At 41.6% G+C, this 64934-nt stretch overlaps 1 protein-coding gene across 1 annotated transcript; it reads left to right on the top strand.

Annotated features, from left to right (window-relative positions):
* The first annotated feature begins 33047 nt into the window (after positions 1 to 33047).
* Positions 33048 to 54913, top strand: SPTSSA (serine palmitoyltransferase small subunit A). Its single transcript, XM_047075586.1, has 2 exons — positions 33048 to 33207; positions 53768 to 54913. The coding sequence occupies exons 1-2, from the start codon at positions 33105 to 33107 to the stop codon at positions 53869 to 53871; spliced, it is 207 nt and encodes a 68-aa protein (XP_046931542.1). The 5' UTR covers positions 33048 to 33104; the 3' UTR covers positions 53872 to 54913.
* Positions 54914 to 64934: the final 10021 nt, after the last annotated feature.

Here is a 64934-nt window from a genome sequence, read left to right as displayed (position 1 = left end):
TTCTGAGCTTGAAGTTCAACAGTTTTTCTTTCTTCCAATCTCCCTTTCTTTGGTTGGCTTGTCAATTCAACATTGAGCTCCTCTTATGTGCCAGGGATTCTGCCTGGTGCTAGGAATTTGCAGAGCAGTGACAAGGGCCTGCTGTCAATCAATTGAGATGAGTGGGGGGAAGCAGGTCACCCAACAATGACGGTATTGTGTGGTGGGTGCCATGGCACTAGTGTAACACCAGGTGCCACCAGAGTACAAAAAAGGAAGGACTAGGGACAACTGTGCAGAGAGTGTATTTGAGCTGAATCTTCTGGGATTAGTATGAGTTGGCCAGGAATTCAGCCCTCTGAGGTCGTCAACTCTTTGACCAAACTCTTTAGGAAATTTTTATCTCTGCGTGCAAATTTTCCACATATCTTACTTTTTAAATACTTTTTTAAAGTTCTTAAAATATTGTTTTCAGGTTTCAATCATTGTAATTCAAGTACAGGATTACATTTCAACCTACCACATGACTGTGTTTATTGAGAAATTAAACCTCAGGTATAAATTTGCTAATTATCCCCCTGCCATAGCTGTATAGTCATACCCCAAAAACTATGCTGTCTAGAGTGTTATGATGGCATTTTGGAGATCAACAAGGTTCTCATAGATTTGGTGCTGTCCTAGCCCACCTACAGACCTATAATCTGACAAAGTCAGGTTTATTAACTCATTGCACTGGGGGAGGTTACACACCAAAGGACCAAACAAAAGATAAGAGTTAATAGAAGATTTGGGGGAAGGGAGGAAATTTAAATAAAGCAGTATTTTGACAGGCTTGGTGCAAAACAGGCTCATGTGAAGAGATCCATGTTAGGTCTAAACTGTTAAGTGGAGTTTTGTTTCCTTGGAAACTATAGAGTTTAGATGTGGAATGCTGTGCCTACAACAACCTCTTTTCTGAAGCTTTGCACCTAGATTGTAAACCGACCGCTTTTGTGTGTCTAAGAATGGAATGTTTCCTTCTTACTGATATAATTTTAAATAGCAAAATTTCTGATAATCTATGACTCTGATAATCTAACCTCTGAAGAGAACAAAAGCTTTCAGTGAGGTAGAAAGGAGAAGTCAGGCAAAGAAGGGGGTTTTGATACTTTACTGCTATCATGTGTCATTGGGAGAGATCCTTTTCTCTTTATTATGTGGCCGTCTTCATCTGTAACTGTTATCCTAGCTTGGGCAATGGCAAGGCAGATTTTTCATTTTCACAGTCCTGCTGAATTTTGGCCTTTTCAATGCACTCATCACAATAAAGCAGGATCTGTGGACAGGAGATGGGTGGGGGGTGTCTAATGAAGGCAGGTGTTAGTGAGGCCTGTGGCTGATGGAGCTGCTTCCCTCCGAGGTAGTAAGGAATTGCGTCTAATCACTTGTTAAGCATCTGGGCTGTGAGCTTCCTGAGCCCTGAGCCTTTCAAAGATTCCCTTGGTGCTGCTAGTTCCTGGTGCTCAATGGCTGGCAAGTGAACTCACAGAGTCATCAGGATCGCTCACCTCCAGTTTTTACCAATCTGTTATTCTTTAACATCTCCAACGTGGAGGTAGCAGGTGCTACCTCTCTCCTGAGCAGTGTGTCCCCAGAATCCCAAGTGCTTTTAACTCCCCGTGTTGCTTAATCAGTGAAGGAGGGGGTTGGGGTGTCATCTGCATATGTGTCAAAATCGGGTAATTCAGAGTCTTCGTGCAGAGCCTTAAGTCATGTTCTGAGCTTCTTGCGGAATCTCTGGCCCAGCCTTTAAAAACATTGGTGGAGGTGAGACACCAACCCTCCCTCCTAGCATAAGCTGCCCTGGGAAAGTGCAATGATGCTTTCCTGGAACATCGTTACATAAAATGCAAATGGGTAAGCAATAGTCATGGAGTTTTCAACTCAGAGAGTTTAAAAGAAGCGGTATCATATTTAGATGAATTCTTAGCTTCTTGAGCTACCTTTACTGGGTGTGTAATCTGTCTGTGTTATAGAAGTAGTCAACACGAATCACTTTTTTTCTTAAAAAATTTTTTTTTTTTTTGAGAGATAGAGAGAACGCATGTACAGGAGGGACAGAGGGAGAGGGAGAGAGAACCTTAAGCAGGCTTCTTGCCCAGTGTGGAGCCTGATGCTGGGCTCCATCTCACCACCATGAGATCATGACCTGAGCTGAAATCAAGAATGTGCTGCTTAACCGCCTAACTGATTGACATCCAGGTGCCCCAATCACTTTCTTTTAAGTTTATTTTTTTTCAGTAATCCCTACACCCAACATGGGCCTGAAACTTATGTGCTTTTTTTTTTTTTAATTTTTTAATGTTTAGTTTGGAGAGACAGAATGTGAGTGGGGGAAGGATGGAGAGAAAGGGAGACACAGAATCCAAAGCAGGCTCTAGGCTCTGAGCTGTCAGCACAGAGCCCCACCGTGGGGCTCAAACTCATGAATGGTGAGATCATGACCTGGGCTGAAGTCAGATGCGTAACCAGTTGAGCCACCCAGGCACCCCCACATGCTCTTCTGATTGAGCCAGCCAGGCACCCCTAACATGAGTCACTTAAAAGGCCCTCAACAGAGTCACTTCTTCTTGGGTTTTTCTTTAAAAAAAAAATTTTTTTTAATGTTTGTTTATTTTTGAGAGAGACAGAGAGAGACAGAGAGAGGCAGACAGGTTTCGAAGCAGGCTCTGCACTGACAGCAGAAAGCCAGATATAGGGCTTGAACTCTAGGACCATGAGATCCTGACCTGAGTGGAGTGGAGGTCGGTTGCTTAACTGACTGAGCCAACCAGGTGCCCCTCTTTTTTTTTTTTTTCCTATGAAATTTTTTTATTTTGAGAGAGAGTGAGTGAGACCACATGAGTGGGGGAGGGACAGAGAGAGAGGGAGAGAGAGAATTCCAAGCAGGCTTTGTGCTGTCAGCATAGAGCCTGATGTGGGGCTTGATCCCAGGAACCATCAGAACACGACCTGAGATGAAACCAAGAGTCAGACATTTAACCCACTGAGGCACCCAGGAGCCCTCTTCTTGGATTTTTAAATTGCCAGATAGGGTGTGCTTAACACAGGGTTCTTATGCACATGCAGAAATGCCAGCTTTTGCAGGACTCTAGGTACTAGGACCAGAGTGATCTTCTTTCTCTTTTTAATGTAGTAAGCAGCTTTATAAAGGAACTTCAGGTTTTAAGTGTTAAGCTTTTGGTTCAGAAATATTTTATCAAATCAAATGTAGTGGTCTCTGCTTATTAACCATGTGCATCCACAATATAACCATAATACACCCATTGCCAAAGCAGTTTTCTGTTACATAACGACATGACAAATGATTCATAGGGAGGATTAGAGTCTGTCAAAATATACCTTGTGCCTTTATTAGCTTTTGCCTGGAGATCTCAAGAGAGATTTATACAGATGATCTAGACTTGCACAAAAAGTGTCCTTTGCCAATGTGTCTTGAGTAAAAGAATGATCTTTGTCCTTAGATAATATATAAAAATTTGCCCTTTATCATTGCAAATCTTAGAATTTAAAAAATTTTTTGGAATTTTTAGAATTTAAGTTTTTATCAAGTTAATATATAAACTGGTTTAAGAATAGTATTAACATACACACAAACCAGTGTTTCCCACCTCTAGCTACAATGCTGCTACCCAGAGGCATATCCTTCCAATTTAGTTGTTTTTTTCTGGTATTTACTTCTCCTATCTAAATAATATGCTTATACCATGGATTCTTGATTCATCAACTTTAGATGATAGTGTTTACTTTCTATTTGGTCAACAAAGACCTAGAGCTCTCTCATACCCTGAGTCTCCTCTCAGTATGAATATAGCACAGGGTTGTTTTTTTTTTTAAATTTTTTTAATGTTTATTTATTTTTGAGAGACAGAGACAGAGTGTGAGTGGGGGGAGGGTCAGAGAGAGAGGGAGAGACAGAATCCAAAGCAGGCTCCAGGCTCTGAGCTGTCAGCACAGAGCCTGACACGGGCCTTGAACCCACAAACTGTGAGATCATGATCTGAGCCGAAGTCGGACGCTCAACCGACTGAGCCACCCAAGCGCCCCTGCACAGGCTTTCTTTTTAAAATCAGTATTAAGTGATTGCATTATTATGGCTGAACTAAGCTGTGTAAGATGGTTACACTTCCTTTTTTCTACATTTTGTTTTTTCCTGGAGTTAAAAATTGCCTTTACTTTCTTTATTTGCTTAATTTTCTTGAACATCTAAGCACGTCTTCCCACGTCTGTAACTGCTTTTCCATGAATCATTCCATGTGGTCAAACCTGTCAGTTAATCTGTCCCTTCCATGTTTTCCTAGAAACCACCCTCCTGAAATCCTTGATCTTACTCAACCCTCAGTAGCTCTGCCTTACACTTAGCATTCTGGGACTTCCCTTTTGCCATAATATGGGGAATTCTCTTTATTTCTCACCTTTGTTGAATCTTGCTTCTGGGATTCTATGTCTTACTCATTTTTGGCTTAATCCTTCATTTTTTGCCAGAGCATATCCTTCAATACCTGAGAGAGGGTATATGGGACCTAATATGTAAAAACGTACTGTATTCTTTTGTCAAATTTAATTGAAAGTTTGGCCAGTTAAGAACCTTGATGAGAAGTAATTGCACTAAGAATTTTAAAGACATTGTTGTCTGTATTCTAACATCCGGGGTTGCTATCAGAATTCAGATATCATTTTGATTTCTTTTCTTTGCACATGACAGAAGCAAGTACTGTTTCTGCCCATTTGTAACCCCTTCCCAATCCTCTTTTCCTGTGTGCTACATGCTTCTTACTGTACATGCCCAGGAAGCTTTGCCCGGGGGCTTTCTCTAGCCCCAAGAAGCCTGCAAAGGCCATGCCCTCTGCACGATAAAGTGCTGGGCAGTTTTAGTGCCCTCAACCAATGATTAAAGGAGCTGGGGGGTACTGCCCTTTGGGTGGGACAGCTCTGAACTGTGTTCTACCCTGTGTCCAAAAGATGTTTTGTGGGACTGAGCCTTAGTTGTCCACATTAAAGCTTCTTTTCTCTCTCTGTCTCACTACTTCTCTACTAAGGTTTCTTTGCGATCATCCTCCAAATAAACTGTTTGTACTCAGATTAGAGATGTGCTTCTGGGGATACTTAACCCAGGATAGGGCCTATATCTCATTCCACCTCTCTTCTCTTTTTTCCATGATGTTCTGAAATGTCAGTGATGTGTCCTTAGCTGAGTTTTGTTTGTTTGTTTGTTTGCCTCATAGTATGTGTCACTCAGATGATCCATTCAATCTGGATCTTCAGTTGTAGAAGTGTTTTCTTTATTTCTTTGTAATTTCCTTCAGACTAGGCTCTGTTCTCTTTTAAGATCTCTTGTCAGATGTAGGACCTTCTGGACTTATTCTTATTTTCTTAGGTTTTCTTAAGAAAATGAACGGATAAGGGCACCTGGTGGCTCACTTGGTTAAACGTCTGACTCTTCATATCAGCTCAGGTTATGATCTCATGGTTTGTGAGTTCGAACCCCTCATCAGGCTCTGCGCTGACAGCATGGAACCTGTTGGGAATTCTGTCTCCTTCTCTCTCTGCCCCTACCCCACTGTGTTTTCTCTCTCTCTCTCAAAATAAATAAAATAAGTAAACTTAAAAAAAAAAACTAATGAATATAAACTTGTTCATCTGTTTGTCTTTATTCCAGCTAGGACAGGTATCGTCTATCTCTTTGTCATTTTGTTTTTTCTGGGAGATTTTCTCAACTTAATCTTCTAGTATACTCATCTTGTTTTTTATTTTGGGCTTTATTTATTCATTTATTACATAGATCCCTTTTTTTTCCTGATCGTTATTTTTATAACATCCTTTTCTTGATTTATGAATGTTATTTCTTTTAGGACTCTGGAGATATCGGTACGAAGTTTTCTTATCCTTTGAGTTTTTTCTTTTTGTTGATTTGTTTGGGTGTCTGTCTTTTGTGTAGGAAGCTTCCCACATAAGGTCCAGTGATCCATGACTCTTCCATGACACTGAAGGATGAGGCGCTAAGCTAATTGGATGATCTGTGCAGACTGGTGAATTTTACTATACTAAAGAGACTTAAAAGTCTACTATTTAGGGGGCGCCTGGGTGGCTCAGTGAGTCAAGTGCCCAGCTTCAGCTCAGGCCATGATCTCGCGGTTCCTGAGTTCAAGCCTCACATCAGGCTCTGTGCTGACAGCTCAGAGCCTGGAGCCTGCTTTGGATTCTGTGTCTCCCTCTCTCTCTGACCCTCCCCAGTTCATGCTCTGTCTCTGTCTCTTTCTCTCTCTAAAAAATAAATAAGCATTAAAAAAATTAAAAAGAAAAAGTCTACTATTTAAGATCAGAAGTAGAATACCTCTGTTTTCAGTTGGTACCCGTACTATGTGCTGCACCTAGTATTACAAGCCTAGAGCCTCTCTGCTTCAATGTCTCCAGAGAGTAAATTTACTGTGTGCTGCAGGGTTTCAGGAAAAGGAAGGTCGTTTGGCTTTCCAGGGTGGTGATGAGGCCTGATGTCAAATAGCTCCTTATACAGCCTTTCAACCAATGCTCTTGTCCCCAGCCTCTCATCTCATTCTCACCTCTCTCACAGAGCCCAGTATTTCCAATTCCTGATGTGACCCCAAATTCTCAGTTTTGGCTTTTCCTACGTACAGGATATACAGAAAAGTGACTGAACTAAGGAAATCATCATGTTGGAGATATTTCAAGATTTAAATAGCAAATATAGGACTGATCACTATATCTTATATTGCAATATCCTAGTTCACAATCTCACCGTCTACTACCTGAATTGCATTGTCCAGATTATACCCCATGTAACCTTAGTGTTTCGCCCAGTATTAATAGATGTTCTATCACAACCACCATCATAACAACAGAGATGCTTTGGTCTACTAAGTTTGGGACCCATTGGGTTGAACAAAGAGCACCTAATATGCTGACATGCACGATAACTCTCCAAGAAGGACCCCCACTCTTTCTTTTGAGAACACCACTATTTCTTGGAACACGAGATTTCATATAACTTCCTAATGGGGCTTTTCCTGTTTCCATCTCTCTTGTCCTAATTGCATGATTTATATTGTTGCCACACTTTTATTTCTAACTCGAGCCAATCTTGGCATGTCAGTTCTCAGAAAGCTTCCCCATTTTTGTGAAACTTGCAGTCCATATTCAAGATTTTCAAGACCTTCCATGCTTTGACTAACAGATTTTCCTAACCACTCTTCCACCGTTTACTTCACGCATCTGCATGTTTCAGCCAAATTAGTTACTAGTTTTACTTCATGCTCACAGAGTCCTGCTCCTGCTCTTCCTTTACTCCAGTGCTTTTCTCTTACCTCCCATTATCTTCCATGAAGTCTTCTCTGATCTACTTTCCTGTTTGCCACTCATGTTGGCATGACTTACTTCCTCCTCTGTGATTCTATTTTGCTCGTGGTTCTGTTAGACCTATTGCCATCAGCCTTTTAGCTTGTTGTCTCACTGGCGGAGTCTAAGACCCCTCGGGGTAAGACACTGTCTACTCACCTAATAATTCTAGCATGTCTTATATTGGGTAAATACTCAATGAATTCAATTCTAAAAGAATTAGAGCCGGAACCACTTTTTTGGGATTTCATGTTATACAGTAAGAGATTGCTATAGTTAACGTTATTGAGGAGTTGATTTCTCAATTTCTAGGTTATCTGCACACCTTATTATTTTTTCCCCATCTAAATGGCTTTTCAGCAGCTTCATCCCTTCCTGATCAGGGTGAACAGAAACAGAATGATATTACTATAAGGTTTGTGGCTATTTAGCAATTTTTTTTTAATGTTTATTTATTTTTGAGACAGAGACAGAGCATGAACAGGGGAGGGGCAGAGAGAGAGGGAGACACAGAATCTGAAACAGGCTCCAGGCTCTGAGCAGTCAGCACAGAGCCCGTCGCGGGGCTCGAACTCACGGACCATGAGATCATGACCTGAGCCGAAGTCGGACGCTTAACCGACCAAGCCACCCAGGCGCCCCTATTTAGCAATTTTTAAAATGTGAAGTATTTAATTGGAAAAAAAAGATTGAACTTGGGGTTTTAGATTCCATTCATTTTATTTGCGCATTCCTACCCCTCACTGGCAAAAATAATCAAGATCTAACTGCATGTTACCACATGCATCTTTTATTTATTAAGCCACTGAGATGCTAGCCTCAGACTCTTTCTCATTTATACCCTAAACTGGGAGAACATTGTGACAGTAAGAGCTAAAAGGAATCTAAAATTAGGTAGACTTTGGGGCGCCTGGGTGGCTCAGTCGGTTGAGCGGCCGACTTCAGCTCAGGTCACGATCTCGCCATCCGTGAGTTCGAGCCCCGCGTCGGGCTCTGTGTTGACAGCTCGGAGCCTGGAGCCTGTTTCGGATTCCGTGTCTCCCTCTCTCTGACCCTCCACCGTTCATGCTCTGTCTCTCTCTGTCTCAAAAATAAATAAACGTTTAAAAAAAAATTAGGTAGATTTTATTTATTTATTTATTTATTCATTCATTCATTTATTTAGTGTTTATTTTTGTGACAGAGAGAGACAGAGCATGAGCAGGGGAGGGCAAAGAGAGAGGGGGACAAAGAATCCTTAGCAGGCTCCAGGCTCTGAACTGTTAGCATAGAGCCCAATGCAGGGCTCAGACCCATGAACTGTGGGATTATGACTTGAGCCCAAGTCGGTTGCTCAACCAGCTGAGCCACCCAGTCACCCCTAGACTTTATCTTTTTAAAGGAGTGTTATAAATTTGAGTGTCATAAATGAAAACACCCACAAAATCTTACTCTGATTGATATTCAGATCAATGTGGTTAACTGTAAGGTAGAAAATTCATCAGAAAGAAAGATTTTATGATAATTCAAAATGTGAAAATAGTAGTTTGTTCATCCTGTAGGATGCCTGTATAATCAGTTTAGGCTCTTCACTTGCTAGCGCTGAGGAGACGTGGTGAGAGGATGGGCCTCCTGGTCAGTCTTGCAAGTTGGCTGTCTTCTTGAAAAGTTTTATTCTATGACACCCTTTCTTGGTTTTCTGCCTGTGTCTCTGGCCTTTCCTTGTCAGTTTCTTATTGGTTCTTCCATCCGTTTTTGACTTTCCTGGGTCTTTGGGCTCCAGTACATGCATGTAATGGCCTAGATGGCTTCTCTACCTTGGGGTCTCATAGACATCTCAAACCCATCATGGCCACTCAGCTCTCCTGGTGTCTCCCTCCTGCCTCAGCACACTTTAGCTGGGTACTTTCTATTTACCCTGCAGGCTTTCCCTTTATTTATGTAACAAATACTAACTGAATGCCTAATATATGCTTAAAAGACTCATCCTCAGAGATTCGTCCGATGCACCAGATCAGGTTAGGTGCCTCTGTTATCAGGGAAACCATGTTTTTCCTGTTAGAGCACTTATTACAGTGGAAGTTACATGATTTTAAAACATTTCAGGGGAGCCTGGGTGACTCAGTTGGTTAAGCCTCTGACTTCGGCTCAGGTCATGATCTCATGGTTTGTGAGTTCGAGCCTTGCATCAGGTTCTGTGCTAACAGCTCAGAGCCTGGAGCCTGCTTCCGATACTGTATCTCACTCTCTCTCTGCCCCTCCCCCGCTCATGCACTGTCTCTGTCTCTCTCTTTCTCTCAAAAATAAAACACTAAAGGGGCGCCTGGGTGGCGCAGTCGGTTAAGCGTCCGACTTCAGCCAGGTCACAATCTCGCGGTCCGTGAGTTCGAGCCCCGCGTCAGGCTCTGGGCTGATGGCTCAGAGCCTGGAGCCTGTTTCCGATTCTGTGTCTCCCTCTCTCTCTGCCCCTCCCCCGTTCATGCTCTGTCTCTCTCTGTCCCAAAAATAAATAAAAACGTTGAAAAAAAAAAACAACACTAAAAAAAAGTGTTGATCACACTAAACTTAAGATCCACAGGGGTAGAAATAATGTCTACTTATCACTGTATCCCCAGTGCCTAGGATCGTGCTTGGCACAGAGTAGGTGCTCAATAAATGTTGCAGAATGCATAAACGTAAAAGGATTTAATGGAACTTCCTATAATCTAGTTGACGAAAGACAAGTTTTTCACGTATAACATGTTTGTGAAACAAAGTTGAAGTGATTAGACTATCTAATCAAGATCCTATCTGATCTTGAGACTCTATGATTCTTTTTTTTTTTTTTTAACGTTTTATTTATTTTTGAGACAGAGACAGAGCATGAACTGGGGAGGGTCAGGGAGAGGGAGACACAGAATCTGAAACGGGCTCCAGGCTCTGAGCAGTCAGCACAGAGCCTGACGCGGGCTCGAACTCACGGACCATGATATCGTGACCTGAGCCGAAGTCGGCCGCTCAACCGACGGAGCCACCCAGGCGCCCCCAGACTCTATGATTCTTAACCTCTATCCAAGTTAATGTAGAACACTCTATACATTCTTTTTTTTTTCTTTTAAAATTTTTATTTAAATTCTAGTTAGTTAACATACAGTGCAATATTGGTTTCAGGAGTAGAATTTAGTGATTCATCACTTACATGTAACACTCAATGCTCATCACAAGTGCCCTCCTTAATACCCATCACCCATCTAGCCCATCCCCCACCCACCTCCCTCCATCAACCCTCAGTTTGTTTTCTGTTGTTTAGAGTCTCTTATGGTTTGTTTCCCTTTCTTTTTTATTTTTTTCTCCTTCTCATAAGTTCATTTGTTTTGTTTCTTAATTTCCATATATGAGTATGACCATATGGTATTTGTCTTTCTCTGACTTATTTTGCTTAGCATAATACACCTTAGCTCCACCCACGTCATTACAAATGGCAAGATTTCATTCTTTTTGGTGGCTGAGTAATATTCCATTGTACATAAATATACCACATCTTCTTTATCCATTCATAAATTGATGGAAATTTGGGCTCTTTCCATACTTTGGCTATTGTTGATAGTGCTGCTATAAATATTGGGTGCATGTGCCCCTTTAAGTCAGCACTCCTGTATCTTTTGGATAAATACCTAGTAGTGCAATTTCTGGGTTGTAGGGTAGTTCTAGTTTTAGTTTTTTTCTTTTAAGTTTATTTATTTATTTTTGAGAGAGGGAGAGAAAGAGAGAGAGAAAGAGAATCCTAAGCAGGCTCCACACTGCCAGCACAGAGACTGATGTGGGGCTTGAACCCCGAGACCATGACCTGAGCCAAAACTAAGAGTCAGCTGCTCAACTAACTGAGCCACCCAGGCACCACTGTCCATTTTTAATTGGTTATTTTTTTTTTTTTTGTATTGAATTGTATTAGTTCTTTATATATTTTGGATATCAGATATGTCATTTGCAAATATCTCCTCCCATTCAGTAAGTTGTCTTAGTTTCATTGATTATTTCCTTTGCTGTGCAGAAAGTTTTTATTTTGGTGTAGTCCCAATAGTTTATTTTTGCTTTTATTTCCCTTGCCAGAGGAGACATATCTAGAAAAATGTTGCTGTGACTGAGGTCAAAGAGGTTGCTGCCTGGGTTCTCTTCTAGGATTTTGATGGTTTCCTGTCTCCCATTTAGGTCTTTCACCCATTTTTAAAAAGTTTATTTATTCTGTGGGGGGGCGGGTAAAGGGAAAGAAAGAGAGAGAGAGAGATAGAGAGAGAGAGAGAGAAAACGAAGAGGCGGGGAAGGGGCAGAGAACGAAGGAGAGAGACAGAATCCCAAGAGACTCCACACTGTCAGCATAGAGCCCAATGTAGGGCTTTGAACTCACGAACCATGAGCTCATGACCTGAGCTGAAACCAAAAGTCAGAGGCTTAACCAACTGAACCACCCAGGAGCCCCTCTTTCATCCATTTTTAATTTATTTTCATGTATGGTGTAAGAAAGTGGTCCAGTTTCATTCTTCTGCATGTTGCCATCTAGTTATTCCAACACCATTTGTTGAAGAGACTGTCTTTTTTCTATTGGGTATTCTTTCCTGCTTTGCCAAAGATTAGTTGACCATTGGAATACTCTATACACTCAAGGTAATGCAGAGCAAAGGCGTAATCAGAGTTGGGTATAGTTAATTTGGGAATATTTCCTAATTGAAATAGAGTAATTTAAAGCAGGATTTCTCAATCTGGGTACTATTGGTATTTTGGGGCCAGATGATTCTTTGTGTGTGGGGCTGTCCTGTGCACTGTAGGATATTAGCATCCCTGGCCTCTACCCAGTGGCAACTAGATGCCAGTAGCAGCCCTTAGCCCTGACAACCCAAAATGTCTCCAGATATTGTCAAATCTTCCCTGGGGAGCAAAATCACCCCTAGTTGAGAACCACTAACTTATAGGAGGAGAATAAACTGGATTGCCTGAGGGAGAAGGTTTATAGAGAATGGCATTTAGAGAGGCACTAATTTGGAAATGAGTGAATCCTGCTTAGGAAATGGCGAGAGTCTCATGGTTAGAATGGGAAGTGCTAGGATGGGATGTTGGTCAAACTGGAGAAAAGAGAGCTGAATTCTCTTCATAAAGGGTTGTTTGGAAGCATCAATCTATGTTTGAAAAATGCAAGTTCTGTGGAAGTCATAAGTATGAGGGTCAAGGGCAACCTGCTGATGAAATAAAGGGACAAAAGGAGCTCCTTGGGGAATGGGTGGTACTCCTCGCTGGGTGGGTGCCTCCCATCTGGGCTCCGGTGGCTCCCAAGGAACCCTTAATCAGAGTAGTCACATCCAGGAAATGTCTCTCAGACTAGACTGAGTGCTCTTCAGGGTCTGGGCAAGTCTTACTGTTACGGTGCCTGCCCAGCACATTGACAAATTTCGTTAAATGAGCTCCTAGCTGGGCTTTGCCAACAGAGAAGGCAAAAATCTTCTAGTTTGTTGGTTTGTTGCATATCCTATTAAGTACTTAGAATGATATCAGTAAATCAGACCGTTGCTTTTTTTTTCTTCCAAACAACTCCTTGTTAGTCATCAGATATTTGTACTTTCTGATTTCTATCTTTATCCCAGGCTGGAACAGGAAGAAGAAGGTGCTAATTTGTGGCTTGATTAGTCATGACTATTAGATGTTTAAGTATGGCACATTTTTAATGTTTTTTAAGTCAGGAGATGATATCAGTGAAACCTTTATATTAAAAAATATGACTTTCCCCCTGTAAGATCTAGTGTAAGCATAAAATGCCACTATTGTTAAAAGTTAACTTTCTTCTTTATGAAAAATTTTAATGTTTATTTATTTTGAGAGAATGAGATAGAGTACAAGCAAGGCAGGGGCAGAGAGAGAGGGAGAGATAGAGAGAGAGAAACCCAAGCAGGCTCTGTGCTGCCACCACAGAGCTGATGTGGGGCTGGAACTCACAAACCCCAAGATCATGACCCGAGCAGAAATCAAGAGTCAGACACTTAGCCGACTGAGCCACCCAGGCACCCCAAAGTTAATTTTATTCTTAAAAAAAGTTTTTAAGGTTACTTATTTATTTTGGAGAGAGAGAGACACACAGAGAGTGAGTGGGGGAGGGGCAGGGAGAAGGGGAGAGAGAATCCTAAGCAGGCTCTGCACTGTCAGCATGGAGCCCAATGTGTGGCTCAAACTCACAAACTGTGAGATCATGACCTAAGCCGAAACCAGTAGCCGCTTAACTGACTGAGGCACCCAGGTGCCCCAATTTTATTCTTTTTTTTTTTATTAAAAATTTTTTTAATGTTTATTTATTTTTGAGACAGAGGGAAACAGAGTGCGAGTGGGGGAGGGGCAGTGAGAGAGGGAGACCCAGAATCTGAAACAGGCTCCAGGCTCTGAGCTGTCAGCACAGAGCCCGATGCGGGGCTCAAACCCATGAACTGTGAGATCATGACCTGAGCCGAAGTCGGACGCTTAACTGAATGAGCCACCCAGATGCCCCCCAATTTTATTCTTTTTTTTTAAAGAATTTTTTTTTTTTCCAACGTTTATTTATTTTTGGGACAGAGAGAGACAGAGCATGAACGGGGGAGGGGCAGAGAGAGAGGGAGACACAGAATCGGAAACAGGCTCCAGGCTCTGAGCCATCAGCCCAGAGCCCGACGCGGGGCTCGAACTCACGGACCGCGAGATCGTGACCTGGCTGAAGTCGGACGCTTAACCGACTGCGCCACCCAGGCGCCCCCCAATTTTATTCTTAATAGCAGTGACTTTGTGAAACTGTGTGCTTATTTTCCTGATGCTATTGTTGGTAAGATATTCTAAGAGTTTTTCATTCTTTTGTTTATTCCTTCGACAAACATCTGTTGAGAATCTATTTTGTCCCAGGCATTGCTGGGGATATAAAATGAAAAGGCCTAGGGCTTGTCCTTCAGGAGCTCATTGAATGGTGGAGCTGTAGTGGCAGTGCAATGACAATGATGATACAGGTAGTAGGTGCTTTGGGGGAGGGGTGAGCTGGTTGCTGTGTCCTTGTGCGAGGGGTGGGGAGGTTTGAAGGAGATCAAGTAGCAACCTGAGGGAGGAGACTGTGGAGCTGACTCTTTTTAAATTAAAAAAAAAAATTTTTTTTTTTTAACCTTTATTTTTGAGACAAAGAGAGACAGAGCATGAATGGGGGAGGGTCAGAGAGAGGGAGACACAGAATCCGAAACAGGCTCCAGGCTCTGAGCTGTCAGCACAGAGCCCGACGCGGGGCTCGAACTCATGGACCGCGAGATCACGACCTGAGCCGAAGTCGGATGCTTAACCGACTGAGCCACCCAGGCACCCCTGGAGCTGACTCTTGAAAGGTGAGCTGGAGTTCACCAGGATGCGCAGGAATGGGGACTCACGTGCTTTCTGGCAGAGAATGACAGTTCTTTCCTGTAGGCACAAGGGAGTGACCAAGTGTGTTCCACAGAGATTAGTAATCCTTCAGTGTGTGTGGGGGAGACAGGGCAGAGCAGAGCTTGCCCATCATGCTGAGACAATAATCAGGGAAAGGTTCTTGGAAAGTATGCGCTGACAGTATCAAGAAGGAAGGACTGGGTTTGGGGGCAAGACAGGAAGATGAGGTATGGAGGCTACTGCTGCTCTGCATAGAATTGGGGGGCACTGTGGGAGGTGCCCGAGGGAATGTGCACTGCCCCTAGATTCCTAGCGGGAGGTGAAATACTTTTCTGACTCTGAGAAACGTGTTAGAAGTATCTAGTATGTGAACTGTTTCTGTACATGGTAAAATGTAGCCCACAGTTCCATGTGTCCTGCAAGAACATGACAGTAAACCTTTTTCCTTTTAAAGATTTTGTTTTTGTTGAGAAGCAGGCAAAATTTATTAGAATATAAAATTAGGGAAAATGGTAGGAAAGCTCTCTTTACAGTGAGGGGACATCCGGAAGTGAATGCCTGAGAACTATAGGTGAAGGTCCTTGTTTTATAAGCTTCTGGTCAGTGCTTCCCTTCCCCTTCCCCCTTGTTCCTTCTCAGGTTCTACCCTTATTGGCTTGATAGCTCTAGGTGTTGGGTTGTCCATTCCTGATTGGCTCGTTTCCAATGTATGAGGGTTGGTCTAAGGCCCTACTCAGGTCTTTTGTCAAATTCCTGAGGGAAAACCTGAGGGGGAATAGATGGGGTCTGTTATATTCCTAAAAGGAACCTTATGCCTGAGGAAGTTTGCTTAGGGGGTCAGTGAGACACTCCAGCATTGTTCCAAAATAGGTGTTTTTCCCCACCCAGGGACCTCAGGCCCTAATCTTTCCCTCTCTGCCTACTGAATCTGATCTTCACCTATCATACTTCCACCTCTGAACATGTGACTCCTAACTGCCATTAGGAACCAGGATGACGACCGATCTTAACTGCTATTTACTGAAGGGGGTTGATGATAGGGCAGTCAGGGCAGGTTCAGAGGTCCATCCAGAGGTCTGATATAATGGGAGGGTGTTTGGAACATCGGGGCTAGCAGAATTTTTTTGGATGTCTTATTTTTCTGGCATATGTGCCAGCTTCTACAAATGACATACAAAAAGAATATTAGACCAACAAACATTAATATTCCAAAACAATGCCTCTTAGGGAGGAGGCCACACCATAGGAAGGGAAGGCACATTGTAGCCATCCAAAAAAAAAATCCCTGGCATGCCTGGTCATATTTTTTAAATCAATTTAACTATAGGTTTTCCTCCCTCTTCCATATTATTTGGATCTGGTGATACTGTTGATTAGAATAACTAAACACCTAAACTAGTTCATGGTCCTTAATCCTCAATTCCTCCTTTGGCCATCCAGTTTCCATATGAACAACTTCATGAGGCTTATTTCACTTTACCTCAAGGAAAGATTGATCTTTGATATCCAGATTACTACAAGTTTAGTCAGCTGTTTATCTGTCCTGGAGCTAGTAGCACTATAGTCCCCAATTTGGTCATAATGTCCCTTCTTAGCAAGGGAGTGTGGCTCTCTGGCATTAACAAAAAAGGGCGTGAAAGATAATCAAGTCTCCCCATATGCACCCCAGTGGCTGAGAGAAACATCTAGTCATAAGTTTTCTGGAGACACCTCTAACTGTTAGGTTGTGTTTGGATAGTTGGCCAGGAGTGGAAAGGAGTCCAGAAAAGGTGGCTCTGGTGTTAAGGAAATCAACCGGTTTTCCTTCTATATCCAGAGTTACATGAGGTTTTGGGTTTCTGAAAGACAGTTGATTTAGGGGAGCCCCTGTAAAGAGTCCTGGGCCCTGTCAGTCCCAGGGGACATTAGTTATCTAAGCCCTCAAAGATAGAGGTCCCTACAAAGGGCCATATTTCATTCTTTCTCATTGCCACGTAGTACTCCATTGTGTATATAAACCACAATTTCTTTATCCACTCATCAGCTGATGGACATTGAGGCTCTTTCCATGGGTGGGTGATGGGTATTGAGGAGGGCACCTTTTGGGATGAGCACTGGGTGTTGTATGGAAACCAATTTGACAATAAATTTCATATTAAAAAAAAAAAGATAGAGGTCCCTGAGGGCATTCAGATGTCTAGTGATTGTCTCCATACGAGGGGCATAGTTCACTGGGTTTCCACTTCATTTGTCCCCTCTGAGGACGTTCTCATTTCCAGTGTTCTTAAGGGCTGTAGAAATGGCACTTAGTGCCAGGACCTCGGGAAGTCCGGTCTGACATAGTATGTAGGGCAGCAACTAAGGCCTCAGATTTTTTTCTTAAACCTCCTTTCCTGTTCCTTACTCTCCTCTTGATCTTGGTTGTAGTATACCCAACTGGCAACTCGTAAGAGCTCCCCCAGGGTCCCTTCAGGGCCAACAACCAATTTTTGCAGTTTTCTCCAAATATCTGGGGCCAATTGAGTGATACATTTGTCTTTCAGAATTGTCTCACCCTCAGGGATGTTAGGGGAGATAGCCATATATTTAATGAGAGCCTCCTTTAACCTTTCCAGGAAGGCCACCGGGGTTTCATCCTGTGTCTGTAAGATAGTGGCTAATTTAGTGTCATATAAAGGTTTAACCCTAGACCTCCTTAATTTTTCCAAAACATAAGCTTGGAAGTGGCAGTGATACCATTCCCCAGTGGGACGGTTATAGTCCCAATTAGGATCTTGGGGTGGAACTGCCTGAGCTCCAGTAGGGAGCTGGAAGTTCCCTATAGGACCTCCAGTCCCATGGTAATTAATGAGTTGCTCATCTCCATATCTCTCAGCCACTGCCAGAACCCCACATTTCTGTCTCATTAAGAGTCTGATTCAACAAAAGCATTATATCTTTCCAGGTCAACTCAAAAACATATGTAATATTCTGAAAAGCCTCTATATACTTATCTGGATCAAAAAATTTAGCTAGACCTCCTTTTATCTGTTTTAAATCTTGTCATGAAAAAGGTACTTAAATCTTGTAAAGTAAAAGATCTCTCCTTCTGGCATTCTAGCTTCTCGTAAGGGAAGCATGCCTGTTGCATTATGGGAGGGCTTGGATAAGGGGGCAGCAGGAAGCTGAATCGCACTTTTTATATAGATTGAGGACCCGAGGAGGAGGAGGTTGAGGTGGAGACTTCTCTTCCTCCTTCTCTAGGTCTGCTTTCTTTGGATACAGGTAAGGGGCCCTTAATTGTTTCCCTGCTTGATTGCTGGGTTTTAGAAAGCGTTGTCATTAAATCCGGATCGACCTTACATTGCTTATATATATCTCGATTTTTTTCTTAAGGCCCAAAACACTGAACATAGGGGACTTCTCCCCATTTCCCCTCCAATTTGCAAAAAAAGTCCAATTGTAGGATAATATTATAATTGACATTTCCCTCTGGCGGCCACATTTCCTCCACCAGTTTGTACTGGGGCCAAGCCTTTGTGCAAAAGAAAATGAGTCACTTTTTCTTTAGGGTTTGTAGATCACAATGCATTTCAAAGGAGTACTGGCCTTTGTTGGGGAGTTACCCATTTATAGGAAGAAGAAGGAAAAGGCGTCCCTTATCTCAATTTCCTATAACTGGCCGGGAGAAACCTCATCTCCTGGCCCTGCATTTTGGCTGGCTATGCGACTGGCAGCCAAAAGCCCTGGTAGTCTTGTGAGGTGCTGGGAGTAGTCACTGTTACCCAGGCTTGACCCTACCTCTGAGAGCTGACCTGGTCTTCCCCAATTTCTCATACCCCAATGTTGTCTGACCAAGCAAGACTCCCCTGGTTATAGAAGAATGCATTAATTTTATTTTGGCCCCAAAGTAATTTACATCCCAATTTTTTCAGGATGCATCCTAAAGGAGTATTGACCTTGGTTGGGGAATTGCCCATTAATTTTTTTTTTTTTTTAAGTAACCTCTGCATCCAGCATGGGGTTTGAACTCACAACCCCGAGATCAAGAGTCACATGCTCCACTGACTGAGCTAGCGAGGTGCCCCAACGTTTTTCAAGGTAGAAGATGATAACCTGGCTTCCCCCACCTTCCACCAAACTTGTTTAGTTGTGTTACACCTTTGGTTCATCCAGGTGATAATCAATGGGTAACCTAAGTTAGGGACTGGGAAGGAAAGGAATGAGTTAGCAAGGACACTGGAATCATTCAATGGTTAGGGAGAAGATTATAGATCTTGTTCAGGTGAAGGTAGAGGCAGAGGGAGTATCTAGGATAATTCCTATATTCCTTGCTTTGTCACTAACTTTTAAAATTGCCTTCTGGGGAGCCTGGGTGGCTCAGTTGGTTGAGCATCTGACTTCAGCTCAGGTCATAATCTCACTGCTAGTGGGTTTGAGCCCTGCGTCGGGCTCTGTGCTGACAGCTCAGAACCGGGAACCTGCTTCGGAATCTGTGCCTCACTCTCTCTCTGTCTCTCTCCCGCTCACCCTCTGTCTCTTTCTCTCAAAAATAAATAGATGTTAAAACAAAAATTTTACAGTTGCCTTCTGAGACCTTTCATGGGCCAAGGTCACTGTCATTCCTTTTTTACTCAGTCTACAAGAGCATGAAAAATGAGTCATTTGGTCTTCTCTTTTACTCATTCCATAATGCAAGAACCAGTTTGGTAACCTACATGAATCATTAGATTATCCTTTAATTGACTTTGGGATATTTACAAAAAAGGATCTACTTTCAAAGGATAAGATTTACCCCCCAGTAAGGATTTACAAGAGAACATGCCCAAGTTCTGCCCTCTTCTTTAAAATGTTTGCTTTTATCTGGAACTAGGAAAACATTTCATAGTTGGAAAAAATTTGGTGCCAACTCAGTCTTTAACTGAGCTAGTATGTTTGGTATTTTGAAGAGGCTTGGGCCTTTTATGTTTTTAAAACCTCTGGTTCAGGCACTTTCTTCTGTCTGTAATGTCTCCACATGTTTCCCTCCTTCCCATTTCCAACTTCAGGCTGGGGAATACAATATACTCTTTGAGGCCCAGGACAAATATTGTCCCTTCTGCCTTCTTGGCACCCTCGCATTGCAGGCAGGGAAAACTGCCTCTTCTGGACTGTTTTCTCCAGTTGACTGTGTGCCCTTTTAACAGAGGCTCCACATGCCTATCTTTGAGTTGCCATTATTATTATTATTATTATTATTATTTTATTTTTATTGAAAGGAGATACAAGTTTTTAAAAAAAAACTATAATGTTTATTTTTGACAGAGAGAGAGAGACAGAGCACGAGTGGGAGAGGGGCAGAGAGAGAGGGAGACACAGAATCTGAAGCAGGTTCCAGGCTCTGAGCTGTTGGCACAGAGCCAGATGCGGGGCTCAAACTCACGAGCTGTGAGATCATGACCTGAGCTGAAGTCGGACCTCAACCTACTGAGCCACCCATGCGCCCTGGAGATAGAAGTTTATTGAATACGCTGCAAGGGAGCAGTGGGCAGGACAGCACGAAGGAGAGACTAGTCTGCCTCAGTTGCCATCATTCACATACCTGCATACAGCATAACATTCATTCATTTAAGGTGTACAGAACTCAGAAATGTATTGACCAGTGTTCTATCTGCCTGGGAAGGTTGGGAACCCAGAGCCCACCCTGAGGAGGCTACATGAGGGTGCCCAACCTGGGGGCAGGACCCCCTGGCACCTGGCAGTAGCAATCGGTCGACATCAGGGAGGACTGACAGGAAAGCAGGATGGGCCTGGGGTTCAGGGCCAGGACTATTGGAAGGCCTGGAGGGACAACATAGGCAGGGACCAAGACAGGGATTTGGCATGGAGTTGGGGGAGGGTGAGAAAAAAGGGGCCACTGGGATGGCTTAGGAGGGGACTTAGGGACCAGAGCTAAGGCATTACCCAAAATGTGAGAAAAAAATCAAGCGACCAGCCAAATTGTTAGCACAGACTGAAGCTGTCACTACATTGTTGAAGAACAGGGAATCATTACATTTGAGAAGGAAAACTTAAGCTGGGCCTAGAAGAACATGATTTGGACATTTAGAGGTATGTGGGAAAGAAATTCCAGGCAGAAGGGTGGTAACAAGCATGTAGTGTTTATAAATGGAGAGGCCATTTGTGAGTGTGGGACCAGCAGCAGGCGTGGGGGCTACAGGACCCAGGACGGTGCAGTCCAACTATGGAAATTCAGGAAAGCGTGGCAAAGGAGTCTGTGCCAAATACAGAAGGAAAGAAGAGGACCCCTATGCTTTCTGAGCAGAAACAAGAGTGATGAGGACAGCCATGTGTTGGGGAGATGGTGGGAGTGGTTGATTGAAGCCTGGGAGTCCTGGTGTCCTGGAATTGCCAGGAGACTTAGATAATCAAGTGAGAGCCGAGGCAACTCCAATCTTAGTTGGTGTGTGCGAAACCACCATATACGCAGTTCCCATCTTCCCGGAACATAGGATTTATTTGGGAGATTTGGGGGGAAAATACTTTTATATGGAAACAAATGCAGCTATACAGTCTTGGGGTAGAATGCAGATTTATTTATTTATTTATTTTTTATATGAAGTTTATTGACAAATTGGTTTCCATACAACACCCAGTGCTCATCCCAAAAGGTGCCCTCCTCAATACCCATCACCCACCCGCCCCTCCCTCCCACCCCCCATCAACCCTCAGTTTGTTCTCAGTTTTTAACAGTCTCTTATGCTTTGGCTCTCTCCCACTCTAACGTCCTTTTTTTTTTTTTTTTACCTTCCCCTCCCCCATGGGTTCCTGTTAAGTTTCTCAGGATCCACATAAGAGTGAAACCATATGGTATCTGTCTTTCTCTGTATGGCTTATTTCACTTAGCATCACACTCTCCAGTTCCATCCACGTTGCTACAAAAGGCCATATTTCATTTTTTCTCATTGCCACGTAGTATTCCATTGTGTATATAAACCACAATTTCTTTATCCATTCATCAGTTGATGGACATTTAGGCTCTTTCCATAATTTGGCTATTGTTGAGAGTGCTGCTATAAACATTGGGGTACAAGTGCCCCTATGCATCAGTACTCCTGTATCCCTTGGATAAATTCCTAGCAGTGCTATTGCTGGGTCATAGGGTAGGTCTATTTTTAATTTTCTGAGGAACCTCCACACTGCTTTCCAGAGCGGCTGCACCAAGTGCATTCCCACCAACAGTGCAAGAGGGTTCCCGTTTCTCCACATCCTCTCCAGCATCTATAGTCTCCTGATTTGTTCATTTTGGCCACTCTGACTGGCGTGAGGTGATACCTGAGTGTGGTTTTGATTTGTATTTCCCTGATAAGGAGCGACGCTGAACATCTTTTCATGTGCCTGTTGGCCATCTGGATGTCTTCTTTAGAGAAGTGTCTATTCATGTTTTCTGCCCATTTCTTCACTGGGTTATTTGTTTTTCGGGTGTGGAGTTTGGTGAGCTCTTTATAGATTTTAGATACTAGCCCTTTGTCCGATATGTCATTTGCAAATATCTTTTCCCATTCCGTTGGTTGCCTTTTAGTTTTGTTGGTTGTTTCCTTTGCTGTGCAGAAGCTTTTTATCTTCATAAGGTCCCAGTAATTCACTTTTGCTTTTAGTTCCCTTGCCTTTGGGGATGTGTCGAGTAAGAGATTGCTACGGCTGAGGTCAGAGAGGTCTTTTCCTGCTTTCTCCTCTAAGGTTCTGATGGTTTCCTGTCTCACATTTAGGTCCTTTATCCATTTTGAGTTTATTTTTGTAAATGGTGTGAGAAAGTGGTCTAGTTTCATTCTTCTGCATGTTGCTGTCCAGTTCCCCCAGCACCATTTGTTAAAGAGGCTGTCTTTTTTCCATTGGATGTTCTTTCCTGCTTTGTCAAAGATGAGTTGGCCATATGTTTGTGGGTCTAGTTCTGGGGTTTCTATTCTATTCCATTGGTCTGTGTGTAGAATGCAGATTTAGAATGAGGTTTCAAATAAGTGTTGTGCCAGTTGTTCTGGCTGATCCCTCCCTCACCTCTAGGGAGAACTTGTTGCCCTGCACCTCACGGGCACCTCAGTAGTGAGGGTTGGGAGGGCCTGTGAGACATTCTTCATGGGCTGCTGGGAGAGTTAAGGAGCCTCACAGACTTGGGATGGCCGCGCCCGAAGGTCAGCGGCTGGCACTGACTGGGCAACAGGACCTGGAATCCCTCCCTATTTTGTGTCAACTTTTCTCCCGCTGTCACTGGGGGGGCACTCCACTGAAACGAAGAAGAGGAAACTCTCCACTTCCGAAATCACCTACTGGTGTCGTTTTCACATTAAAACACTTCTTGTGTTAGAGGAATGGAAGTTTTTAGGTATCTCAAATTCCCGTTACTCAAGACTTACACATGTGGACCTAGAAGTAGACGTGGGAAGGATTGTTTGTGTAAACAGGTGTAGCCAAGGAGTCACATGGATGCTAACTTTGAGGTTTTTCCCAGATTACTTAGAGACTTAGAACAAAATGGCTGGAGTGAAGTAGTTAAAATGAGAATAATCTGAAGGACATATACTTACTTTACTCTTATTTTTCTAAAAACGTCAAGCTTTCTGCCCTCTTCCTCTACTATATAAATGATCACAATAGTGTTACCTGCTTGTCAGGAAAGCTAAAGAATATAGAATCAACAGAAGTAAAAAGTGGCCTCTCCCTTCTCCCTGAAGTCTTCCTTCTGTCAGGGTTAGCTGCTGTAATTGTTGTGTATTTTTTAAGGACACACTCTGGGACTACTTGGGCTACCAGGTAATTTTCCAGCTTCTGGGAGACTGCAGGGAACATAGTAGACAAGGTTGTAGGCCTTCTAGATTTTTCCCTTTACAAACATGCATCCATTCAACAAATATTCGAGCACCTCCTTTGTTCGAGACATTGTTCCAGGCATTAGGGTACCTCTATGTCCAATCAGGCATGTATCCTGTTCTGCAAGCCTTTCTCCTTACTTGTACCTCTTAGGCATCATTCCATTTTGGTCCAAAATGGACTGACTCATTCCTTTCAAAAGCTAGTCCATTGTATGAATGTGTCATAATTTGTCTAATCCTCTATATGAGCACATTTACACTTGTGACCTAGTTTTTCACTGTTACAAACATAATAATGGGGATATTTTCATGTTCTTAGTGGCTACTGTGAGCCACCCCTCCTCCTAGGCAAAGATGGTCTGGTAAGCCATGACTGTAGGTTGGATGCCAAGCCCTGGGCCTGGCTTTTTTATTTATTTATTTATTTATTTTTTTCAACGTTTATTTATTTTTGGGACAGAGAGAGACAGAGCATGAACGGGGGAGGGGCAGAGAGAGAGGGAGACACAGAGTCGGAAACAGGCTCCAGGCTCTGAGCCATCAGCCCAGAGCCCGATGCGGGGCTCAAACTCCCGGACCGCGAGATCGTGACCTGGCTGAAGTCAGACGCTTAACCGACTGCGCCACCCAGGCGCCCCATGGGCCTGGCTTTTTAAAAAGGGCCACCAGATTTCCTGAATAGTGGTGACCTGGGAGGAGCCACAGGGTTGGTCAGAGGCCCAAGTGAAGAGGCAGCTCTTTGTGAAGGAGTTTTTGGGCGAAATGCCACTGAGAGATGTGACATCCCACCTATCTTCTTGCCTACCTCAGAGCAGCTACAAAAGTCCCTGTGTTCTCTGTGTGCCTGGATTCCTGGTGGAAGCTGCTGGATGGGCTGGTGTCTTAGCTGGCACCTGTGGAAACTCAGTCAGTCTGGCAGGCACATGCTGGGTCCCGTAAACAATGCTTATGGACATTTGCCCCTCCTTGTGGCTTTATTTCCTTAGGCCAAATTCCCACATGTGAAATTTCTGGTTCTCACATAGGTTGCCAAATCACCCTCTTTTGAAGGTTGTAACAATTTACACCCTCATTAACAGTGACTAAAGTTCATCTCTCACCCCCCCCCCAACCCCGACCCATGATAACAATGGCTATTTATCAGTCTTTTTGACTCTTGTCACTCTGGGAGAGTGAAAATGGCATCTAATCATTGCTTTAAGTTGAATTTCTTTAATTGTTGCTGATGTCAAGCATCTTTTAATGTTAATAGGTTCTATTTCTTCTGTGAAATGCTTTTTCTTTTGCTGTTTTAAAAAATATAGTTTATATTTTATTAAAAACATTTTAAAATAATTTTTTTAATGTTTATTTATATTTGAGAGAGAGACAAAGTGCGAGCAGGGGAGGGGCGGAGAGATAGGGGGAGACACAGAATCTGAAGCAGGCTTCAGCTTTCGTTTCTTTTCTATAACTTCCTCCAGTTTCTTCTGTAATGTAATCACGTTTAATGTACTTTTCAATTATTTGTATTTGAAATCAAGCATTATAAAGATATTAAGTCATACTTAATATGCAAAGTTTGAAACAATGAAAATCCTCCCAAATTAAAAAATAATCAAGAATCATATATTCTAGAAAAAGTTGGCTTAGTCAACTCCATTTAAGTATTGCTACAGTCTGTCTTGAATTAATGTTTTAAATTATATAAAGTCTTTAGGAACACATATCCCGCATAAAATCCAACAGCCCTGTATCCTACATCACATTTTATTTCTTTAAAAAAGGAATATCTTATCAATCTCTTAAGCTCTTCTTATTTTTGAATTTTGTGAGAAAGCTTTATTTTTTTCCCTTCCTCTGCTTATCTAAAGACTTTGAGATGACTCTGACATGTCTTCAGAATGTGTTAATACTGGTTGGACTTCTGTATTAATAGGCAACCAGCATAAATATTTATTTTGGCAGCATATCAGGGATACCAAAGATTCCTAGAACTTCTTAGGGCGATGTCAGATAATCCAGCTTATATTGTACAAATAATTTATAAAATTATAATGAAATAACATATAATGTGACATAATAATACAAGGCAGCTGCTTCTAAATCCCTGGCCTATGTGATATATGTTCCAAATGGGATTGAAACTCAGCAGGAGGAAGCTCAGAATTCTAGTGTTAATGACAGAAAACACCAATTAGCTTTAATGAGCAGATGTGCCTTTTAAGCAAATAGTTGGAAACCACATCCATCTTGTCCAGTTTTGGACAAGCTCTTCTAGGACCTTAAGTTTATCATGTTTGTATTAAATAGCAGTATATATACACATATATATATATATATATATATATATATATACATATATAGAGATATATACATATATATATACATATATAGAGAGAGTATACTGTATATATATTTAATATATATACAGTATATATATTAAATAGTTGTATATATGTACATATATATGTACATATATACATATATATACATATACATATATATGTACACACAGTATTAAATGGTCTGTATATAAATAGACTTTATATAATTTAAAACATTAATTCAAGACAGAGACTGTAGCAATACTTGTAGCAATACTTAAATGGAGTTGACTAAGCCAACTATTTCTAGAATACATGATTCTTGATTATTTTTTAATTTGGGAGGATTTTCACTGTTTCTAACTTTGCATTAAGTATGACTTAATATCTTTATAATGCTCAGTAATGAATAGCACAGTCCAAAGCCTATCTGATATAATATTCAGAGTCACAGAAGGGAAGTTATTTTACTTTGCCAATTGATTATTCTGTTCAATCTTGTCTCATAGGTGAACTACTGATGAGTTCAAATATCTTCCTAAGTAGCCAAATCTCCTGCAGAGGAATTTTAGACTTTAAAAGTATAGCATCCTAAAACTGTTGATCACGTATCAAAATGATTCATTGAACAGCAAAGTTTTTAGTTACGTTATTTTGTATTCTATATTTGCTCCCTCGGAGGTTATTTTAAAGGCTACAAAGAATGCTACAGCAGGAATGGCCAGCTATTTGTTTGAGATTTAAAGGAGACTAAGTATGAAATCACTATTGTGTTTGTACTTGGAAATTAGGCAGAATGAGTTAGAGGAGGTGGGATCTGTTGACGTGAGACTTGTTTAAGTGGGTCCTCTTGTTTATATGCATTTGCTAATGGGACAGGCAGGTCGGCAAACAATGACCTCCAGAAGGGTACATTTGGCCCTTGTCCTTCGGTCTACCTGTAGGATCCCACCCTTCCAGCCAGACACTGCTCCCTGCCTTCCTCTCTTCACAGCAGCTTCGGGGCCTCAGCCTCCTCAGCCTTCTCCACAGCCCAGCCTTGTTGCCTCCTTGTTTCCTTGCATACTCAGCTTTGGCCTTCTCAACACTCAGCTTCCTCAGTTCTCATCTCCTTTCATTCTGCATCTCCCGCCCCAAGCCCCCTTCCTCAGCTGCTCTGGTCATATGGATGAACTCTGTTCATTTACTTCTGATGGGAGGGGAGCAAGATCATGCCACCTTTCTAGTCCACAGGTCTGTGGATCTGCATGTGGGGGGCATACCTTTGCAAGGGGGAGCAAGTTTTCATTTCTTGAGGACCTGAGGTCAGAGTGGGGACTGATGGTGCTGACAATAAAGTGTGGTGGGGAAAATTCACTTCCTTCCATATCTCCCAGGAAACTACTGATACCACTGGCATCTGGACTACATGTCGGCCAATATCAGGGTTCCTGATCTACCAATGCCACCTCACTTGCTTGTTGCATTTCCCAGAAGTTTCTTAATAGTCAGTCACCTGGTGCCAAACACAATGGGAGTATTAGAAAGCAGGCCTCAGTGCCTAGCGCTTAGTAACCATTCAATAAGGATTTGTTACATGCATGTATGAATGAATACAGGGGTTAGATCGACTCTTCTGTAGCTCCTTTATTTGGAATCAAATTACAATACTTGACATATTTAGGGGCACTTGGGTGGCTCAGTTGGTTAAGCCTCTGATTCTTGATTTCAGCTCAGGTCATGATCTCATAGTTTGTGAGTTCAAGCCCCACACCAGGCTCTGCACTGACAGCAAGGAGCCTGCTTGAGAGTCTCTCTGCCCCTCCCCCACTCATATTTGCAAGTACGCTCTCTTTCAAAATAAATAAAATTAAACTTAAAAAAGTTACTTGCCATAGTCATATTTTAACAAATTGATAAGGTGTATTTACCTTGTGAAACAGAATAAAGGAAACCTCATTTAATACGGAGCTGGGAGGCCAGAAGATTCATGGCATCAAGCCCTGCATCGGGTTCCGCGCTGACAGCACGGAACCTGCTTAGGATTCTCTCTCTTCCTTTCTCCCTCTCCCTGTCTCTCTCTCCCTCAAAATAACTTTAAAACTGCTAACTATTTTAAAACTAACTATTTTAAAAATAACTAACTTTTAAAAATGCACAAAAGTTTTACCAAGCATTTACTGTGTTTTGAGACATTGTGTGACATGTTTAGAGGGTTTTCCTTAGTTTTTGTACTCAAATTGACTAGCCTTGGTTGGGTCCTTTCCTCCAACACCAAGCCACTGTATCAGCACTTTCTCTACCCTAGGAACAAGATCTCAACCCTGCTACCAGAGCCAATCTGCTTTTCACCTTGTCTTTCTCCTTCATCCACAAACATCCTCTTCGTTGCTCCTGGAATAGCTCAGAGACTTGGGCAAAGAACCCCAAGGTTACTATGGCTGCTGGTCCATGCATATCACAAAAACCTAGTGGGCCATTATGTGTTTTCTTGCCTCCTTGGCTGGGCCAGGAACTCCTTAAGTGCTGGCTCTGTGTGACCCGCCCTACCACTCCCAGGGCCCCTGGCAAAGGGAGACACACTTACTACAGTTAAACTTTATTATAACATTCTTTCCAAGGGACATAAGGACATGTTTCTTTTTTTTTTTTTTTTTTTTTTTAAATTTTTTTTTTTTTTTCAACGTTTATTTATTTTTGGGACAGAGAGAGACAGAGCATGAATGGGGGAGGGGCAGAGCGAGAGGGAGACACAGAATCGGAAACAGGCTCCAGGCTCTGAGCCATCAGCCCAGAGCCCGACGTGGGGCTCGAACTCCCGGACCGCGAGATCGTGACCTGGCTGAAGTCGGACGCTTAACCGACTGCGCCACCCAGGCGCCCCAATAAGGACATGTTTCTTATTAGACCATAAACTCCGAGGGCAGAGGTCATGTCATATTGGTCTTTCTGTAACCCAGCACTGGCATAGCCAGCATATTGTGGGCATAGAGTAGTGGGAGGTAAGTGAATGGATTGGTGAAAATTTACAGGAGGTAAACAACATACATGGGATAGTTTCCTGAAAGCCTGTCATTCTTTTCTCATAAATTAAAAGTATTTTCAGGGGCACTTGGGTGGCTCAGTCGGTTAAGTGGTTAAGCGTCTGACTTCAGCTCGGGCCATGATCTCACGGTCCATGGGTTTGAGCCCTGCATCAGGGTCTGTGTTGACAGCTCAGCGCCTGGAACCTGCATCGAATTCTGTGTCTGCTCTCTCTCTTTGCCCCTCCCCTGCTCATGCTCTGTCTCTCAAAAATAAATGTTAAAAATAAATAAATAAATAAAAGCACTTTCAGCACGAAAGTTGTCTTGGAAAATAAAAGTATTTTCAGGATGAAAGTTTTCTTGGAACTCAAGTACATGATTAATAAGCAGGAATAGCCAGTGGTTGCTGGTAAGCCAAGCTGGGGTGACAATAGTCAGCTTGTTATATTGATAGAGTGAAGTTGTGTGTGGATTTTTAAAATGGCAGATCTTACCAAAAAAAAGCAGACCTGAGATACTTGGAAGAGTGACTCCATATTACTTAGGGATAGAATTCAGGGGTGGGGAGATGAGAAAGGAATTAAAACTGGTTCAAGGTTTCCGGGCTGGAGATTGAAGTGCTTTTTGCCATTAACAGAGAGAAGAATGTGAGATAAGAAAGAAGGTGCACGATTAGTTTGGGCTTGAATATGTCTCTGAACTCCAGTGTCCATAATTATTAAATAGGGGTTATGCTTGCTCTTTCTGAGGAAATGAGATGATGTGAAAGCACTTTGAAATTTGAAAAGGGAAGGACTAGACAATTATGTTAATGATAACCTTTATTATGATTTTAATTATACTTAGATATATTCTTTTTTTTTTAATGTTTATTTATTTTTGAGAGGGAGGAGGGGCTGAGAGAGAAGGGGACAGGATTTGAAGCAGGCTCTAGGCTGAGAGCAGAGAGCCCAATGGGGGACTTGAACATGCAAATCATGAGATCATGATCTCAGCCAAAGTCAGATGCTTAACTGACTGAGCCGCCCAGGGGCCCCATGGCTGCTGTTTATTAAGGCTTTAGATCTGATCCCCCAGCTCACTGTCTTCACCTGTATCTTTAAGCTCATAAACTTGGCTCACACCTGTCCCATCTGAAAATCAAACCAAACAAAACCCCTAGCTACCATCCTATCTCTTTCTCTTCACAAGCTTCCTGCAAAGATAAATCTGATTAGCTCACTTCTCTTCTTACCTCCCTACTCCCTCTCTAATCCGGGTTTTGCCCTTATCACTCCACAATGAATGAGTCATCAATTGAGCCCCATGTGGACAAAACAAATTGGCACTTCCCTTCCAACTTTTGGTTGATCTCCCTGAGCCACTTGATCTCCTGGCTGTCCCTTCTTTTCTTAGCTTCTCACACAGGTCTCCCCTCCTTACTATCAAATCTCAGCTCCTCTTGAGTGCCCTTTATTGGCTCCCTTTGGACTCATCCCCTAAATGCCAGAGTCCCTGGGTTTATTCTGTACTCTGTTCTTCCCATTCTCTGTGCTTTCCCTGGGTGACCTCATCTACAACCACAGCTGCAGTTACTAAGGACTTATTGAAAATTCACATGCCTGTTCAGACTTCTCTTCTGACTTCTGGGCCCGTAGGCCTACATGCCTCTGGACAATTCCATTTAAATGTCCCTCAGGTACCTCAGCCTCAGCCTCACCTTAACAGAATTCATGTCTTTTCAGTCAGATGTCTTCCCCTGGATTCTTTGTGAATATTGTCATCATCCAGGATCCCAGCTTCTTTCCCCCATTTCTAGTCAGTTATGAATAATAGCAAGATGAGGGAATTTTTGTTCCCTAGAATCCCAGAGAAGTTGAGGGATGCAGATTGGCTTGATAGGGCTGTACGCCCAAGGAGAAGCAGCGGATTGAGGAGCTACATACAATGGAGAGAACCAGGTGGTAGGAATGGCATATTGGGAGCTGGCCCAGTGAGGGAAGGGTAGCTGTGGGTGATGCTTCCAATCCTGGGTAACCTTAACTGAGCATCAGTAGGTGCTGAGGTATTTGGAGCTCTGGAAGAAAAAGGAACAAAGCTGGAACGTACCCAAACAGATCTGAAAAGAAATACTTCAGAGAGGAATGGGGACAGAGAGAAGCCCAACACAGCAAGACTTGGAAATGGGAGGGCCAAGTGTACTTCAATTTCTCAAGGGTAAGATGCCCTGGAGTGAGTATGGGTTATAGATGTTCATTTCATTTATAGGTTCTACCTCCAACCTGATCTTCTTTTTCTTAGTATCCTCTAGGCTACTGCGCGCCCCCAACTCTTGTTTCATCTTATCAAGCTGTTGTCTCTTTTAACTTTTGTATGTTAAGGTAAAAATTCCTTTGCTTCTTACACAGGGCCCTTCAGGATATGGTCCCCGTTTACCATGTAGCCCCATCTCTTGCTCCTGACTACACAGTCTTTTTGCTTCAGCCACATGAAAAGTTTTTCCAGCCCTTTAAAAGCATCACACCTTCATATAGCGGTTCCATGTGCCTTTTGGAGTATCTGTCTTACCCTCTCCTCCCTAAACTCATTCATTCTGCCACTTCTACTTTTCCCTCAAGCACCATCTCAGAAGCCTTTTATAACCCCAATCTGATTTTCTCTGGCCTATCATGGCATTCTACACATAAAACAAACAAACAAACAAAAAAACCAAAAAACAAAAAAAACCCAGAAAACAAACCAAAAAAAAAAAACCTTTACCACATCTCACTGTAATCAGTTAACTCACCTCTCTGCCTTAGCAGACTGGTTATGTTAGGAAGGTTAGGCTTTCTATCCCCAATATTTAGCTCATAAACAGCAGTTGATATTTCCAAATGAATAAATAAAAAGTTATCAACCATGAAAGTTTTAAATTTTTTTTTCAACGTTTATTTATTTTTGGGGCAGAGAGAGAGAGAGCATGAACGGGGGAGGGGCAGAGCGAGAGGGAGACACAGAATCGGAAACAGGCTCCAGGCTCTGAGCCATCAGCCCAGAGCCTGACGCGGGGCTCGAACTCACGGACCGCGAGATCGTGACCTGGCTGAAGTCAGACGCTTAACCGACTGCGCCACCCAGGCGCCCCTCAACCGTGAAAGTTTTAAAGTTTAAGCAGTAGGATATTTAAAAGAAACTTTTTAACATTTAAACAGCAGGCCATTTAATGGTCATTTCACGTGCTAGCCATTCACCTTGTTCCCAGAAGTGAGTGCAATCTTGCTGGCCCATTTGCCAGTGGGAAGATATGGGCATTTAAAAGTGCATCTCCAGGAGGTATCACCAACCCACAGAGGGATCTCAAGCAGCCGGTCATCTACAGAGCCCACCAGATCAGGGTCCATTTCCTGGCCTTGACCTGTAGGGTACCTGTAGCCACTAAAAGAGGTATGCAGATATTCATTGTTAAGGTAATCTCTTGTCTTTAGGTTAAGGAGTGCAGGGGGATATGTTGTTCTATGTGTGTGTGTGTGTGTGTGTGTGTGTGTGTGTGTGTGCGCGCGCGCGGAGGAGGGAGGAGGCAATGTGTGCATCACTTCTTCAGAGACGCCTTCCCTGACCTCTTTGGTTAGGTGACGTTAGCCTCCCCACCCTCAGAGCGCCTTATTCTCCCTCTCTGCACGGGTCACAGCTGTTGTTGCATTTATGTGGTTAATGCCCGTCTCCCCCGCTAGATAGGAAACTGCTCGAGGCAAGGAACCCATCACGATCCTGTTAACCCCCGTGGGATGCCCAGTAGGATGCCTGAAGCATCACAGGCATTCTACGAATAGGTCTTCGACAAACGTTTCTGGGGCGAACTGGGGCTGCCGACCACCCCCGGTCGGCCTACCGTTACCCCACCAAGGACTAACTCCCCGCCCACCAGCGGCCGGGCCAGGCGGGGCGGGGTAGGGCGTGGCCGGCGGCGCGCGGCGGGGCGCTCTCGCTGGGAGGGTTCTCCCGCTCGCGTGGGCGCGGCCCGGGGAGGAGAGGGGGAAACCAGGGAGGGAGTGGGGCGACGCGTGGCCACGGCTGGGCCAATGAGCGCCGGCCGGGCGGGGCTCGCCGCCGGCTGCCTGGGCGCGCGCGGGGCTGGGCGTGCCAGCGGGTGACGCGCCTGGCCGGCCGGGCCAATGGGCTCGCGGTGGCGGGCGGGCGGGCCTCGCGGCCGGGGGCTGTAGGACGCTAACCGGAGGCCGGCCGGACAGACTGACGTTCGGCTTCAACGAGGAAGGCGCGTGGCGGGGATGGCGCTGGCGCGGGCCTGGAAGCAAATGTCCTGGTTCTACTACCAGTATCTGCTGGTCACGGCGCTCTATATGCTGGAGCCCTGGGAGCGGACTGTGTTCAGTATCCTGCCCAGGCCGCGGGCGCGGGGGCCGGGGGGCGGGGGAGCGGAGCCGGGCGGCATCCTCCTGGGCCCAGGCGCCGGGGTGGGGGCGGAGAGGCGGCTGTGCGGGGACGGCGCGCGCGCGGACTCGCTTCTTCGCTGCGGGCGAGCGGGGCGGAGGTCTCGGGGCCCAAGGGCGGCGGGCGTGCGGCTGGGGAGGGTGGGGGGGGCTACATCCCTTGATCCGGGGTCGCCGGTGAGTCGCTTTGCCGAGGTAGAAGCGGCTTTATTACTGGAGGAAATCCCCTAGGGCGATGTCTAACCTGGTGCGTCCTCGCCGGCACTTCGGCCGCGCCTGCCTTTGGTTTCGTCCCCTTTGCTTTGGGAGGCAGGGACCGTGGAAGTGGAGCAAATCGCTCCTGGCTTTGGACGCCTTTGACCTTTAACTGTCCCTGAGTTAGCTGACTTTGGTCCTAATGAGAATGCTAACCCGTTTACTAGACTTTTAAAATCATGTGAGTTTGTGTTTGTGACACCCCAATAGTTTTTTAAAAGCAGTTTGTTGTAGCTTTTTGGTCTCCAGGATGGGGAGTTTAAAAAGTGTTTTATTCATTAAGTTGCTGTTTTCACAGTCGAGCCCAGAAAGGAATTTGTGGTTAGTTGTAAATAGTGTTTGAAACTGTGTTTTCATAGATAGCTAATAAATACTTGTTAAAGACTATTGAATGGTCACTTGGAGCCAAGCAACTGTGCTGAGCGTTTTGCCTGTATCTTAACCCATCTAACTTTCATAACAACCTCACTTAATAAGCAAAGTTGTGTAAATAGGCTTTCTGAAGCCTGTGATGTTTGTGTTTTCATTTGCAGAATATAGTAATAATGAGCTGTAACTTTTTTTTTGTTTTGTTTTAAATTTGGGGGCCAAATATAAAAAATATTTCACATAACATGTACTTCATACGGGGTTTCTCTTTTTTTAATTGAAGTATAGTTAACACAACGCTACACTAGTTTTATGTGTACAACAGAGTGATTTGACAACTCTGTATATTACACGGGCTCCTTTTCAATGTGGTTTAGTTTGGAGTAGCTTGAGAACAGCTTTGCAAATGCATTGTTGCATTCTGGTGGAGTGACTGAGATCATTTCCTTCCAAGCATTAATAAGTGTGCTTATTTGTGTTGAACTAGCATAAGGTTGTACTCAGAGCTGTTTTTTGTTTCAACACTTTGGAGGACTTTTAAGCTGCTTACAAGAAAAATTATTTATTTTTATTATTGTTTCTTTCCAAAGCTTTCCAGCACTTAAGAACCATATTTTTGGATTTAAAGTCTGAATGTAAAGTGTGCTCTGATTTCCTGCACCATTTATTTGTAGCTGCAGTTTAGTCTTACTCTAAGTTCTATAGGTTAGAGATCAAGCACCCGTGTAAAAGGTATATTAAGTATAGAAGCACAGACTTCTTGACTCGGTTAAAATCATCTTTTTTTAATTTTTTTTTTTATTTTTAAGGTTTATGTATTTATTTACTTAAGTAATGTCTACATCCAACATGGGGCTTGAACTCACACCCTGAGATCAAGAGCCACATTCTCTTCCAACTGAGTCAGGTAGGTGCCCCTCAGTTAAAATCAGGGGCTCCTGGGTGGCTCAGTGGGTTGAGCGTCTGACTTCGCTCAGGTCATGATCTCACAGCTTGTGAGTTCGAGCCCTGCGTCAGGCTCTGTGCTGACAGCTCAGAGCCTGGAGCCTGCTTTAGATTCTGTGTCTCCCTCTCTCTCTGCTCCTAACCCACTCTCATTCTGTCTCTATCTCTCTCAAAAATGAATAGACATTAAAGACATTTTTTTAAAAAAAGAGCCACATTCTCTTCCAACTGAGTCAGCTAGTTTCCTTACTTAGATAATTTCAAAAACCCTCATATTCAACTGGGATTGACCTTCCAATTTACAACAACCATTAACATCTAGCTATTTCATTTCGGAGAAATAGAGAAGCAAATTCAGATGTTTAAGGATGGCTCTAGAAAAATAGAGGTGCCCCTCGGTTAAAATCAATTTAAAAGTGAATTTAGGATTGCCTGAGTGGCTCAGTTGGTTAAGGGCCCCACTCTTGATTGCAGCTCAGATCCTGATCTCACTGGTTTGTTCGATTGAACCCCCGTGTTGAGCTCTATGTTGACAGTGGTGAGCCTCCTTGACATACTTTCTCTCTCTCTCAAAATAAACATTTAAAAAAAAATGAATTTAAACAATGTTGCACTAAATCGACACTCTTTAAGTAGGAGGTTGAATGTAGAGCTCACTGTCAGAGTCCATCAAAAGTTTTACTCTTAAAAGCTTTTGCTTGGATACATGCTACAGTGTCAATGGTATTAAGGTTTTCCTCTTATATTGCAATAGTAATAGTGTCCTGTAAATAAACCAGATGATGGCTCTTTGGGAGGGGGGTGGTGGCATAAATTATGAAATGAAATATAGTGCGCCTGTAGATTTTTCCCTTTGAAGCTTTTGACTTCTCATTGGTTTTTCTGACCAAGTGTTTTGTTTTTAAAAAACTAGTGAGAACTGCAACAAACTAGCATCGGGGCTGTAGAACACTATGGCTTTAAATCTAAGATTAAAAAGGTATTATTTCAAAGTTCACATTATTGAATTAACGAAGGTGGAAATGTAATACTTTTGACATATGCCAGTCTTAAATTACTATCAGCTGTTGTGCTTCTATTCCAGTTGAACTTCTAGAGTTAAAGTCAGGCATTTAATTATTGTATACGATTTTGGAACATTGATTTGAAATTGAATCTTCATTCTAGGGCGGAGGAAGAAACTGAATGAGGAAGCTGAATGAGGAATTCCCCCCCAGTTATTAGGAGCTTTAATTACTGTGAAGTAGTTTGAATTTCTTAAGTTCATCAATAATTAGTAAGTTTCATATAGAACAGTTTTGTAGCCAGTTACATGGTTTTGAAAAGAGACATACTTTCTTAAAAATTGCATTGAATCCAGTCATTGCTGCTAGCAAACTAAAATTTCATGTAAGAAATTTGTCTGGCTGTCTGAAAAGTGGTCTCTGAGTTAGAAGTCCTAACTAAAGACTCTAGAAGAAGGTAATTGCACTAGTTTACATGTCACTGCTGTAATTCCTTTAATAAATTGAAGTTGTCCCTGTTTTAGGGAAACTGATAGCCTTCTATTAACTACTTCTGTACATTTTTCTAGAGGTATCCTTGAACATCTGAATTTGCTTCTCTGTTTCTCCGAAATGAAATAGCTAGAAGTTAATGGTTGTTGTAAATTGGAAGGTCAATCCCAGTTGAATATGAGGGTTTTTGAAATTATCTAAGTAATGGGGCGCCTGGGTGGCACAGTCGGTTAAGCGTCCGACTTCAGCCAGGTCACGATCTCGCGGTCCGTGAGTTCGAGCCCCGCGTCAGGCTCTGGGCTGATGGCTCAGAGCCTGGAGCCTGTTTCCGATTCTGTGTCTCCCTCTCTCTCTGCCCCTCCCCCGTTCATGCTCTCTCTCTCTCTGCCCCAAAAATAAATAAACGTTGAAAAAAAAATTAAAAAGAAATTATCTAAGTAAGGAAATTGTTACAAAAAATAATTTTAAATATGTTTTTTAAGGAAATGCATCTGTGTCAAGTCAGGCCCACTGCAAATGGTTCTTGAAAGAATAAGGTTTAAAAATCCGTTTTGTAATTGTACCATGCTAGGGCCCATATCCTAAATTTTCTCTTACTTTAAAAAAAAAAAAAATTAATGCTTATTTTTGAGAGAGAGACAGAACGTGAATAAGGGAGGGGCAGAAAGAGAATCCAAAGCAGGCTTCAGGCTCCGAGCTGTCAGTACAGAGCCCGACATGGGGCTCGAACCCACAAACCGTGAGATGGTGACCTGAGCCAAAGTCAGATGCTCAACTGACTGAGCCACCCAGGCGCCCCCTAAATTTTCTCTTATCATCTGCTTTCTGTTACTATATTTGAAACGATAATTAGCTTTTTGTTTGTCAACCAGTACTTGAACATTTTCCATGTGCAGACATGGTATCTGTCCTGCACGAGAAGGGGACGTGACACCTGATTAAAACAGAAGGTAACAATCAAGTGAATGGAATAAGGGCAGAGTGGTATTACAATGAATACTACAGCAGAGCCTGCAGACTGTAATTCATTGAGCTCCATCTCCAAAGTAGAAGTTTTAACGTTTCAAAAGCCCCCTTTCCCTACTGGCAGCCATCAGTGGGAAAGGAAAACACCAGGTTTTGTAACTAAGGCAAGTTTTGTAACCAGTGAGACACTCCCTGTAGTGTCTCACTGGAAAACATTGTAACCATGCTGCTGAGAGGTACGGAAAAATTAAAAATATCTTGTTAAAATAATTTGAAGAATAAGTAAAAGTTATTTAGCTTTTTTTTTAAGATAAAAAAGGACTTTATTCTGTAATCACTGAGCTATATTTGCCATCTTTCTATGACTTCTTATGTTTCCATGACATTTTATACTTCTATTTATTTTAGGCAAAATGTGGGCAGTTTTTTGGTTTATGTTAGGAATTAGATTTACCCTGAAAGACAATCTGTGTTCCTTCAAGAAAAGAAATTTTCTAAACCACAGTGCTGGGCACATAGATAGTGCTTGAGAAACATTTGTTTGTATATTGATTTGTCATTTCAAAGGAATTGCAGAAGTACTTAGGAATGGTAAAAGAGACCTGATTTTAAAGCGGATTTGGGTAGCTTTGGAGCTTGGCTGTTGCTGGTGAAAAAAATTCAGTTCTTGGAGAGAATTCAAATTAAAAGAAGCAAAAAATACTATAGAGTGAAAGAACTTCTTTGATTTATTTAAAAAAAACGTTAACAGGGGCGCCTGGGTGGCGCAGTCGGTTAAGCATCCGACTTCAGCCAGGTCACGATCTCGCGGTCCGGGAGTTCGAGCCCCGCGTCAGGCTCTGGGCTGATGGCTCAGAGCCTGGAGCCTGTTTCCGATTCTGTGTCTCCCTCTCTCTCTGCCCCTCCCCCGTTCATGCTCTGTCTCTCTCTGTCCCAAAAATAAATAAACGTTGAAAAAAAAATTTTTTTTAAAAAAAAAACGTTAACAAAATTTACTTTGTTATACATATTCATTTGTAAAATATGTATGTTTGAATTCTGCATTTCACAAGAATTAAGTGCTTCCTAATTGCCAGATACTATTCTAGGTAGTGGGGGTATGACTGAACAAAACAGATAAAAATATTTATTCTAATGCCACTAAATAAAAAATATAGGCTATTAAATTGTTATAGCTCTTATAGAGAAAAACAAAACAGAAGAGGATAGGAAGTAGGAAGGAGTGTTTTTCAATTTTAGCTAGAGTGGTCAGGAAGGGCATTTGGAAAGATTTTTTTTTTACTTTTTTTTTTTAACGTTTATTTATTTTTGAGACAGAGAGAGACAGAGCATGAACGGGGGAGGGGCAGAGAGAGAGGGAGACACAGAATCCAAAACAGGCTTCAGGCTCTGAGCTGTCAGCACAGAGCCCGACGCGGGGCTCGAACTCAGGGACCATGAAATCATGACCTGAGCCGAAGTCAGACGCTTAACCGACTGAGCCACCCCGCATACCACCTAGCATACCACCTGAGTCCCTGGAAAGATTTAAGCTGGCAGAGAATTCCAGGGGAATGGGCATTCTAGGCAGAAGGGACAGTAAGTATGAATGCCCCCAAACACCGGCATGTCTGTGTTTGACAGATAGCCAGGGGCCAGTGTGGCTGGGGCAGAGTGGAGGGTCGCATCAGTAGTAGGAGAGGAGGTCAGATGGTCAGATCCTGTAGTGTTGCCTAGGCACTGGATTAAGACTTCAGGAGATGAGGGGACGTGCTCATACCTTTTGAGTAGAGTCACTGAAATCTAGTAACAATTTTCTCATTGATATTTTAATATTTAATAAACTAGAGAAATAAGCCATAAAAACATACATTTCTCCCTGAGGCTCAAAGCTCTTTTCATTTTGAATGGAAAAAAATGCATCCTAGAACCGTTTTTTGGTCATTATTAATGTACTGAGTTCTATAAGTTTCCAAGAAAATGGACTATGTCTTCAAGGAAATTAGAGCCAAGCTTTAGGAAAAATTAGGATTTACACATGTTCTCAGATGGATCCACCCTGGGGTCATCGCAGTAGAGTGAGCTGGGCAAAAAGTCCTTGGGATGCAGGGCAGGAAGAACGTGGGGACTGAGAGTGCTCAGAGAACTTTCAGGGAGGTATTTGAGTGTTTTGGTTTTTCGTTTTTGTTTTTTCTCCCCCCAGATGGGAAGAGGGTGTGGCCTGGGATGCTGAGGTGTGCTGGGATAGTGGGTACACCAGGCTGACTGGCTGGAACAGGGATTCTTTAAGGCAGAAGAAGTGGCAAGTGAAGTTGAGAAAGCAGGTTAGGGCCATTTATTAATTTACCAGATACTTCTGGGTGCATACCTTGTACCAGATGCTGGTTTAGGTGCTTGTGATACATCTGAGCAAATGAGACAAAGATCCCTTCCTTGTGGAACGTTTATAATTGAATTACATAGTATGCTAGGTGGTAAGCATTGTGGAAGACAGAGAAGTAGGTCAGTGGGATAAATGTGCAGATGGGATGGAGTTGTTTCTAAAGAGGATATGAGGAGAGGCTTCCCTGAGCAGCATTTGCGTAAAAACATAAAGAAAGTGATGGAATTAGAGAGTAGAAATCTAAGGGAAGAACATAGCTGGAGAGGGAATAGCCAGGGCAAATCCCTGAGTCCAGAGCCTGCCTGGCACGTATGAAGGCCATCACCGAGGCAGGTGTGGCTGGAGCAGAGTGACCACGGGGGAGAGGGCAGAGTCCGTGGAGATCCTGGCAGTCATGGTAAGGATTTTGGCTTTTAATCTTAGTTGAAAAGGATGCTCTTGGAAGGTTTTTGAGAGGAGTGATCCAGTCTGACTAAGTTTGAAAAGGTTTACTTTAGCTACAGGGTTTGGGAAAGATTAAGGGCCATGAGGGGAGGCAAGGGTAGAAGCAAAAGTAGGTATTTTGGATTGGGGTAGGCTTTGCATGATAATGAAAAAGAGAGCATTAAAAATTTAAAGGTGTATGCTGTGTCAGTAGCAGCTAAGTTAATTTATTTTTGTAGATTTTTGCTGTATCCTCAAATGCTAACAGCTAGAATTGAGAAGAATTTTTCTTTCATCTCAATATACTAAAGTATTTGAGAGTTTAGAAAATATGAATTTTTAAATTGTAAATAAAAATAGATCATACATCCTCATGGTTCAAAACTCAAAAGGCACCAAAAAGGTAGGTGGTAAAAGTCTTCTTTCCACCCAGCCACCTCAGGACAACCCATGTTACCAGTTTCCTGTGTATCTCTCCTGAAGTATTCTGTGAAAACCTGGAAAATGCACTTAAGCTGTTTTTAATAGCACCTGGTTTGGTAAAATCAAGGTTTTTATAAGCCAGGAGAGAGGTGTTTGAGGTGTATATTTTGCCTTGCCATTTTTGGAGTCACTAATAATTAAGTTAGTATTTTTATCTGTGTATTTCCTGTGTAACATATTTTTGTAAATAAACACAACAAACAAAACAAAATTGACCAAGAAACACTGTATTTTGGCCAGGGGGGAGCTTTAGCTCAGTGTCTCTGTCTTTGGCAGAGCTTCCTCTGAGCTATTCAATAGAAGGTATTATCATTAAAACCCCAATTCACCAGAGTCTTCTACTAGAACTTTCTTCTTAATGAGTACCTCTTTTGAAGAAAATGTTTGTATGTACAAAATCCTTTGATACTTTAAATAGAGTTCCAGTAAAAATCAGCATGTGGTTTGATGATTAGGCAAAAATATATTTTTTAATGTTTATTTGTTTTTGAAAGAGAAAGAGCATGAGTGGGGGAGGGGCACAGTGGGAGAGGGGGACTGAGGATCCAAAGTAGGCTCTGTTCTGACTGCAGAGAGACCGATTCAGGGCTTGAGCTTATGAACTGAGAGATCATGGTCTGAGCAGAAGTCAGACACTTAACTGACTGAGCCACCTAGGCAAAATTGTTAATATCAGAGAAAGTTACTTCTAGAAAGATATTTAGTAAATCAGTTTAATGCCTTTTAGAAAGATTTATCAAGGTGTCTTCAAACAAAATGTGATTTCAGAATAATGTTGAAATAGCCCAAACATTGCCTTCAGACTTCAGGAGAAAAAGAATTTCTTCCCACTAGTCTTCAGTCTTTTACATTTCATGCCATTTTCTTTTGAGATTCCTTTTGTAGAAATGAATGCAGCTCTCTGTTACAAGGGAGGGCTGAAGAGGGGGAAGCAGAGGTAAGAATAGTTGTAACTGATAAATTAATGCTTCCAAGCCTCCACCCCAGTGGTATTTAGACTTTTTGTGTAGCCCCTACAAGAACAAAAAGTAATGGGTATTATCTTGTTCATTTAAGTTGACATTTGAAACATTTCATAGTAAATTTAAATAGTTACAGTGGATTTAATTCCTTGCTTTTCATATGTATTTTATTATTTTATGTGTATTAGAAAGTGCAAGTAGGGGAGAGGGGCAGAGAGACAGAGAATCCTAAGCAAGCTCCATGCTCAGCATGAAGCCTGATGTGGGGCTTGATCCCATGACCCTGGGATCGTGACTTGAGTCAAAATCAAGAGTCAGATGCTCAACTGACTGAGCCACCCAGGTGCCCCTATGATTGTATATTTTTGTTAAAACCTTAAAACTATATTTTTTCTTGTATAATTCATAGAAAATGTTTATCGCATAACCTCTTTGGAAACACCAGTCCTTATTGTGAAGCTAAATAGGCAAAATCAACCTTAATTTCTGTCAGAAAAAGCTCAGTGCCATTTTTCTGCTCAAGCAATTGTTACATAAACACTTTTACCCTTCTTGCCTTTTTTTTTAAAATTTTATAACTTTATTTGACAACCAGTGCTTATTTCTCATCCATATTGACTGTAGATTTAAAAAAAAATTTTTTTTTAATGTTTGTTTATTTTTGAGACAATGTGAGAGACAGAGTGCAAGCAGCGGAGGGACAGACAGAGGGAGACACAGAATCCGAAGTGGGCTCCAGGCTCTGAGCTGTCAGCCCAGAGCCCGACGTGGGGCTCAAACTCACGAACCATGAGATCATGACCGGAGCTGAAGTCGGATGCTCAACTGACTGAGCCACTCAGGCGCCCCTGACTGTAGATTTTTGAAAGTGGTGACAGGTCCATAGATAACCAATGTATTAAAGCTTGTCTGGTGAATCTTCATCCTACAACCACACATGGGTATGCCCTGGGCCATTCCTCATTCCTTTGACTCAGACGGCTTTGTGGAGCCTGGTGTCAGTGTGCACATCTGGACTTCCCATCTCTTTATGGCAAATTTCCAGACTTTTGGCATGCTTCTTAAAGCCTACTCCATGGGTGTGCTTTTAAGTGCTGACATTGTATTATCTGGTCACTACCTCGTTGATGGCAGAAAGGCCCTTCTCACCATCCTTTTTTGTAGGAGCCATTCTGTCAGGCCCAGGCTGGGAAGCTGTCTCACTTCTGGATTGAAATTATTAAATGGATAGATCGATGAAGCTTGTAGCTGTGCCAGGAGTTTGTTACCGAGGTGAAATAAAGTACAACTCAAGGTAGTTACTATTCCTTTGTTTGCTGTCCCAAAAATTATTTTATACCCTGGGGAAATGCATAATTTTGGATTCAGGAAGTAAAGTGGTAGAAATGAAGTTGTAAGGGGGGATGGGAAGGAGAACTAGCAGATCATGATAATGCTCAGATCAGGCTTTAGGAGAGTCAGTGGCAGCTGAAGATCTGTAAACCCTTCCCTTTAACAGATCCTAACCTTCTGGAAAGTCTTGTATCTCCAAGGCTCCTGTGCTTTAGTTCAAAGACAGCTGCTCTAGCCTGTTTTACCCTGCCTTGATGTTGGGTTGGCTAAATGAAAATGTTAGAATATCCCTTATCTATACTCCTTTGGATATTATAATTTTTTCTTTAATAGCTCTCAGGAAAGATGGAAGATGAATAAAACTGTATTACATAAGAACTGTGTGTGTGTGTGTGTGTGTGTGTGTGTACACTTATGACCCTGAGATTGAGTCACATGCTCTACAGACTGAGCCAGATAGGCATCCCATCCACTACAAATTTTCAAAGACTTTGTGACCCACCCCCTAGGCTTTAACATTTATGGTACTTAGGAGCAAAGATAAGATGGATTCTTTTGTTAAAAAACAACAAAAAAAACCCCCAATGCTCAAATTTAATAATTAAAACTATATGTTCCAGAAGATCTACTTAATAGAGCATATATACTTTTCATAAACTGGAATGCTTAAAAAATAGTAGTTATGAAATGATAGAAAGACAGTATTTACGATCAATAGCTATGAAAAGTAGAATTACTTTTCTAATTCTCAGTCGGTTGAGCGTCTGACTGGCTCAGGTCATGATCTCACTGCTTGTGAGTTTGAGCCCTGAGTGGGGCTCTGTGCTAACAGCTCGGAGCCTGGAGCCTGCTTCAGAGTCTGTGTCTCCCTCTCTCTGTGCCCCTCCTCCACTTATGCTCTGTCTCTCTGTCCTTCTCTCAAAATAAATAAAACATTAAAAAAAAAAAGAATTACTACTAATAAAAAAATTTTAGCCATCACATGTGTTCCTGAAAAAATCCCCAAGTTATAGGGTTTATGGGAAAATAGCACTAGAGCACTCAAAATCTATACAACTTAGTAAGCAAGCACTAACTAAAACAATAATTGACATCTTGGGGGGATAACTTGGATAGCCCAGGCAGGCACGCTGGGGGCTGCCTGAGAGGACATTAAAAATGCATGGGCAGAATTGACTGGAAATGCTAAGTAGTGTAGATGGTGTGGGCTGCCATTAAAGAGGTACAGGAAGGAGTCAGTTCAACCTGCCACTAGCTAAGAATTGTGCTAGCCTGGAGGTGTGCTTTTCTGGAGACGGAGCCTTGGTGCAGATACTAACTTTTAATTTTTTAAAAATTTTTTTAAACGTTTATTTATTTTTGAGACAGAGAGAGACAGAGCATGAATGGGGGGAGGGTCAGAGAGAGGGAGACACAGAATCTGAAACAGGCTCCAGGCTCTGAGCTGTCAGAACAGAGCCTGATGCGGGGCTCGAACTCACGGACTGCGAGATCATGACCTGAGCCGAAGTTGGCCGCTTAACCAACTGAGCCACCGAGGCGCCTCACTTTTAATTTTCTTAAAATAGGGCTCAAAGGATTCTTGCCTGTGCAGCATCTAAGCTAAAGGATGTTTCTTGCTGAAGGTTATAATTCTTCTCCCACTTAATCTGGCTCCCCTAATTTATGAAGAATCCTGTATGAAACAGTACAGCTCCTATGTTATGCTAGTCATGTGTGAGCTAGCTGATATTCCAGGAATGTATCACAGCAGAACAGATTATATTTCAGAGCAGTCTGGGGGTTTTGTCCCCTTGATCCTGGGACTTCAAATCTGCATGAAATTAGAAGCTTTAATTACAAAGGTGCACAATGATACACAGCCTGGGTGTTTCTGGGCTCGGAGCTGCAAACCATTTCCAGGACTTCAGTTCAGAGTTGAACATGATCATTGGTGGTTTCAGCAGCATGTTTTTTTGTTTCTTTAGTTTGTCATCAAGTTGTAGTTTCTAAAATCAATTTCCATCCTTTGATGTAATCATACTACGCAAAGTTTAGAGAATGTGTTTTGCTTGCTAAATACTTAAAAAAAATTTTTTTTTGACGTTTATTTTTGAGAGAGAGAGAGAGAGACCGACCATGAGTGGGGGAGGGGCAGAGAGAGAGGGAAACACAAAATCTGAAGCAGACTCCAGGCTCTGAGCTGTCAGCACAGAGCCCGACGCGGGGCTCGAACTCACAAACTGCAAGATCTTGACCTGAACTGAAGTCGCGTGCTTAACCGATTGAGCCACCAAGGTGCCCTGCTAAATACTAACTTCTGATGCTAATGTGATGTCCTTTAAAATGACCCATGGATATCAAATTGACTAACATACACAGGACTGTAACAGTATCAGTATCTTCTACTTGCTTTTATTTTAAGGTAACCAGAAAAGTATCAAGAGATAGTTGATATATTTGGTAAAAATGCACTTTCTTAACATTTCTCTTGGTGATGATCTCCAGGTGTTTTTTTTTAATTTTTAATTTTGATTTGAATATAGTTAATATACAGTGCTATATGAGTTTTGGGTGTGCAATATAGTGAATCAGTAATTCTGTACATTACTCGTTACTCATCAGGATAAGTGTGCTGTTAATCCCCCTCACCTATTTCACCGATCTTCCTACCCAACTCCCCTCTGCTGACCAGCAGTTTGTTCTCTCCAATTAAGAGTCTGTTTTTTGGTTTGTTTCTCTCTCCTTGTTTGTTTCTCTCCTTTGCTTGTTTGTTTTGTTTCTTAAATTATACATATGAATGAAATTACATGGTATTTGTCTTTCTCTGATTGGCTTGTCTCTCTTAGCGTTATTCTCTCTAGCTCTATCCATGTTGCAAATGGCAAGAATCAGTGCATTGAAATTATTTAGATTTGTGAAGAGATATGAGTTGTACCTGCTGGAACAGAGGTCCCTGGCCTTTTCCCAATGAGAAACTACTTTTGATTTCTCCAAAGTCTTGTGAATAGGTTACTAAGGTAGGCGGTGATAGTGCGGTTACTGGCTGGGATGGAAAGTGTTAGTTGCTGTGGTCTTGCTTCTGATGTACTGTACTTATCTTCAAAGCATTTCCTCTCTTTGTTATCAGGATTTTTTTATTTTTATTTTTTTTTTATTGTAAGTCTCTGGGAAAAGGGTTGGGTATGGCCCTTATATGAGCAAAAGAAATCTTTTTTTTTTCCTATCTAGCTGGAAACTTATCAGCTGATGATTAGTTGGGGTTTCCTGTTAAAGAACAGCAAACAACATACAGATATATGGTTTCACATCTATTTGCTTTTAAATCCACTGAACCCATAAAACATTTATGTTATATCCAGGTTATAAATAACCTGATTGTTCATTCAGTCCTTGAACAAACATTTATCTTCAGCGCCTGCACATATCCTGGCACATTATCTGCTCAGTTCTTGAATGATTTATGAAGCACCTGCTTTATCTAGCAATGCATTACAGCTGCAAGCCAAGGGGCGGCTGAGCCAATGTACTCTGGCCCTTAAGCACTTAAAATTCAGTGGTAGAGGCAGTTACAAACACACACATTCTTTTTTTTTTTTTTTTTAGTTTTTGAGTTTTTTTTTTATATTCCAGATTTTGCTAGCTTTATACATCTCGAATCATATAGCCCCCCTCTAGAATGTCAACCCCGTTAATTAGTGTACTGCTACTGGTATGTATATCTTTCAGACAACAGTAAGGGTTTTCTTAGATTATTCTGTCATTTTGAGTATTGCTTTCCAATGTATGCATGTTACAAAACATTGATTATTTACATTTTTTCTCTGTGTGTATGTGAAACAAGATTACATCAGGGGTGGATGAGAGTTGCCTAAGTGCCCTCTCCATGCAGGTGGTATCCTAAGATGTTAATGCAGGAAGTGGCCTCTTTTTATGGAGAAGAAACTGTTCCAGAGGGATTGTGATGTCTCAGAATTGTACTGTAAATTAATAACAAATTAGTAGCAGGGTGACCTTGGGAAGTTCCCAAACATTGTGTAAGTCATGATGTTAAATGCCTATGGCCTCAAACAATAGGATTTTTTTTTTTTTTAATTTTAAAATGTTTGGGAGAGAGAGACAGTGCAAATTGGGGAGGGGCAAAAAGGGGGGGAGACGCAGAATCTGAAGCAGGCTCCAGGCTCTGAGCTTTCAGCACAGAGCCCGATGCGGGGCTCGAACCCACAAATGTGAGATCATGACCTGAGCTGAAGTCAGATATGCATAAAAGAATTTAAAGTTTTGACACTTTAGTGTTCACAAATAGAGTTTAAGTTTCAGATTCTTAGAGTAGTTAACTCACTGAGCCACCCAGGTGCCCCTCAAATAATAATTTTAATAAGGATTGTATTGCCTTTTGTTGCAGAATAGATTTGATTCAAAATTCTCACATGAACCCTGAAAGATAGGTGATGTGTGTCCTTATTTTATAGATAAGGAGACTGGTGATCACAGAGTTTTTGACACAATCAGGAATTGGCAGTGTTACAGCTCAAACCTAGGTTTTCTCCAGTGTCATGGTGTTTCCAGAACTCATTTCTTGTGCTTCACAGTGTATGGAGTGTATGGAGTATACTTTAAACTTTGAGAGGTGTATTCAAGAATGCGATGGATTGAGAAATCTGATCAAATGCCAGATAGCAAATTATAGGTAGTATACTCTCTGTGAGGAAACTTCTAAGGAGATGAACATCACACATTCCCTAACCTTGCAAATGTCACAATAAAACCAGTACTCAGTAAAACTGCCATTTTAAATGGTGTCAAGCATAATCTCAGGGAATGTTCAACTCAGTTACACTGGAGCTGTTTCAACTACATTGCTTGAATTGGCATTTGTAGAAAGCTACTCATAAAAGGGGCATTCTTTCTGCATTTTTTGCAAGGTGATTATTAAGGGTCGTAAAAGTTCCTCATGGACCCATTGTCTACTTATCCACCTATTGTGAGTTGTGTAGTCATGGTTTAGTTAAGTTGGTTTTAAATATTTTCTTATGTTTGAGAGCTTTAAGATAATTTTTGGGAATAATTTTGACATTTAATGGTACAGAAAACTTACTGTTAAAGCTTATTTAGTTGCTGTGATTGTGGAAGTAATTAGAAATAGGATCAGAATATAGAAACATTTGGGGGGAGACACAGGATAAAAGTTAAATTTAATAAGTGGCTATGAGTGAAAGGTTAGGTTAAGTTTTTTTTTTTTTTTATTAAATAATTCTTTGAGCAGTTTATAAATTGGCATTTTTGCCTCTAGGCTCAAGTGACTTTCAGTACTTTTCTGTTTATCATGGCCAGAATTGAGAATTGTTGATTTCTGAGAGCTAAGACTTTCTATTTCCTAGTGGCAAAGTAGGCCCAATGATGTCTAACTCAAATTTTGTAAGGGAGGAGAATCCTTCACACAGAACAGTTTTTAGTCTAGTACTGTATGTAGCTTCATTTTCCTTTACAGTTCTTATTAAAAAAAAGTTATTGAGGGGCGCCTGGGTGGCGCAGTCGGTTAAGCGTCCGACTTCAGCCAGGTCACGATCTCGCGGTCCGGGAGTTCGAGCCCCGCGTCAGGCTCTGGGCTGATGGCTCAGAGCCTGGAGCCTGTTTCCGATTCTGTGTCTCCCTCTCTCTCTGCCGCTCCCCCGTTCATGCTCTGTCTCTCTCTGTCCCAAAAATAAATAAACGTTGAAAAAAAAAAAAAAGTTATTGACTATTCAGGCATACAAAAACTCCATAAAGAATAATATAGTGAATGTGCATTTACTACCAACTAGGTGAAGAAAAACATTACTAATACATTTGAAGCTCCATTTATACCCCTTCTAAGTTGTTTCTCCTTCCTTCCTCTCCCCATTTCACCTTACCAAGTAGACATCCTGAATTTAGCATATATAATCATTATTTATTTCCTATTGCTTTTACTCCATATGTATATGCATCACAGCATAATGCTATATAAGATCATGAACTCTAGTATCTTATATTTTAATCAGGCAAAAAAAAAACAACCTTTTCAAGTTTGGTAAGTTCTTATTTCACTGGCAAGACATACATTTTTTAATGTTTATTTTTGTGAGAGAGAGAGAGAGCACGCGAGCACGAGTGGGGGAGGGGCAGAGAGGGAGACAGGATCTGAGCAGGCTCCTCACTGTCAGCTCAGAGCCCGATATGGGGCTTGAACTTGCAAAATGTGAGATCATGACCTGAGCTGAAGTTGGACGCTTAACTGACTAAACCACCCAGGTGCCCCGCAAAACATATATGCATAGAAGAATTTAGAGTTTTGACACTTTAGTGTTCACAAATACAGTTTAAGTTTCAGATTCTTAGAGTAGTTACCTGTTAAGGTAATTTGTGCATGCTTCTTAACTGATATATTCTCCATACTAAATTAAAGAATTATAATTAAATTTATAATATAAAGAGTATGTAATATAATCATTCAAATGACTGTTTTTAGTAATCATTTCCTACTTGATTGAATTTGAGCCAGTGACCTGAAGATCTTTACCATTTCCTTTACTTGGTATGTACACTTAAATAAAAGCTGTAAAAATCTAAAAAAACATTTTGAAAATACTGTATTGCCTAGAAATGGACTTTTATTTTTTCTGTAGTCACTATAAAGTTTTTCACCACAGTAATATGTGGAATATGTAGAAAGCACTGCAGTGAATCTAGAATCAATGTTTCTTGAGCAATTTCATTATTCATCAAATATTTATTGAGTGTGTGTTACGTTAGATGTTGGAGATACAAAAATAATAAGACATTGTTCCTGTGCTCAAGGAGTTGATAATATGGATGAGATAAATACATTAAAAAAAATAGGTAATGTCAAGTGATAAGTGTTGAATTATATGAATAAAGAGCTTTATGAGCAGTAGGGCAAGGAGGTTGGGAGTAAGAATGGGAAAAATATGAATGCTAGAGAAAGCCTCATAGGAGAGAGGGTAACTACCCAAGCTCTAAGAATGATTGGGTTTTACCAGAAGGAGTAGGATTTTTCATATATACGAAGGTATTAATAGTGGTTAAGAACACAGATTTTTGGAGTGTGACTGATTTGGTTTGGAATTGGTTCCATTGCTTCCTCTGATTTTGAGATTCAGGGTTACTTGAACTTGCTGGAGGATTTAACACAGTGTTGGGCGCACACTAGACATTCACGGAATAAAAGCTGCTATTACCACACTATTATCCTGACTCATGTTATTATTAAACCATAAGCAGAAGCAGAGCAGTATGAAAATATACAGCATTGTTTTCTGAGACTCACGTAATATGGCTGTGAGTAGGATATGTTTGTCGGGGGAATTATTTGGAGTGTTGGAAGGCACAAGGGAAAAGTAGTATAGAAGGTGGTGCTGTTGGTCTTCACCTCAACCCCCTCTACTGGCTGATGTGTCTCTCCTCTTTTGTCTTCTACCTGTCCCGTTCTTCAGAGTATTGGCCTTCGCCAAGGCAGCTGTCTTATTCAGGTGGGTTTTTCTCACCCAGTTCTGCAGCCAATGATTGACAGATAAAGGGACAGAAAAAGTCAGGCCTCTTGCCTCAAAGCAAAACATGTGGTCCAATTCATGCTCCAGAGCATCCTGTGGGAGCTGAGCCCCTGAACCTACTTAGCTTTTTCTCCCTGCTCTGTTTTGCTCTACTCACCCCTTTATGCTAAAACTCCCTCAAGAATAACTTGTACAAGAATCGCTGTCCCAATCTCTCAATTTCTGTCTACTTCTATGGACTCCAACCTAAGACAGATACTTTGGACTAGATTGGAAAGGTCCTTGGATGTTTTGGCTTACAATTACGCATGCTGTCCTGTAACACCGGGAAGCCTATCTGCGCTGACAGCAGAGAGCCCGACAGTGGCTCAAACTCACGAACTGTGAGATCATGACCTAAGTTGAAGTCCGATGCTTAACTGACTGAGCTACCCAGGAGCCCCCGGAAGCCTAATGTATTTTGAAAGGATCACTTTAGTAAAGAGTGGCATGGAAAGTGGCTAACAGCCTAGAATCAGAGCTTTGGCATGATTAAGGAATGATAAATACCTCAGTCATTTATTATCGATTAGGGTAAGGGAACATGAGATATAAAAGTCATTTGTAGGGGTTGGGAAGAACTGAGAAGTCTTAGATAATTTGAATCTGGGGAGGAGGAATCAAATTTCTGGATTTAGTGACTAGGCAAATTGTTAATAATTATGTCAACTATTTCAAATAGTTAAAAAAAAATAAGACAGACTCCTAGAAAGAGGTAGTTTTGGAGAAAGTTATTGAGTTCAGTTTTGGCTCTGTTGAACTTAGGAAGTACCTCAGAAGTTTCATAGGTGAAAATGTTTAGCAAGTTGTAGGAAATCCCTGTCTGCAGTACAGAAGGTGGGTTCAGGTCAGCAACATTAAGGTGATTGTTCAGGCCATAAGAGTTTGTAGGGTCCAAGACAAAACATTAGGGATTCTATTTTGTCATTAGGAATGTTTTCAGCTACAAGTATAACAGACATTTTACAACTTGTTCAAGAGTAAAGAGACTTTATTGGCTTCTATATCTAAAAATCCACTGGTGAGGTAAGCTTCAGGTGTTTTGATGAGGTTTCTGGCTCCATTTTCCTGTGATTATTTTTGTTGCAATAATAATGTGGCAGCTTTGTTCTGAGTTGTGCTTTCCTCATGGAGGCAAAGTGACTCCAGTGATTCCAGGATTCTATCAACAAACTGCATATTCCATAAGGCGAGAGAGAGAATGAATCTGTGTTCCTTAATTCCTGGTAGAAGTCCTAAACTTTGAGCTGGCTGATCAGTTTTGAGAGTGGGAATTATTACAAAGATAATTTCTTTTTTTAATGTTTATTTATTTTGAGAGAGAGAGTGCGTGTGAGTGTGAGCCCACGTGAGTGGGGTAGGGGCAGAGAGAGGGAGAGGGAGAATCCCAAGCAGGCTCCTTGCTATCAGCACAGAGCCTACGCGGAGCTTGATCCCATGAACCATGAGATTGTGACCTGAGCCGAAATCAAGAGTCTGACGGCTAAGCAGTTGAGCCACCCAGGCGCCCCAAAGAGATGGGTTTTCTAGTTGGTTAAGATCAGTTGGGGCTGGAGATGGGAAAGGTTAGGCCCATCCAGAGAATGTGACTGCCATTCTAAGAGTAGTGGAGTGTATGTTTGGGAGAAAAGCACAAAATTCACTCTAATTATCTTACATATGAGGGACAGATAGGGAAAAAGAGCCAGTGACACAGGAAAATGGTGAGAGAAATGGGAGGAGAGTCCTGGAGAAAAGCACCTTCTTAGCTCAGAGTGGGAAGAGTTTTGAAGAGGAAGGACTGAAATTGTCCATTCAAATAGCCATTGGATTTGATAGGTGGCCATTGGGGACCTGCGAACTGTGTCTGTAGCCTGCAGAGGTAGAATTTATATGGTTGTGTGGGTGATGGGTAATGATATGAAAGCAGTAGGCATTTTTTTTTTATTTTAAGAAATTAAAGGGTATATAGAAAGTGGTAGCTTAAGAAAGAACTGGATTAAGAGAGGCTGAGAAATAAATTAAAAAAATGATTATGGGAGACTTTCATCCATGTTTACTGGATGAGGAGAATGAATTTAGGGTTTGAGTTGGATAGCTTCAGTTTGTGCTCTGGCTCAAAAGACAGTTAAAAAATTTTTTTTTTTTAAGGTTTATTCAATTTTAGACTAAGCACGAGTGGGGGAGGGGCAGAGAGAGGGAGACACAGAATCTGAAGAAGGCTCCAGGCTCTTAGCTGTCAGCACAGAGTCCAATGTGGGGCTCGAACTCACAAACCATGAGATCATGACCTGAGCTGAAGTTGGATGCTTAATTGACTGAGCCACCAAGCACCCCAAAAGACAGCTTTTTGTAGAGCCCTGTGTTTTGTCAGGCTCTGATGAATAACAGTCATGATAAACATCTCACAAGAAAGCTGTTAGAGCAAGCAAGATAATATATAAAAGAGGTTTGTCAACTGAACTGTTATACAAATATTAGTTGGTAGGTAAGCACGTTGTTTATTTAAACCCTATCTTCTTGTGCAAGAATGTAAGGTATTATAGAACTACTATTATGTAGAACTGAAAGGTATGAAAGACGAGTGGGGGCAGGGGAGAGAGAGAATACGAATGAATGAATTCATAAAATGTGGTCCCAATTCAGAAGCAGTTATTCCTTTTAACATGGTTACATGACAGCAAAGCAGAAAGCCCTTAGATTTGACATAATTTCTGTTAGCAGTATTTTGTGTGGCCCAAGAGGAGGGCCCCTCGTTGTTTTGAACATATACATTTCAGTTCCTTTGGAATGAGGACAAAGGAACACAAAACAGATGTTTATTGTTTTGGTTATCAAGATGACTTTTATTGGATGTTGCAAAGTTTAGTGATAATGATAAATGTTTAACGGTAGCTGGTTCTGTCACCTTATGTGTCGTTAGGTATATATGATTGATCTTAGCTGAGGCTCTAAAGCCAGCACTTTTAACCAAATAGTCTAAATAGTTCTAAAATTCTTGGATCAGACGTTCTTATTATTAAAGTTGGTAGACCTTTTGAAGTCATGAAATGCCATTTTATTCCTATACATTTCTGTTTCTTAGGTTGAACAGTGTCACTTTCTGCTTCAGTTGAAGCAGTCTGATGTTTTGAAGCATAAATAGGGGGAATAACAGTACCTATCTTGGAAGGTGATAGTGAAGATGAAGTGAGCTACAAAACTTAGAATAGTGCCAGGTGCGTTAATATTAGTGGCTAGAATGGTTAGTTCTTGACATATATGAGAAAGCACTAAGTGAGTGAATGGGTACTTCAACATAAAACAGTTGAAAAAACTTTTGGGATTTACTTTTGAATAAATTAAGAAAAAGTAAATTGTTTCCTTAACTATGACTCAGATTCCATGCTGGTTTCCATCGTGGGGATGGCCCTGTACACAGGATATGTCTTTATGCCTCAGCACATCATGGCGATATTGCACTACTTTGAAATTGTACAATGACCAAGACGTGACCAGAATTGAGCGGTTCCTTGGGGAAGATCCACCTTCTGAAGTTGGGATGAAACTTCATCAGATGTCCTAAGAAACTCTACTAGATGTCAACATAACTAACCCTATGAATATAAAGACTAAAATTCATGAGTAGAACAGGAAAATAATCCTGACTCATGTGTTGTGTTCTTTATTTTTAATTTTAAAAGAGGCTCTTGTATAGTAGTTTTTGTGTATTTTAACATTGTAGTCATTTGTACTTTGATATCAGTATTTTCTTAACCTTTGTGACTGTTTCAATATTACCCTGTGGAAGCTTTTCTTAATGTAACTTTGAGTACATTTTAATTGCCTTCTATTTCTAAAACCCAAAGTCATTAGTTGGGCTTTACTGTTCTTGCTATTGTATGGCACATACATCTGCCTGGATATATTTCTACTCTTGACCAAAGTTTTGTAAGAAACAATACAAGATTTGGGGCAGGGGGATGGGGAGGGAGGATATTTTATTGAGAACTATTTACAAAAGAATCTGTAAGTTTGAACTCAGGAGTACAGTTTTAGCTATCTAGACTCTACTCTTAACAGCTTTTGCTTTAAAACTATTAAAGTATTTCTTAATAATGAAAAAGAAAGATCTTGCTAAAGTTAAAATAAGGAACATTTCACCTTTTAAATATTTAATTTTTATGTGGACTCATTTCCAGAAAACTTTGGTGATGATTCTTGTGACAAAAGCATTAAATAGCATTAATAGCATTATTATGTAATGCTTATATACCATAGAGTTTTTAGTAGAAAGTAAATCAGTTTCCTCTGAGGGTTATTATTAACAATGTACTTGCTTAAATTTAGTTTCATGATTGTACTGGGTGCTGCAAATGCATTTGCACATTGCAATAAGATATGATGAGATGAATTGTTAAAAACTAGCAAAAAGAAATGTCAACTTGGTTAAAATCCTTTCACTCTTTGTATTTTTTTTTAAGATTTTTATTCCTTAAATGTAAAATGACTACCTAATTTTTTGATGTAACTCATTAAATTCAAAGAAAAATCAGCTGATGTAGCAGTATATTTTTTTCTCCAGTTGTTAAATATTGATCTAGTACTTACATTTTTCTGAATTGATTGTTGTGGACAAGTAAGCAGTAAGTATATCTTAAAATGTTTCTCAACATAAAAGTAATGCTAATTAGGAATAGACATTTTAACATGCCTCCCATAATAGTTTCACTGTTTTAAAAAATGTAAGTATTTTTGGCCCTCAGTTTTAAAGACTAGACTTTTGAAGTGTTTTCTAGCCTAGAGGTATGGAGTTTAGTGTCTTCAAAGAGTCCATTTATATCATCACTATTAAATAGGGATGGTGAAGATAATATGTAATTATTTAGTTTCAGTATTCATACTGTCTCATATTGATGAATATGAGAATTTAACTTTGGATTTGTTCAATTAATGCTCAAATTTGGTTTTCCCCTGTTGATGCCTCGTAGAGAACCATTGACAAGTGGATGTCTAATATCTGTATCTCTGGTGAGTTGAAGACAGGGAAAGTTGAAAATCACTAGTTTAGATGGGTATACAGATGACTTATCCCAGCCCTCTACTCAGAAATCTTTAATTCATCCTTGCTCTTCTCCAAAATCCATTAAATTGCTGTTGTGTAGCTGGTGATTGTTATGATTTACATGACTACACTGGCCTGTGAGATAGATGGAAGAGAAGTTTAGCTTTACAGAGAGGATCTTGAGGAGAGCCAGAAAGAGAAATAGGAACGGGTCCATTGAGAGGTAATCAGAGCAGCATTCTCTCCACCAACTGAAGCAAGTCTGGTCTATTTGTTAGTAAATAATGAATTGGGAAATCATTCTACTTTATCTGTTTACAAGAAGGTACTTATTAGACAGTGCGCCGTGAGTTTATTACATTTCTGTATGTCTTCCAGACAGAGGTACTGAATATTTTTTCTGGAATATTTTTCAAGGACGCTTGTATGATAGGGAGAAGATAGAACAAGATAATGTCTCCCTCTGGAACAAAGGAAAAATTACAGCCTTAGAAGATAGTGTCTCTGGAGCAAAGGACACTATGAAAGATTTGGGTTCCCTATGCTCAGGGTTCCTCCCTATAACACACCCCTCTGCATGTATACATATCACCTGGCTTTTCCTTTCATTGTCCTGTTGGAATTGGAACTTGGGAGCCAGAGCAAGACAGTGATACTTTGGCTATTGCTGTGAGTAATAAAGTCTTTTGTATCCAACCCTAGAATCTCAAGTCTTCTGCCAGGACCCACAAAACCGTGCCATACTAACTTGTTAGCTTGCAAGTAGGGTAAAGTCTCAGACGCTTCAGAGTTCTTGAGTTTTGGAGATGAATATGGGAGGCCCACAGAGACATGGTCTTCCAGAAGAGGAAGGGTAATGGCCCCACAGGCCAGACTGAAGGTTGAGACAATTCCCTGTGATCCAGTAATAAATGCTCTTTCCCAAGCATTGGGTGGGTTATGGGAATAAGGGTCCCCCACTATCCTGCTTGTTAATTAATGATTAGAGGCTGAGCAGTGAGAGGTAGGATTGAAAGAAGCTGCCTAAAGGGTGTGTTAGTTGTTGGTCACTCTGGGCAGGTTGAAGAAGGAATCTTAGGATAATTGGACAACTCTAAAGTCAGTGTGGCTGTGGCTGCTAAGCAAAAGAATCTCAAAAATTGATGGCATCAGCAGTGAGAGGCATGTTATTTATTTATTTAAAAATTAAAATCTTTATTTTTGAGAGAGAGAGAGAGGAACAGAGAGAGAGGGAGGCACAGAATCCAAAGCAGGCTCTAGGCTCTGAGCTATCAGCACAGAGCCCAATGTGGGGCTTGAACCCACAAACCACGAGATCATGACCTGAGCCAAAGTCTGATGCTGAACCGACTGAACCACCCAGGTGCCCGAGAGGCATGTTATTTAATATAGACCCGCAAACTTTAGATGTTCATTCATGTGAGCCATGAATGAGCAGCTACTGAAATTGAATGCAAAGCCTTGCTCATTGGCTTAGAGCTGCTCTTGCTCTGTGTGCCCTTCTCCCTTCACTTCTACCCTGACTTCAGTTTCATTAAGGAGAAAGATGATTAAGGCTAGTTGGTCAGGTTATTCATGAGAACCATCTGTTGTATTCTCTCAATGAGAGAAGGCTGGGTTAGTAGAGAAATATGGTGACATGGACCAGGGTGGTGGCACTGGAGGTAGAAACCACAGGATATGGTGACTGATTAGATACAAAAGTTGATGGGAAGGAAAGCGTCCAGGCTTCTGTCTTGAGCAACTTGGTAAATGGTGACATTCACTAATACAGTGACTGGGGGAGAGGGATCAGCTATAGGGTGGTCACGTAGGAATTAAGTGGGTTGTAGATGGTAAGGGACTTTGTAAGCCATATTAAGGAGAATAGACTTTATTCTTAGAGCAGTGGGGGACTGATTGGAAAGTTTTAAGTGGGGGATTGATATCAGATTTGCATTTTAGACAGGTTACCCTGGTTACAGGTGTTGAACATAGATTGGAGGGGATAAAGACTCGGGTAGGAAAACTATCTAGGAGGCCGTTAGAATAATTCAGGCAATGCATGGTGATCAAAACTAAGTTTGTTGCAGTGGAGATGAGAAGTAGATAAAATTGAGAGATACCAATTTGAGAAGAGAGAAAATTAGATGGAAGTCATGGTTGCTGACCTGATTTTTGGCTGACTCAGTTGAATGGTTAGTGGTTCCAATAGTTAATAATTAAAGAGATGAATGAGTTTGGCATAGGAGAAAATTATTTTAGTTTTTGATACGTTGAGTTTGATGTTAGTGAAATATTTGAAGATATTTAGTAGTCTGGTGAATATGGAGATAAGATTATCAAATAGATCTGTGCTGAAGCTACATATAAGTATAGATGTATAAATAGAGATTTGAATATGTATCATGTATATATTTGCTAGTCTTGGGTAGGTGATAATTGAAAAGGATCATCCCTTGGAAAGGATGAAAGTTCTTGGGAAGAGCATAGAAAGCAGAGGTTCATCTGGTGCCTAAGCCTACTAAATCTCCTCAAATTACATGCCAAATTATATGTAATTTTTTTGAGGAGATTTCCCATCACTTTAATCAGACTTTCAAAGTCATCATTGACTTGAGAGGATTAAGATCTGTTACAATCTATCTTTGCATTTTTTGCAATGAGCATGATTAATTAGAAATTTAAAAATCTATAGTAGTAGATTGGAACTAGATTGGAACATGACAAAATGGGGGACAACTGGAAAAACCTATGAAAAAGGGTTTACTTTCCTATCTACAAAAACATTTTGGAAATCAGTAAGAAACAGGTAGCCTCTTATCAAAAACCCTTGGGACTATAAATATTTCATTTTGGGGGTTTTTGGAAGGTAAGTGGTATACATTATTTAATATGTCCAGCGAGGCCCAGGGCAGTATGTGGTTAATCAAATACATTTTAGTTCTGCATTGAAACATATGAATAATCACACTAAATGAGATAAACAAATCTGTACTAATCGCTTTGCATCATTCCAGAAAAGGTTTTGCTTATGCTGATCAAGCCAGATTATGCTACCAAATGGATTGTAACCAATTTAAGATTTTCAGAGTTAATTTTGATTTTGGGGATTGTAGATAAGAGATTGTTGACTTGTACTAACATTTCAATAAAACACTGGGCAAAGGGCAGAATAGGTCACAAAAGAAGAAATAGGAAATAGCCAGTAAAGATATATTCACTTCACTGGTAAAGAATACCAGTTAAAAACAAGATATCTTTTGTTGCCTGTCCATTGGCAAATTTTTTGTTACCTGTGAGGTTGGCACCCTCATTGTGGGAAGCAGAATGGGGGGGCTGGGCACCCTCATTGTGGGAAGCAGAATTCTGAGATGGCCCCTCATCTCTGCCCCTGGTGTTAATGTTCCCTAGAATTCCCTCCCCTTGAGGGTGGGTAGGAGATGTGATTTGCTTCTGTGACCTGAGGATGAGATGTTGCTTCCATGATGTTATATTTTATAAGACTGGATAGATTGTTTTGCTGGCCAAGAAGAAGTAAAGAACCATGCCTTGAACTTACTATGGAGAGGGCCATGTGCCAGGGAACTATGGGTGGCCTCTAAGAGCTGTGGCCAGCCTCTAGCTGATAGCCAGTAAGAAGCCATTCATACAGCTACAAGAAAAGAATTCTTCTCTAGTTGAGTGTCTAGATGAGAACACAGCCCAACCACAATGTTGGTTGCAACCTTGTGAAACCCTGAGTGGGGGACACAGAAAAGATGTACTTGCACTCCGGAACCATAGAAACTTAGGCTTTTAAGTTTGTGGCAATGTATCATACAGCAATAGAAGACTAATACATTCATGCTGGTAGAAGTGTATATTGTCTAGACCAGATGTATCAATATTTAAAAAACAATAAATAAATTATATATATGTGTGTATATATGTGTGTATACACACACACACACACACATAGTTCTTTTAGGCTGTAGACAGTTGTATAAAATTATTTGTTCAAGGTTATTAATTGAGATAAGGTATAAATAGTAGAAAAGTAACAAGAAGAATGACTGTTCCTAGTAATGGTTACTATGGTTAACTACAGTAGTGGTGAAGTAATGGTGTCTCTATACTGAGAACTGTTAAGCAAACCTTAAAAGTGATGTACATCTAGTTTTTGCTATGGAGAGATAGCAAATAACGAGCGTACATATTAGCTACCACAGTGAGCCCCAATACCATCTTTTTACTGTCAAAGGGCATGATATACTTTATATCTGTTATTCAAATGGGCATGCTCATCTCAGAGCCAGAATAAGGCAGAATTTCCCTCTCAGTCACAGGCATTGCTGGGCCAGGGCATGGAGGGGGAAGTCAGCCTCCAGAGGAACAGCCAAATTCATGCTCCCTGTGGTTAGCTCATTCCCAAGAAGATATGTGAATATGGGCCTTGCGTTCCTAGTTCTTGCCAAACTTCCAAGCTGGTTGTCATATTATCTCCCCAGGTAGACAGAAGCCAGGAGTGCATTGAAGGAAAATCTTTCGTCAAGGAAATTGAGAGTGGGAACATTTCTTCCATTGGTGGTAACACTGGCCTCTGAGTCTGCCATCCAGAGAGCAGCTGCTGGAGGTGGTCCATAGACCTGGCCACAGCAAGGTCAGTGGTGGTGGAGACCTGCTTGGAGGGACACATCTGAGTCCTTTTCCCTTGCTGTGGTGGCCACAAGAGACACATGCGGGCTGGGGGAGCTGGGCTAGCATGAGCAGCCCTGAGAGCCTTTGGATATTTCTGGAGGGGAGCCCTGGGAAAGGATGGAGCAAATTTGTAGCTTTACTCTGGAGTAAAAGGATCTGGGGTTTGGGGGCATACTGATTACACATCTCTGGGCTGACCATCTGAAATTTATAATGCAGTCCAGACCTTGCTTCTGAGTGCCTACCTTGTATTTCCTGCTATGTATTGGACACTCTGATTTCCTCTTCTTCGTGGCTTAGACCTGATCTGCTTCCGAGTTCCCCAGCTCAATATACGGTACCTCTCAGCTCAGTTACCCAAGGCAGAAACTTTGGATTTACCTTATTGCTTCCCTTTTTTGCCTTTGCCATTTCTGATCAACCAGTGAGTTTTAGTAATTCTTCCTATGTAATTGGTATGAACTCTCCAGTTTATTTTATTTTTAAGTTTTTTTATGTTGAGAGAGAGAGGGCACATGAGTCGGGGGAGGGGCAGAGATGGAGAGAGAATCCTAAGCAGGCTCTGCATAGTCAGCACAGACCCTGACTTGGGGCTCAGTCTCATGAGCTGTGAGATCATGACCTGAACCGAAACCAAAGTTGGGTGCTTAACTGACTGAGCCACCCAGGCACCCCACTACTTTTATTTTTTTTACTTTCACTGCCAGTACTCCATTCATTCCTACCTTCCCTGAATTCATTCTTACCATAGAACTCTTTTCCCATACTCACAACACTTCTGATACTGAATATGTGGGTAGTTTTTGCAACACCATGACCAATTCTAATGCCAACTGGGTGTCCTACAATTCATTTATATTCTAACACTATCTATCTGGAGTTAGTATCAGATCCCATAGGTTAAGCAGCCAGTCCAGTCCCACAAGACTGCTACCGATTCAGATGCCAGTGAAAAATCCAGATACTCCTATACTCTGACCTACTGGCTATAAATTGGGGGTTCCCATGACCCACTCCTCAAGTTCAATAATCTGCAAGAACACAAGAAAACACTTTACTTACTATTACTGGTCTAATATAAAGAATACTCAGGAACAGCCAAGTGGAGGAGATGCTTAGGGCAAGGTATGTGGGAAGAGACATGGAGTTTCAATGCCCTCTGTAGGTGTACTACCCTCCCAGTACTTCAGTGTGTTCACCAACCCAGAAGCTTGCCCAACCCCATTGTGTAGAATTTTTATGGAGATTGCAATTCATAGGCATGATTGGATAAGTCATTGGTTATTGGTGATTAAACTCAATCTCTAGCCCCCCTTCTCTCCCTGGAGGTGAAGAGGTGGGGTGGGCCTGAAAGTTCCAACACTCTAATCACATGGTTGTTTCCTCCAACCCCATCCTGTGACTATTTAAGTTTCCATCAAGAGTTCCTCATTTTTTAAAAAAAATATTTCATATTTTATTTTATTTTATTTTATTTTATTTTATTTTATTTTATTTTATTTTATTTTATTGAGAGAGAGAGAGGTAGAGAGGCTGAGGGAGAGAATCTTAAGCAGTCTCTAAGATCAATGCAGGGCCCGATGTGGGGCTTGATCCCACGACTGTGAGATCATGACGTGAGCCGAAATCAAGAGTCAGATGCTCAATCGACTAAGCCACCCAGGCACCCCTTTAATTTTTCATTTTAAGTAAACTCCGCACCACACACCAGGCTCAAACTCATAACCCTAAGATCAAGAGTCGCACACTCTACTGACTGAGTCAGCCAGGTGCCCCAAGAGTCCCTCATTAACTTAAACCCAGGTATAGCTGAAAGGGACTTACTATTAAAGTAAATTACAAGGATTTTAGGAGCTCTGTGCTAGGATGAAGACCAAAAAATGTATTTCTTATTATATCATAATATCTCAGTTCTTCACATAGCACCTAGACTGATCTATGAAAGAACAGATTAGATTATATCACTTCCACCTGAAACCCACCATAGCTTTCTACTGCATCTGGGACCAAATCCCAAGTCCTTAATATTCCCATAAGGCCTACATGCTTCACCTCTCTGTGCTCCACGAGCTTTTTCTTAAGACTCTCAACTAACTCTGCCTGTCACCCCCAGCCTTCTTTCCACCTCAGTGTATTTAGCTAGGCTCTTTCCTCAGCCTGGAGGCTGTTTCCCCACTCTGCTTGTAGATTTTCTCTTGTCTACCCAGTACAGCTGTCTCTTCTTCAGGAAACCTCTGTGACACTCCAGACCAGGGGAAGGGCCCTGTGCACAACACAGCGTCACTTAGCACACTTTTAGTGATTTCTGTTATAAGTTGTCTCTTTCCTACTAGTCTGTAAAAACTTCGAGAGTAGGTCTTGTGTCTGTTTTGTTATTTTCTATTTCAATGTCTGTAAATATACATGGGATGAAAAAATTTATGTTTTGAAGATACGAAATGTACTTTTTCTCCTAGTTCCTATTCTGTGAAACTGACCCACATTCCCCCTACTCTTTAACATTTTAATAGCAGATTCAATAATGGATACTTAAAGACCATGCTTTTGAAAAAGCCAGACCTATTAAAAATAGAAGTAGTTTTATTTTTTCCCCTAAGTATAACAATGGTAGAAATTTATTGTGCAAGGGGCTCCTGGGTGGCTCATTCGGTTGAGCATCAGACTTTGGCTTAGGTTAGGTCATGATCTCACGGTCCGTGAGTTCAAGCCCCACATCCAGCTCTGTTCTGACAGCTTGGAGCCTGGAGCCTGCTTCGGATTCTGTGTCTCCCTCTCTCTCTGACCCTCCCCCATTCATGCTCTGTCTCTGTCTGTCTCAAAAATAAATAAACATTGAAAAAAAAAGAAATTTATTGTACAAAATTTCAGTAAAATTGGATGGTGCTTTCATTTTGTTAAAATCATCATTATTATCATCAGTACTTACTGTTGAGAATCTATTATGTGCAAGTGCTTTACCTACAGAGTCCTTAAAATAGTCCTGCCTGGTAGGCATTATCTCTATCCTATGATAGGGAAAGCAAGATTAGTACTTCCAAAGGTCACATACTAATAAGTGTTGTGTATGTGTATGTCTGTGGATTTATGCCCAGGGCTATTAAGCTAGAAACTCTGCCTCCCAATGTTAAGTGGTTCCTAATCAGCATGATAATCCTTGATGGTTTTGATTCAGATCTGCCACAGAGCCTGCAAATCTGTACTAATCAGTCCTGTGGTTCTACAGTTATATTTCTTTTCCTTTTAATTTTTTTAATGTTTATTCTTGAGAGAGAGAGAGAGAGAGGGAGAGACAGAGTGAGAGCGGGGAAGGGACAGAGAAAGAGGGAGACACAGAATGTGCTGAGCTGTCAGCACAGAGTCCGACACAGGGCTCGAACTCACAAACTGTGAGATCATGACTTGAGCCGAAGTCAGACGCTTAACCGACTGAGTCACCCGGCGCCCTTACAGTTATAGTTCTATAATACCAGACAGTCTTTTCTTAATTTAGACAAAAGTACAAGCAGGCCTGACTTAATACCTGATCATTTCACTGAAGTTGCCAAGTTGTTTGTGTGCATCTTATTGACTCCTGTCAGCACCTAAGCACTAAATGTAGGGCCCCTCCTCCATAGACCTGCCTGCTGATGCTCCTGGGCATGTCCTTCTGTGGTTAAGGTCTCATTTTATCTCCAGGGTTCTGTACGTCTCTCCTGCCCACCTTTCATCCTGGTGCATCTTGCCTGTAGACTGTGACCTCTTGGGATCCTTAGGTCGTGGGCTCAAGTTGAAGAGCAAGGAAGGAGAGATCAGAATTAAGCCAAGCAATGTTGGGAAATAAAAGGGAGAGAGAAGGAAGAGGAAAGGGAAGGAAGAAAGAAGGAGAGAGGGAGAGAGAAGAATCTGACAAATAAAGGAGTATTTTGTGATTATAGAGTAATAAATCTCATTTTTCTCATATGGCTGATAATCCATCTCCGAGGACAGTTTTACTAGAGGAGTCCCAAACATTTATTTTAAACGTTTTAGATTGTCACATAAAAGGAAACAAAATGCCATGCTAGAGGAAAGTTTGGCCTAGTGCCAAGATGAAAAGATTTTAAAATAATTCTGTCAAATCAAGGTCATCTTTGGCTTTGAAGTCTTTGCTTTTGGCTACCACCACTCAAGCCAACCCTGGACAGCATGGACAGCCCCGAAATGAGGTGTCAAAGTCTGAAACGCTCAGTCAGAATGCAGGTTGGTGTATGCTCTTTCAAGGCAAGTCTATTTCAGATACTATGTAGCCACAGGGTGAAGTTGCTGGTGCAGGGCAGTGACAATCCTGGACCGCGAGCCCCCCACCTCCCACCCTACCCCGCCCCCGCCATCTGTTTCAGGGGCACCGGAAGGACCTGATTGTTAGCGTCTATGGATGGTAGGGGAGAAACCGCCCGAATGGAATATATTTTGTAATTTCTTGAAACGGTCACTGAGTGACTCTAACTCTTCAAATATCTTCTTACATCTGTCAAAAATGTCTTAAAATGGAAGTGTTGGTAAGTATTTTTTTTTTTTTTAATTTTTCTTTTCAACGTTTATCCATCCTTGGGACAGAGAGAGACAGAGCATGAACGGGGGAGGGGCAGAGAGAGAGGGAGACACAGAATCGGAAACAGGCTCCAGGCTCCGAGCCATCAGCCCAGAGCCCGACGCGGGGCCCGAACTCCCGGACCGCGAGATCGTGACCTGGCTGAAGTCGGACGCCCAACCGCTCAAGTCGGACGCCCAACCGACTGCGCCACCCAGGCGCCCCTGTTGGTAAGTATTTAGAGACATGGGAGTTCTCATTCATTGGTCCTGTTCGAAGTGAGAATTGGTATAA

Source organism: Lynx rufus, unplaced genomic scaffold (assembly GCF_022079265.1).
Source record: "Lynx rufus isolate CCGP_SWC_20201006 ecotype Redwood Valley unplaced genomic scaffold, mLynRuf1.p SCAF_13, whole genome shotgun sequence".
In the NCBI taxonomy this organism is placed as follows: Eukaryota; Metazoa; Chordata; class Mammalia; order Carnivora; family Felidae; genus Lynx; species Lynx rufus.
This window is presented reverse-complemented; position numbering and strand designations above follow the sequence as displayed.

What these genes read in the sequence shown, in the direction of transcription:
- SPTSSA (XM_047075586.1), top strand. Translation starts at nt 33,105, where the DNA reads ATGGCGCTGGCGCGGGCCTGGAAGCAAATGTCCTGGTTCTACTACCAG. An exon ending in CTGGGAGCGGACTGTGTTCA is followed by an intron (nt 33,208 to 53,767) that starts GTATCCTGCCCA and finishes ACTATGACTCAG; the next exon opens with ATTCCATGCTGGTTTCCATC.